The following is a 71,604-nucleotide window of genomic DNA, read 5'->3' as shown; positions in this document are numbered from 1 at the left end:
GGGGGCAAAGGGAGCATGGCCAGAGGAGCTACTAAGCATTTTGTGGGCCAACAGGACTATAGCACGAACACCCACAGGAGAAACACTCTTCAACTTAACCTACGGAACACAAGCAGTCATCCCAGTCGAAGTAGGAATTACTAGCCTTAGGAGGGAGTTCTTTGACGAACAAAGCAACGATGACCAATTAAAGCTGAGCCTGGACTATTTGGATGAAGTTAGGGATCGAGCCTCCCAAAGAATGACTAAGTACCAGTAGAAGATGGCTGAGTACTACAATCAGAGGGTAAAGCTGAAAAGATTCAACATTGGAGACCTCGTCCTTCGAAAAGTGACTCCGGCAACAAAGGACCCAGCACAAGGCAAGCTAGGACCATCCTGGGAAGGACCCTACAAGGTTATCCACTATTCTCGCCAAGGAAGTTACCATCTGGAGTATCTAGACGGAAAAAAACTACCTCGTCCATGGAATGTCGAGCACCTAAAGAGGTATTATGAATAAGAATCATAGCATAATTGTAAGCAGTCAGCAATGCCTTAGACTTTCTTCTGTTTTACAAAGCAAATAAACATATTATTCAGTAGTTATTGTGTTTTGATTATCTTATATACTGAATCATCGTCCAAACTAAAGGCGATAAGATTCCTTAAATAGATGTACATCTTCCAAATCAAAGACGATAAGATTCCTTAAATGGATGTATATCGTCCGAATGAAAGACGATAAGATTCCTTAAATGGATGTATATCGTCCAAATCAAAGACGATAAGATTTCTTAAATGGATGTACATCGTCCAAATTAAAGACGATAAGATTCCTTAAATGGATGTACATCGTCCAAACCAAAGATGATAAGATTCCTTGAGTGGATGTATATCGTCCAAACCGAAAACAATAAAATTCCTTGAATGGATGCATAAAGACCAAAATAAAGACGAGGAAGTTCCCTAAATAGATGCATATCGTCTAATAGGGAGCAATGAAAACCTCGCAAACAAAATCTGTTATTTAGCCCAGATTTCAGCAAGTCCTCGACGGACGCCAAAATGGGTAGTAGACGAACATCTACTCTTCATAAATATTTTCCAAGTCCCCAATGGATGACAAAAAGATTAAACTAACCTAATAGGGTTAGTAGACAGATATAAGGAACCCTCTAACAAATATTCCACTAGGTTCGCAACAGATCCAAGAAGTAAGAGCACTCACAAGCAAACGGGAAAACAAGGTAAATATGCATATGTATACATAAGAAATTCTAAGTCATTTAAGAAATACAAGGCACCAAAAGATTGTTCGTCCAAAAGGTCCAAAATTGTCAGGGCATTCAAAAAAAAAAAAAAAAAAAAAAAAACTAAGAGGCAGGAGCACCATCAACAAGGTCTTGAGGATCAACACCAGCAGCAGGGGTAGCCTGGGATGCTTGGGCAGCCTCATCCGCTTCAATTTCCTTATCAACAGCCTTGAAGTCCAAATCTTCCAAGTCTACCCCTGGACCATGCTTCACTAGGTACCTCCTGAGTAGCTCGAACCCCTTGAAATACCAGCCAAATAATATGGCATTATATTCGTCGGTCGTCTGAAAAGTACAAACGGCCTTGGCCACGGAATTCTTCATTTTTTGCCCAGCCGCGGCCAAAAGCTCGTCCTTCTGCTTCACCTACAGCTTCACAGCATCCAGTTCTTCAGTCAAAACCTTTATTTTTTCCTTGGATGAGTTAATTTCGTCCATTGCCACGATCAAGTCTTTCCTCAAACCTAAGGCCTCAGCCTCCAATGCCTCTACTTTCGAGGTAGCCATAATGGCCTTCTCCTTACTTGCCAAGTACTGAGAAGATATATGCATTGCCTCCCCCAACACCTAGCATTTAAGAACATAGTGTTAATGATTGATATTCCTAAACACTAATAAGGGAGAATAGAAGATGAAGGAAATTTACCTGGACGAGTTTGTAAACATGGTGGGTCACCATCTCGTGAGAAGGAACTCCAGAGATCTCCTTCAATTCATCTAGAGTAAAAATCTAGTTCGCCCGAGCCTGGGCCGTCTCAGAGTTAGCCCAAACACTAGCACCTATCTTCTCCTTGCCCTTCGTCTTGTGCTTTTTGTGACGAGGGCTGACTTCCTCAATAGACAAGGTCGGGGAGGCTACCTGACTCTCGTCCATGGTCGGAGTGGACGAGCCTTTCTCTACAGTCTCTTTTTCTTTCTCTTTCTCTTTATCAGTCAGCCTTAACCTACGTTGGCCAATACTAGAGAGGGGTTCATTCTTCTTTGCCTTAACACGGGCATAAAACTCTTGATTAAACTTGGTCGTCATTTCTGCAAAGAAGAAGAGTGGAGTTAACGAAGAAAAGGGGAGTAAAAAGAGAAGTATGAAATAGACGATCTAACTATTGACATAAAGAAATTTACTTTTTTCTTCGCGGTGGATGGCACGAAAGATGTATTGAGAAGGTTCTGGCCCCAAATAGTGATGAGCTAAGGTCCTTGGATCTACTAAATCATCAAAATTGTCAATCGTGCTCGCGTACTCAATGGCCGCACGAACATGGTCAGCAAACTTGCTTTCTAACTCTAGACGATCTTTGGCTAATAAAAAAAAAGGGGGTCAATAATGGAAGGACGAAGGCAGATCGGCGATAAGCCTAGACCTTCTATCCTAAGGCACAAGCTCGTAATAACCGAACCCCTTGGACTCTTTAAGATAGTAAAGGTGGACGAGCTCATTCAGTGTGATCATGTCCCCGTCAGCAATGACCGTCCAGATCACCATACAACTTATGACGATCCTTCATGAATTTGGCATAAGTTGCCCTAGGGTTATGTTCAGGTGATGAAGGAGTTCCATTATGAATGGATGGACAGGAAACCTATGGCCACACAGGAAAGCAACCTTATAAAAGCAAACTTCCTCGTGGGCAAAAAACACAGGACTTTTCACCTTTCTTAGGGAGACGGGCTTTGGTTCCCTCAGGGAACTGAAATCTATCCCTAAATCTGAAGAAAGTATCCTCGTTTAGAGAACACTCCTCCTGGAGAGCATGGAAAGGCCGTGGAGAGGTCGGGACGGACGGACGGGAAGATGATGACCTAGAGATGGCGGTATCTGTCTCAATCTCACCCAAACCAGCGCTGGACGAAAGTATCATCCCTAAATTACCAGATCTACCCTCGGAATTCATTCTTTCCCCCCTCAACACCTCTCGAACCGACTCAAACCAACTGAGGGATTCACTCAACAATGGGTACAACTAGCCCAGCGCTAGACTCAAACCACTATCACCTAAGGCAAAATCCCTAACTGATGGGCAAAGACCACTAGAACCACCTATAAATACACCTAAGCGAGCAAAGAAGAAGGTAACAGAAGGAGAAGTACACCTAATACCAAAATGATCCATCAAACAGAAACGAAGAAAGCAAAATTTCAGAAAAGGAAAGCTAAAAAAGGAAAGAAAATAAAGTAAAGTGGGGTACCTGAAAAAGAGAGCAAAACTAAAAGGGAAAGGAGATAAGTGCAGAAGTCGGAGCAGTAAAACCCAATGAAGCTAAAAATTCAGAGAGACACAAGGTGACTGGAATTTTGCAAAAATAAAGGCAGAAAGAAAACATTAGAGGTTTAAAAAGGAAGCGCCTCAAAAAGCGTGGGAAACTGAAAAGTTTTCATCGGAACCAAGGACCCCCCAGCCAATCTTGAGAAGACACATGGCCACAACACACACCATGCTGCCATAAGGTAATAACTGCAGAGTGGGAAACCCAAAAAAAAAAAAAAAAAAAAAATATATATATATATATATATATAATGATAATAAGAAGGGGAGGAGAAAGAAGCTCACCTCATTCCACGGCCGTCTCTGAATTGAACGACCCCGAAATAAGGGGAGCAGCTGATGGACGACCATAATCCCCTCATGCAACATCCTTGTCCAAACAAGGGACCAATGGGCCGGGATGACCTCCACCCCATCATCACCTCAACCCGGTGGACGAGAACGAAGGCTTACCCGTCCACACATGAGAGGCATACGTTACTAGATTGCCATAAATCTCTTTACCATTGGAACACCAACGGTAATCTCATTAACGTCTCAGGAAAGCGTTACAACCAGCCACATTCAAGCTTCCATCAAACACGCCCCCCCCCGCCCCCTCCCCCTCCCCCTCCCCCAAATGGCTTGGAAAAGGAAGCAAGTATATATACAGGCTTCTCACACCTAAGAAGGTACAGAAAAACTCTAGTCTACAAGTGACATTATATTCTAATATAGTTCTAGACATTCTAATTTGAGCGTCGGAGGCTCTGTGGCAGGCACCACACCGGTGATCCACATTTCTTCCTTTCACCATTACTTTTTCAGGATCAGGTTGGTACAGGGCGATGCCATTCTTGATGGGCATTCTGACTGACGATCTCAAGCATCATCAATTCTTATTCTTATTCTTTTTTTTTTTTTTTCTATAACATGTCAGTCATCAAATTTTTTTCAAAACTCTAACCAACTTTATCTATCTCTAATTCTCTCCCTCTCCCTTTCTATCTTCAGCCTCCATGGACGGAATCTCCCTCTGATCTCAAAATTCTCTCCACTGTAGCTCCATGGCCGAAGCTCACAAGGTCGGCCTTCTTCTCCACTGCGCATCGCCGATCTGACCTAAGCTTTCTCTAGTCTAAAAATATCATCTATGCCCAAGACCTTTCACTCGATCTCAACCAATGGCGAGCAAATTAGGGGCTGATCTTCAAGGTTTTGATTATGGAGACCATGGGGTCTTGATGCGGAGAAAATAATGGGAACAATTTGGAGTCTTGCTGGTGGGTGTTGTGAAAATTGGATCGATGGTTGGTGGCTATGGTGTTGTGAACTCCAAGCGGTGGTGGTTGTGGATTGGTTTGGTTTCATTGGTTGTGGTGGGTTTGTTGTTGCTGTGGGTCGATTGGTTTGTTTGTTTGTTTTTGGTCTTCCTTTGGTCGGTTGGGTCAGTTGTTGATTTTGGCTTGGGTTCATGATAGTGGGTTTTCTCTAAGATTGGTGGCTGTGGCATTCTGAACCCCAGGCAGTGGTGGTTGTTGATTGGTTTGGATTCGTTGGTTGTGGTGGGTTTGATGATTTTTCTGGGTTGGTTTTTTAATGTGGGTTTGATGATTTTTTCATGTTGGAGGTTTCAATGGAGGATAGGGATTTTGTATGAATTTTTGCATGTTTATTTGATAAGAAAATACAAGAAAAGAAAAGAAAATCTTAGATTATTTTAATTTTATGGGCAACCCAAAGAACATGAAGAACATGTTACCCATTGTTCTTCCGAAAATAATGAAAAGAAAAAAAATTCAACATTTTTTTTAATATTATTAAATTGTTTATTTTAATTTTCTGACTTGGCTTTTTTTTATTAATTTAAATGCTGATGTGGCATTTAAAAAATGACAAATAAAATTTTTTAATATTATTTTATTAGTCACGTCAACATTTACTGTACACACAGTGTATTCCGTTTGCCATCTCAGATTTTTCTGATACTGGCTTAATGGTAGGGACCAAAATAAAAATGATTTTCTGGAATTAGAGACTAACCTAGGAGTGAAATCAATTTAGGGACCAAATCGAGAATCGGCCCAAAATATAGGGATCAAAAGTGCATTTTCGCCATTTTTTTTTTTTAAAAATCATAACAAGAATCACTTAATTAATGCTTGTAACATGGATCAAGGAAGCAAGTATCAAGGACATTTTCATGAGTCCAAATCTTCTGTATCACTTTTTCTGTTCTACTCTATATTTCACAAATAAAAAACTTGACATATGTCCATTTAATTAAATTCTAAGGCCTTGTTTGGATTTTGCAAAACTGAGTTTTGTTAACTCATAACCCAAAATCTGTGGGGCCCACATATATAAACATTGTTTGGATGATTTTGGGTCAGTTAACTTAGTTAATAAAACTGAGTTTTTTGAGATATGGGTTACCAATTTCAGAAACAGCCCAAGCATGTTTTCAAGTTTAGGGTCTGTTAACTCAGTGGAAAATTCCGTAATTTTTCAGCACATGTTGCGTCCCACAGTAGTGTGTAGTTCCATCACTGCAGGTTGAGAAGCTCCAACGGATATTTTCTCATAACTTTCCCAACTACCCATGTTAGCTTGCACTTCATCTCACTTTCCCTTTTTCTTCTCCCAAACCCATAGCACACTTCAACCACTAAAATAAGCTCCAGAAAACGCCAATCAGCACAAGGCTGAGCTCCAACAGGTCAGCTCCGTTCACCGAAGCAGCTTTCTGGTAAGACCTAAATTCAGCCCCTCCATTTGTTCACATGCCCGAAGTTGCTGGGTTTTATTTTGATATTTTTTGTTTTTTTCCATGTTTCTCCATTTCCATTTTCCTCTATTTTTTGTGTTGTGTTTACTGAGACCTTGGCTCACTTGGCTGTAAATGCATGTTTATTTATGCCTCTTTTTTTACTCTCTACTTGCCTCTTTTTTTTTGTTTTTTTATTTTTATTTTTGTTTTTATTTTAGAAATTTCTCTGTCTTGTTCCTTTGTTGCAGCCATGGTATTATCAACAATGTTTGCTTTGCTCTGCTGTTGGCTTGGGAAAAAAAAAAATTATCTTTACAGAAAGTCTACCAAAACATGTCACAGATTCCTTAAGGTTTAGATTTAGCTTTTTTAATCATCATTTTTTTATGAAAACTAATCACCATCTCATGTTGTGGGTTCCCCTGCTTTGCTCATTTTTGAACAATGTAAACAAGGTCTGCTTTGCTCTAAAGAAATATTAGTATTATGAACAATGTCTGCTTTGCTCATTTTTTAAGAAAACTAATCATCATTTTTTTTTCTTTGCTTAATCCGTGCTGTGGGTTCCCCTGCTTATTTGCTTACTGATTATACTATTTTTCGACATGGTTCATGTGATATTCTTATAATGGAAGATGGATGTACCTTTTTCAAAAAAAAATATTACAATCAAAGATGGATGTGCCTTAGTTGCTCTATCTTGTTTTTTGTTATGATTGTTACTTTATTTACTACTTAGTTTAACTGATAAGATGTAGCTACTGACAGAATATACATCAATAGACCAATAGAGTATGTAACATAGCTAATTGTATCCATATCCATAAACAATATGGTGGGTTTTTAAGGGAGGATAATGTGAAAACTATTGCACCTTAAGATAAGACCCCTAAACACTATTGTCTGACTTTGATTGAATACATAGAAATGTTTATTGTTTATCAGTCATTTTCACTTGATTAGAGGTTGTTGTTAGATGGCTGAGGATTTAAGGAGGTGGGGCAATGATTGTGTCGATGAACTTTGTGACATTGTCTTCGGCCAATTCCTGCTGGGTAATTTTGCGGCAAGGCTTCCTCGTGAGCCATTGTGGGATGTGATCACAAACACTCTCAATGCTCGGGTTCAAGGATGAGAAGAAGGATGATGCGTTGGGGAGAGAATGGCGGTGGCGCAGGTGGGCAAGGATGGAGGAGTTGAATAATCGAGGGTCTTTTGGCTTTGGGGTTTGAGAGGTGCAGACAACAAAGGAGTTGGGGAGAATGGAGAGAGAAGCTGATGAGATTTTTTGTGGGAAGGGTGTGAAAAGGAGAGAGGTATTACACTCGGGTATTTACTTGGCCGTTGTAGAGCATAGCAGTGCAATCAATGCTATGTGGGACCTAGACAGTGACAAAAAGTTGGGATTTAAATTTGAGTTAACTGTGAGAATAAGTTGCCAAACGAGCATATGAGTGAGTTTTGGGCTTTATTGAGTTAGAGTTATGAGATATTGGGATATGAGTTTGAGTGAGGAGATTTGAGTAATGAGTGTTGGGATATGAGTTATTGACAAGCCAAATAGGGCCTAATTTTCTCACTTTTCTTATTTAACTTCCTAACAGAAACAAAAATAAATAAAACCAACTAGCCACCACCAACAACCTTTACTAGTGCCAACGACCATCCATCACCGGCATTGGCAAAGTTGAGCTTTTGAACTCAATGAGTCAATAGAGCACTCGTTATTAATCACTCGACTAACAACCCTTGCAAGGTGACCAAAAAAGGCAATTTGCAATGAGTCATCCAAAAGGATTTGCGTCAAGGCAACAATGCTAGTTTGATGAAAGTAGTCACACAATCAAGGAGTTTTCTTGGTTGTGGAGATGATGAGGATTCAAGCCATAAAAAGCGGCCAAAGTTTGTGGATTTCAAACCTATAAATGGCACGGATGCAGATTTGCGGCACATCAACTTTTGATGGTGGTGGCCGACTTGGATGTTGCAGATCTAGAGTTTGAAAGGAGTTAGAGGACCATGTGAGTTGGCTTGGCTGGGTCACTAACTATTGATCCGTTGACCTTTGACAGCACTTCAGAATAAAATAGTGGTTAGACCAGAGAGAAGATTTGGACTATGGGTGGTGGGGGTAGGGTTCAAAAGCTCAAGTTTGCCGACGCTAGTGATGGATGGTCATTGGCGTTGGTGGTGGTGGAGGAGGACTGGTGGTGATGTGTTGGGGTGTTATTTATTTTTATTTCTTTTAGGAAATTAAATAAAAAAAGTCAGAAAATTAGAATTTAATTAAGTGGACATGTGTTAAGTTTTTATTTATGGAGTATAGGGTGGAGCACAAAAAATGAGACAAAAGATTTAGAGCCTTTTCTTGACAACACAAATCATGCAAATCCTAATCAACCATTATTACCCAAGGAAGATATTAAGGGCTTGTTTGGTACGTGTGTTTAAATAATAGTTTTCAGTTTTTTTGAAAATATGTGTGGGTGAAAAAGTGTATAAAAATACGTGTAATGTTGTTTAAAAACTGAAAACATGTGTTTGAACTCGCATAATAAATAGGGCCTAAGGAGTTGGCTACATGGTCACACTTAATTATATACTAGCCTCTGAGCACGCGCTCACGCGCGTGCTTAGACGCCCTTCTATTTTTTGGGTTAAAAAAAATGAATACGTGGGGTAAGTTTTGTAGATTGGAGAAGTTTTAAAACTAACAATAGAGTAATCTTATTATGTAAGGAGTTAGTGAGTAGAAGTAGGAATTTAAATCAACGTATAAGTAGGTGTTTATTAGAAGCAGAAAAACATTTCAACATAGAAGTAGAAATTTATTATTTTTGTCAATTTACTATTTTAACCCCATTTTTAAGTTTTAGATAGGGGTATTTTTGACATTAAAAAAAGCAATAACTAACTTTATTTTGCCAACTTACTATTTAAACCTCATTTTTAAGTTGTTGATTAATTAATTTAAGAGTATTTTTGTTCGAAAAAAAAGTAATAACAAATTTTCTGAATCCTCTTAATAATACAGATAAAAAAAATGGTACACTTTGAAGTTCAATTTATATACTTGTTGATGCACACACTGTGGCCGACAGTTGCAGCAAGAATCATCGGCTGTTGTCTCTCTCTCTCTCTCCATTTTTTTTTTTCTTTTATAACATCATTTCTCGTTAGTTCCTTTTTGCTTTTTAATTTTGTTAATAAAAAAATTTGTAAAATTTCATGTAATTATTTTTTTATGAAAATATATTCAAAAAAAAAAAAAAAAAAATTCAATTTCCTCTTTTATAATTTAAGTTTCTTAATAACTGAGCTATAAACAATTCCTAAAACCGCGAAATGAAGCCAGGAATTCATATTTTGCCCGAGCGCGCTACAATTAATTAGAAAACTGATGAGATCTGTTATTTTTGTTCTCATCTCTTCGATCTCTTCGACCTTCTTCTTCTTCGGACTTCAGACTTCAGGTAAGCTCTCTCACTCTCATACTTATTTTACTTTGCTCTCATTTTCTATACCATTTTGTGCTAATGATAAATAACAAAACCATCTAATATGTCTCCAACTTCGGCTGAGTTGCTGAGGCACGCCAGTTGTTCGACTAAATGCCTCACCGAGGCCTGGGCTCATGAAACTCAATTGTGGCGTGACTAAATGCCACACCAGTTGTAGTTTTGAGTATTTTGACCCTGCTTTGTTCGGAATTATCAATTTTTCTGTATAATCTTGGTGGGTTCATGCTGATATATTGTTCTGAATTTTCAATTATAAAATTCCGTGCGTGTCTCAAATTAGAGGTGGAACTGTTGGATTTTGTTTTACCACTGTTTAAGGATAATTGAATATTTAATTTTGCAGCAGTAAGCCAAAGGGCACAACCAATTTCACAATGGTTGAGTTGGCTATATGTAATTGGTGTGCAGTAAAAGTGATGTTAGTAGTGATCCCATGTGAAAGTGATGCATCACAAATTACAATCTGTCATATCAACAAGTTGTGAAATTTTAATGTCTATTGCATTGTTGATTCTACAAAGCTTGAGGATTAAAAAATGGAGATGATTTTGATTAAAGTATTTATTTTTGTTTAAAAAGTGGTTCAATAGTTAATATTGCACCTGTAGCTAAACCCTGGCTACATTTGGGTTCACATTCAGGGAATGAAAGTATTTTATTGTCATGGAAATGATATATGCTATGTTTTCATTATGATATTTGGTTAGCTCGCTGTATTGATATTGCTCACTACCCAGGGTTGTGGTGTACTGGTGTCTGTGTTACAGGAAAATTCATGGTATGTTTTCCAAGTAAATAAATAAGAAAGTTCCCCAAATATCATAATGTTATTGGATACAAACTCTATAGTTTTCATTCAAGTTAATCTTAAGGATAAAATGATTACGAGCATGGGAAAAGAATTGGGGAAATCATGTTGATTCCAGTGATTAGGTGCAAAGTTGGGTAGATCATTCTAATGATAATATTATTTAATTCCAAATTAGTTTAGTTTCGTTGTAGCTACTCAATATTTTTTGTTTTATGTATTTCATGCTTCACTCCTTTAAGATTGTCTGGCTTGAAAAAATTCATGAACTATAGATGACTCAGGAAATCTTTAGGTCCTGTTTCTTCTTTGGTTCAACCTCTATGTCTTTTTCTTGGTCCTGCAGCACTAATAGCTACACAATATGTTATTAACATATCGTGTATCCTCCTCCTTTTGTTATGGACCTGTCCCAATCACTGATACCCCAAGGTATTCTATATCTTGGTTGTTTTACAAACTTGGAGAAGTGTTTTGACTCTTTTCTCTCCCCAAGCATTTCTGAGAATTTCCTGTTTTAAATATCCACCAGACTCTGCTCCATCTTAGACTGTTGGAGTCCCCAGCGCCTTATAGTGTGCCTTTCACCTTCAAATAGTTATAGCTATTTTTTATGACGTAAGGCATTCAATAAGAAAAAAAAAGGCCAATATTCAACAATTACATGTCTGCTTAGGGTGGTTGAGCTATAGTATACATTATTTCATGTGTCTCATATTTTACGCTTGAGTTAAAGTCAGGTGCTAATTAAATTGTCTTTACCATTAATTTAGCTGTAGATTGGTGTGCTAAGTATGATTGTTAGTCATTTCATTTTTTTATGATTGCTATATGATTGTTTCAATAGATAGAGAATGGAAGGGACAGAAGTAAGCAAAGGTAACAAAAAAAAAAAAAAAAAAAAGAAGAAGAAGAAGAAGAAAAGAAAACCAACTAATTGAAAATGAAGGAGAAAACAAAAGTTTTGGGTATACTGTGGACTTGTGTGGTAAGGATAGGGCAATTGGTGAGGGTGCTAATACAGGTGTAAAAGCTGATGAGATCATGGCCTCGGTGAATAGTTAAAGGAAAAGAGTTCAAGTATCAGCTACTTCCATTATTGCTCCCGCAAAGAAAAGAGAGGCTAGTAAGGACATTCTTGCTGCTTCTTTGGCTAAAATAGCTTCATCATACAAGGAACTCATCCATTTTAGCATACAAAACTAGCAGGGGCGGACTTACAGCTAGGCTCATGTATAATTATTAAAAACTTTATATATTTAGCTACAAAAATAGACACTGCCCCCAAAATATTTGAGTTAGTCCAATGATACCCTTAAAAAAAAAAAAGAATTTGTCAATTAATCTAGTAGTTATAGAGAAGGTAGTTTTTGTTTTATCAAATTCGTTTTTTTTTTTTTTTTTTTTTTTTTTTTTTTTTTTTTTTTTTTTTTTTTGGTGTACATTTACAATATCAAACAAGACAACTTTTGTATGCTTATTGGAGTTTAAAAGATGATAAGTTTTTCTAAAAAATAATCACACGAATATTCATGTGTCAAACTTATATTGATAGTTTTGTATACTATATATTTATAAATAATGACCTATTCATGTATCAAAACATTAATATAGATATATATATATATATATATATCTTAAGAATAATGACCTATTCTTGTATGTGAATTTAGGATGTGTATGATTATTTGTCTTGACTTTTGACTAATGTATTAGTACCACAATTTGAACCCTCAAAACAAAAGTTCCTAACTTCACCCCTATACAAAAGTTCGATTTAGAAGAGTTATATTATGAGGTTACTGCGATACCAGGTCTTAGTAAAGACGAAAAACTTAAAGCTTGTGCTTGGTTTATAGAGAATGAAAAATAATTACCAATTTTGAAAATACTTCTAGCTTTTTTTGGAGGGAAAAAAAAAAAACTTCTAGCTGAGCGTGAGAAAAGCAAGGTGTTAGACGTTTATTTCAAAAGGGACGTAGAATGGGTTTAATTTGATGTTTCTCTTAGCATACTCGAATTCTAGTTTTTATTTTATGTACTTTATGTTTTTATTTTTAACTTTTCAGGAAGTCATGAAATAAATTTGTTACTTATCTTTTAATCAAGATGTCGTCTTCTTACTACAATCCTTTATTTATTTAGCTTTTTTGCTCCAGCCTTAAGCAATGATGAGCTTCGATAAAATGAACTCGTATTTTTTTCTAAAAAAAAAGAAAGAAAAAAAGAATGTACTTAGTTACTATAGGGATGTTAGGCCCAGCAGAATATATTGGGCTCGAGGCCCAATCCAAGGACATGAAATAGTTTGAGGAGGGGTGAACACTATCAGAGGAATCCGCGAGAGAATGTTAATTTTGATTATAAGGGTCCATGAGAGCGGTCCGAGGATGAATACCTTCTCAGCTAATTAGAGCCGAGGTCCAAAGTGGTGGTCTACCATCCAGGACAGCGTTCCAGGAAATTCTATTGATATGGATAAGCATCACAGAAGTACAGAATAGAGGGAAGTCCTAAAATATTTAAAGAGAAAGCTACTACCATCGCATTGAATGCTTTGCACCTAACTAACTGGCCTCATTAATGTGGAGGTGATACCTGAATAGTAATTTTCAGCCTTACAGTTACTTTCAGAGACTTTAGAAAGGTGTTAATGGGACAATGATCGATACCAGCAATCTTCCTTACATGTGGAGGGTAAAGAGGAAAGAAGGAAGATAGTATAAAACAGAAATAAGACCTTGAAGAAAGGGGATCGAGAAATGAAGAGAAAAATACTATAGTAATTAAGAATTGAACTTGTAATCAAACTTGAGAAGAAATATATAAGAACTGATCTCCTTGGATTATGCCGAAGACGATTTTCTTTAGATTAAACTAGTCTATCTTTATTTTCTTATCATCTGGATTCATTTTACTTGTTGTCTGACTCATTAAAGCCTAGTTTTTTAACCCATTCTTTACAAATTTATTGTATTGGGCTCTTTGGGCCTAAGTTCATCCATCCTTTGGGCTTAGGAGCCAAATTGTGTCCTTACAATTGATGTCGTCTATGGGAAATTCTGGTGTTGTAGTGAGTCTAACGTTCAACTATGGTAGGTTCAGGTCTGAATCAAGTAGAATCCATGGGGTCTCAGCATCAAGATTACTTCTGTAATCTTGAACAAAGAAGGGACCGGGAAGGGAATGTGCATACCATACTAGTAGAAGCCAGTCTTGGGGTGGGACCACATCTCTCATGAAGAAAATGGTAGAAACATGCAGCAAGAGATTGATCACTTGCGAAGGAAGTTGCGCTGCGAACGACAGAGGAGAACTCCTTCAAGTTCTGTTTCTTCTTCTGGTGGAGAAGAAGATGGCGGCTACAAGCCCAGATCGAGGACTCCCCTTAGTGAGTCTTTCTCGTGCGATGAGGATCACCACCATAGGTATAGGGGTAAAAGCCCATCCCATAAAGGCCTGGGAAACGACGCTATGAGTAGGGCGTTGAACCAAATTTCAAGATCACCTTTCACACGCCGGATTGAAGTAGGAAAACTTCCTCGGCGCTTCACTTAGCCAACGTTTATCATGTACAATGGTCATACAAACCCTGTGGAACATGTAAGCCACTTCAACGAGAGGATGGTAGTGCACTCCAAAAATGAGGCCTTGATATGTAAGGTATTCCCATCCAGCTTGGGGACTGTGGCCATGAGGTGGTTTGATGGCCTGGGTGCAGGTTCTATTGTTTCCTTTAAAGAGTTCACCCAGGTGTTTGAATCTCGTTTTATTACTTGCAATAGGGTTCTTCGACCCTTGGATTCCCTGTTGTCCATGTCCATGCGAGAATGAGAGACCCTGAAAATGTACTCAGACAAATATTGAGAGATGTTTAATGAGATCGATGGAGATTTTAATGACGTGGTTATAAGGACCTTCAAGGTCGGCCTGCCTGCCAAGCATGATTAGAGAAAGTCCTTGACCAAGAAGCCAGTAAGGAGTGTGCGTCGGCTTATGGATCGTATTGATGAATACAAACAGGTTGAGGAAGATTAGCAGCAAGGGAAATGAAAGGCTAAGGTTATCCTTTAGGACAGGAGGGCTTTCAGGTTGGACAGATACAATAATAACAGACCCCAAAGGGATTTTGTTGGGTAATTTGGGTCTATGGCTCCATAGGTGGTTAGCACGGTGTTTCGAGAGTTAGTACATCAAGTCTTGGAGAAGATAAAAAATGAGTCATACTTTAAATGACCAAACAAGATAGGAGGAGACCCCATGAGACACAACCAAAGTCTTCATTGCTAGTACCATCAGGAACGAGGACATACCATTGAGGAATGTAGAATTTTGTGGAATCACCGGAGCAACTGGTTAGAAATGGAAAGTTAAAACAGTTTTTGTATCGGCCCAATGGGCACAAAGACCAAGCAAGGTCGAGGGTTCAGGGGAATGCTTCTTCAAGGCCCCCTTTGGGCGCAATTAATGTCATCTTTGCTGCTTCGGGGAGAACTGGCTCTCATCCTTCCAGGGTGATATCTGTAGCTCGGCTACCTGCCGAGGACTTTAATTCTGATCCGAAGAGGGTTAGAGTGGAGGTTTAACCGACGTTGAGCTTTTCGGATGAGGACAAGATTGAAACCATATAACCACACAATGATGCTTTAGTGGTCACACTCAAGATAGGAGGGTATGATGTGAAAAGAGTGTTGGTAGTTCAGGGCAGTAGTGTAGAGATTATGTACCCTGACTTATACAAAGGGCTGAACTTGAAGTTTGAAGATTTGACAGTCTATGATTCACTTTTGGTAAGTTTTGATGGGAAAGTTGTCATTCCAAAAGGTTAGATTAGACTACCTGTGCAAGTAGGTTCAAAGATAATGGAGATGGACTTCATTGTGGTGGATGCTTATTCTCCCTACACGGCCATTGTGGCAAGATCTTGGCTTTATGCCCTATGGGTTGTTTCTTTAATTCTGCATTTAAATGTGAAATATCCGTCAGGAGACCAGATTGAAGAGCTTGTTGGGAGTCAATCCATGGCTAGGCAGTGTCTGGTAGTTGCAATCACGCATTAGCCTGAAGCTGAGTTCTTGGCCTCTACTGAAGGGGGTTTATAGCAATCAAAGATTCCGGTCCTATCCACGGATGTGGTGTTGGAAGAAGCAAAGTGTGAGAGGTTGGAGGAGATTGCTATAGATGGTGATCTGGAGAATTTTTTCCAGGTCGGAGCTCAATTGCCTCCTCGAGAGAAGGAAGAACTGTTAGTGTTTCTAAGGAGGAATATTGATGTGTTCGCATGAAATGTTTATGAAGCTCCTGGGGTGGATCTAAACTTCATTTTCCATCATCTGAATGTCAACTCTACTGTCCTCCCTAGGAAGAAACCACTTCGGCGCTCATCTAAAGAGCATTCTGATGTTGTCAAGGAGGAGATGAACAAGTTTAAGTAGGCTGGGACTATTAAGGAAGTTTTCTACCTTGAGTGGTTAGCCAATACAGTGGTGGATGCCACTGTGGGCCATTCTCGGATGAGCTTCCTAGACGCCTTTCAAGGGTACCATCAAATACCTTTAGCTTTGGATGATCAGGAGAAGATAACTTTTGTCACCCCTACTGGGAATTACCACTATAGGGTGATGCCTTTTGGTCTAAAGAATGCAGGGTCTACTTATCAGAAGATAATGACCAGGATGTTTGAATTACAGCTAGGAAAAAACATTGAGATTTATATAAATGATATGGTGGTTAAGAGTAAGTTGGATTCTGAGCATGTTAACGATCTCGGGAATATCTTTGAGATCTTGAAGAGACACAAGTTGCGATTTAATGCTTCTAAGTGCTTTTTTGGTGTCGGATCAGGGAAGTTCTTGGGGTACATTATTACATTGTGGAATTGAAGTCAACCCTGACCAAATTAAAGTAATTAACAATTTACAGCCACTTCGGAATCCCAAAGAGGTCCAGAAGTTGACAAGGATGACTACTACTTTAAATTGATTCATTTCTCAGTCAGCAGACAGATGTAGACCTTTCTTCCAGTTGTTGAACAAGTGGAAGGGATTTGAATGGACTGAGGAGTGTGTCTTGGCCTTTCAGCAGTTGAAGGAATACCTGTCTTGGCCACCCATTATGTCCAGACCCGAGGTGGATGAGGTTTTGTTTGCTTACATTGCTATGGCTTCCCATACAGTGAGCCTGGTGCTTGTACGGGTTGATAATGGTGTACAGAGGCTAGTTTATTATATGAGCAAATCACTACATGAGGCTGAGATCCATTACCTATCACTAAAGAAGGCCATTTTGGCAGTGGTGCATGCTACGCGTAAGCTCTCCCACTACTTCCAATTACACATAGTTGTTATCTTAACCTAGCTTTTGCTTAGATCTCTACTTCGGAGTGTTGATTACATGAGGAGGATTGCCAAATGTGGTACGATCTTAGGGACTTTTAATATCAAGTACATGCCTTGCACCTCTGTCAAGGGTTAGGTCCTCGCTGATCTGGTGGCTGAGTTTGCTGAAACCCCATTTGAAGAAAAAGTTGAGAAACAGAACATGGATGGAAAATCAGTTGGCATGGTTTCCCTGCAAGAGCCTTTACCCTAGAGAGTACATGTTGATGGTGCAGCGAATCAAAGAGGATCTGGAGTAGGGCTAGTTATAATTTCTCCTAAGAAGATCATTATTGAAAAATCCTTAAGGTTGGGCTTCTCGGCCACCAATAATAAGGCCGAGTATGAGGCTTTATTGGTAGGGATGACTATAGTTTAGAGAATGGGTGGAAAGGCAATGGAGATGTTTTCAGATTCGAGATTGATTATAGGCCAGGTAGGGGGAGAGTTGGAAGCTAGAGATCTCAGAATGCAGGAATATTTGAACTAGGTTAGACAATTACAGTTAGGATTTGAGTCTTTTAATTTATCGCAAATCCTTAGAAGTATAAGTACACATGCTGACTCTCTGGCCACGCTGACAACCTCCTCGGCATAAAGTTTACCTCTACTGATCCTTATGGAAGACTTGTGCAAACCTACTGAAATAGGGAGAAACGTGGTTTATATTCATCAGATTAGGGTGGATCTTAATTGGATGGACTCTATTGTGTTATTCCTTAAGGAAGACATCTTGTTTGATGGTAAATTCAAGGCTGACAAGGTACGGAGAAAGGCTCCTTGATTTTGGCTGTCCGAGGACCAAAAATTGTACAAGCGCTCTTTTTCTGGACCATATCTGCTATGCATACACCCTGAAGTAGTCGAACTACTCTTAGAAGAGTTACATGAATGGATTTATGAAAGCCACACAAGAGGCAGATCTTTGTCTCACAGAGCCCTCACTTAGGGATATTGGTGGCCAAATATGCAGAGGGAAGTATAAGAGTATGTGAAGAAATGCGACCAATGCCAAAGATTTGCTCCAAACATTCACCAATCAGGAGGGGTCCTTAATCCTCTGTCCAATCCTTAGCCTTTTACTCAATGGGGCTTGGATATTGTAGGGCCATTTCTTAAGGCAGCAGGGAATAAGAGATGGTTGTTGGTCGGCATGGATTACTTCACCAAATGGGTTGAAACTGAACCACTGGCAAATATCAGGGATATGAATGCCAAGAGATTTATCTGAAAAAATATTGTTATTCGGTTTGGAATCCTTCGTACACTCATCTCGGATAATGATCTTCAGTTTGATAGCAAAGCCTTCAGGAGGTATTGCTGTGACCTAAGCATAATAAGTAGATATTCTACCCTGGCATATCCACAGGGAAATGGATAAGCCAAGGCTGTCAATAAGGCCATAATGAGTGGGCTCAAAAGAGGCTGAATAACGTAAAAAGAAAATGGGTGAAAGAGTTGCCACACGTCCTTTGGACATATCGGACTACACCTCGTAGGTCCACTGGGAAAATGCCATTTTCAATGACTTATAAGGTTGAGGTTGTGATTCCTCTGGAGACGGGATTTCCAATGCTAAGAATAAGCTCTTTTACTCCGAGCGGCAATGATGGGCTATTGGAGAAGAGTTTAGATTTAATTGAAGAGCGAAGTGAAAATGTTATGGTTCAGCTGGCGTACTATCAACACAAGCTCAAGCAGGGGTACGACTCAAATGTAAGGTCAAGGCCACTAACACTTGGAGACTTGGTACTAAGAAAGGTTTTGGGTACTGCCAAGAACCCAGCTTGGGGAAAGTTAGGGCCTAACTGGGAAGGGTCAATCGCATTACATCAGTGGTTGGAATAGGTGCATATTATCTTGAAGATCTGGATAAAAATGTTATATCACGCCCTTGGAATGTAAACAACTTGAAAATGTATTATTTATTAATGAAAGCTTTTCTTTACCATATTTTGGGTTATTACATTATGCGTCATGCGTTCTATTATTTTCTTAAGTATCAAATAGAACCTTGGTCATGCCTAACTCCTCGAACCATATGTCTTGGGTAAATTGATATTTTAAGCTATTTTTCTAGGTATTAAACAGAACCTTAGGTATGCTTGGCTCCTCGAACCACATGTTTTGGGTAAATTAATAGTGTTAAACAGAATTTTAGCTATGTCTGGCTCCTCAAACCACATGTTTTGGGTAAATTAATACTTCATAACATCTATCTAAGTGTTAAATAGAATTTTAGCTACGCCTGACTCCTCGGACCACATTCTTTGGGTAAATTAATACTTCTTGACATCTATCTAAGTGTTAAACAAAATCATAACTATGCCTGACTCCTCAGACCACATGCTTTGGGTAAATTAATATTTCCTAACATCTATCTAAGTGTTAAATAGAACCTTAGCTATGTCTAGCTCCTCGGGCCACATATTTTGGGTAAATTAATACTTCCTGACATCTATCTAAGTGTTAAACAGAATCTTAGCTATGCTTGACTTCTCGGACCACATGCTTTGGGTAAATTAATACTTCTTGACATCTATCTAAGTGTTAAATAGAAACTTAGCTATGCCTGACTCTTCGGATCACATGCTTTGGGTAAATTAATATTTCCTAACATTTATCTAAGTGTTAAACAGAACCCTAGCTATGCTTGGCTCCCTGAATCACATGCTTTGGGTAAATTAATTCTTCCTGTTATTTTCCTAAGTATCAAATAGAACATTGGTTATGCCTGGCTCCTTGGATCACATACCTTAGGTAAATTGATATTTTAAGTTATTTTCCTAAGTATTAAACAGAACATTGGTCATGCCTAACTCCTCGGACCACATACCTTGGGTAAATTGATATTTTAAACTATTTTTCTAAGTGTTAAACAAAACCTTAGTCATGCTTGGTTCATCGGACCACATACATTGGGCAAATTCATACTTTTTGTTATTTATCTAAGTATCAAGTAGAACCGGCCCTGCTAAGTGGCAAAAATCTTTGTTGTAATAACATGATCAAATGAACACTTATGAGCATTACTTAAAGCATTTGAAAGTATGTCCATGATTTTGTTTGAAAATTGATTATCATCCCCGGTTCCTTAGACTTGCTGATAAATGGAAAACTAAGTGAAGCCTGATATGAATAGATGCTTTGCAATTATGTACGTTTTTGAGATTAGGGTTACACTTTGCTGGGATTATGGACTTAGCAGGTTTAACTTGTTCTGTTGCTAAGCATGTGGGATGCAATAATTGTGCTATCACTTATGCAGATGACTAAATGGAGCTGTATCTCATTTTAATGTTAGTTAAGAATTAAATAAAATGAAAGCTATGCTATGAGATCCATATAAATAACACAAGTATGAAACAGAAATTTATAACTGTCTTCAAACTGATTACAAAAGGGAAACTAATTACAAGTCTTGAAAATAAGAGCAACAGTAAAAAAAAAAAAAAAAAAAAAATTATTCTGAGCTACTTCTTTTTTATTACAATTTTCTCTTTCAGTGGGGTCTTGGTAGATTGGGAGAGTGCTGCCTCTGAAGATCCTGCATCTTTGCTTTTGAGATCACCCTTGGCTAGCAATGAGAGAGTTGCTAGAACTATCTCCATCTTGGAGGGCACCTCTTTCTTTTTATGTGGATCTTGAGGAACAGCAGAGGGCTTGGTGGCATCAGGGGCCATTCCCTTGTTAACATCAACTTCTTTCTCAGCAACCCCCTGCTATTGAGCCTCCTCGGAAGGGCTGTCAGAGGAAGGGGGGACTTTAGCTGGGCTGCCCTTCCCAAGTTCTGCCACCTTGGAGGAAGTGTTAACCTTGGAAATGGCTAACCTTGGAAATGGCCGAGCCTAGTGCGCGGATAGCAGGAGGGTAGTATACAATCTCTGCTCTCCTAAATACAAAAAAGGCCTCAACCCTAGCCTAGTTAAGGGCCTTATTCCATACTTGGAGGCAGTAGTTTCTACATACCCCCGAGACCTCAACTCTGAGAGCCTCCTCGGTCTTTGCCACCCCCACATCATAGCTGTCTTGCTCGGCTTGGTCCTTTGCATTCTCGGCTTCCTCCAATTTCTTCTTCAGGGCAATAATTTGCTCTTTGAAGGAGGCTAGTTGGTCCTCGCCCTGACGAAGAAGCATTCTTTGACCTTTGGCCTCCCTTTCAGCGCTGTCCAAGGCAGCTTCAGCACTTCTTTTATCCCTCTTCGCCTTAGTCAGCTTATTCTTAAGCTTTTGATTGCTTTTTTAGGCCATATGGAAGGCCTCCACGACCGCTATTCGTCTTCCTTCTTCTTCCTTTATTTGTCGATGGCAGAAATTTGTTATCTCCTCTGCTCGGAACGTGGCTCAAATGGCCTGTCGAGGAAAGAAACATGGTAAAAGTGAAAGGAGGGAAATAGTAAAGGGAAGAAAGAGGAGGAAACTCGAAAAAAGAAGAAGAAAAAAAAAAAAAAAGGGCTAATTGAAAGACTTACCATCGCAAGGTCCCTCTTTAGACTAAAGAAGACCTCGTGCCTCCTAAGGGACTTTAGGTCGGCCATATCTTTAGGGAGTAGTAGTGCCTGCTCCACTGCCTCAGTCACATAACCAGCCTTCCCTTGTTGGAAGTCCTTGATGGAGGCATTGGCAAGCTCCATCCAGCATCGGGGTGGGGGTCTAGGACGTAGGTTTGACCTGGGAATCACTCCTTTTGTCAACCTCTGTTTGCCTCACCCTAGCTTGTTTGGCCCCTCTTTGGGCCTTACCCTCTTGGGAGGGGTGAGTTTTTTCTCCTTCCACCACCTCCGTACCTTTCTGCTCCCTTTTCCTTTTGAGGTCGATGGGTTCAAGTCGGAGGGGTTGGGTGGGTGAAGGGGTGGGAAGCCTAGTCTGGGTTGCCTTCTCAGGCGCGTTTTCCCCTGGTTGGGACTCCAATAGTTCTTGCAGGGTGGACCTCGGCTTGCGTTGGATCCCCATATTGTCTGGTATGGAAGTAACTCCTCGGTGGTGACTGGATTAGGCTGGGAAAGGATGGCCGAGGTCACTAGTTGATACTTTTAGGGACAAAGGTTGATTAAAGACTTCGAAATCGTCTTCCGAGTCAGAAACTTCAACAACCTCTTCCCCTTCCTTGATCGTGGACTGAGACGGGGTTGCCTCCTCCTTGGCAGCGCGTTGGAAGGGTAGTGCTACTTTTGGTATGCCTTTGGGGATAGGATCAGTGGTGAGAGCGCCTTCTAGGATAGGACCGGTGGTGAGAAAGCCCGGAGTGGCAACATTGATTTGATGTAGGCGAGGATCCTTTGCTTTGATGACGCACTTCGGCGCTTGGTAGCTTTTGGAGACGGGGGTGTAGCTGAGGATTAGATGTGCTGCTCTGAGCTGACCATCACTATGGACGAACACCTCGGCCTTTAGTATTTTGTCTAGGCTCGGCTGGTTGATAAGGCTGAAGTTGTGTACAACAACGTTCTTGTCTGCAAAACCATTGGGAAAAACAGAAAAACATCGTTAGCAAAAAATAGAGCAAGTCAAAGGAAAACTCATATACAAATACAAACAAAAGAAAACGGGAAGGAGATAACTTTGAAATAATCAACCTAGACCTAAAGCCCCACCTGGTGTCCCCTCTCTCGTTGGGCATTGTGCCACTCCCCTGAAACGATCAAGAAGTCCTTATTTAGGCATTTGTTGGAATTAGGGAGACATTGGATGAGCCTAACCTCAAGGTACCTAAACTTTAGGTGATACCTCTACCCTTTTAGGTGGTGGAGGTTGTAAACCCAGTTAACGTCATGGTGGGTAAGCCCTAAGCCCATTTTCTCATTAAATGCGTCTATACTCCCCAAAATCTTAAACATGTTCAGGGCACATTGGGTGGGAGCTAACCTGTGAGCCCTAAGGTAATCCCTGGTGACGGTGCCCATAGGGATTCTCATCCTTCTCCCTATAAAGGCAATAATCGGGATTACCACCTCTCCATCTTGCCTTTTCTTGTGCCATTCTCCCTTCCTTACAATACCTAATTGACACTCTTGGCGGAATCCTATACTGAGCTCTAAAGTTCTCTATACCCTCCTCATCGGTGTAGTGCTTACCACAACGTCTTTGATGCCAAAGTTAGTGTATAGAAGCTTTGTAAGAGAAATAAGAAAGTTCTGAATATCAGAGATATCTGTGTAAGAGTATTTTTGGGTGAAAAATTATGTACCTTGTGTTGGTTCTGTGAAGGGTTTATATGTGGTTCCACAGCTCTTAGCCGTTATGGCTTTTATTATGGCTTTAATGCCTCTCTTGGTAACGCTTCCATACTCAGTAATGTAGGCTTTGATGGGCCTCCAACGGTGTATACAGCTGGTCTTGTAACTGTTTGAGACATTATTGATTGCATCGAATGGCTTCTCTACCTTCATCAGTGACGTGGAGATGTGGATGGAGATGTTGGATTGGATCGTCTAAGCGAAATGGTTTGTCGGTCCCATCACCAGCAATTTGCCCTATACGTGGAGGGTAAAAAGGAAAGAAGGAAGATAGTATAAAACAGAAAGAAGACCCTGAAGAGAGGGGATCGAGAAATTAAGAGAAAAATACTGTAGCAATCAGGAATTGAACTTGTAATCAAACTTGAGAAGAAATATATAAGAACAGATCTCCTAAGATTGTGCCGAGGATGATTTTCTTTAGATTAAACTAGTCTATCTTCATTTTCTTGTCATCTAAATCCATTTTACTTGTTGTCTGACTCATTAAAGCTTATTTTTCAACCCACTCTCTACAAATTCATTGTATTGGGCTCCTTGGGCCTAAGTTCATCCATCCTTTGGGCTTAGAAGCCAAATTGTGTCCTTACAATTACATACTAGTAGAATATTTTAATTGGTTTTTACAACATGGAAATTGATTCAACCAACATATTGTATTGGTTTAAAATGTCTGATTATGTCTAAACTTCAAAATTTACAATTCCTATTTTATTAAATTTTCTAAGAAAATTTTTAAATGATGGGATTTTGATGATCTAGATGCAAATCCTATTATTTGTAAAATCTTGAATATTTAACGATGTTTCTATCCAAACAGAGAGTAAGAGTTTTAGGGTCATAATGGATATGCATTTCAAATGATTAAACCCTGTCTCTAATTTCGAAAAGGTTATGGAAAATTCTCATGAGAAAAATCAACGGAAAAAAGAAAAAGAAAAAAAAAGACCGAAAATTTCACTCTTTGGTAGAGTGTGCATGTACGTTTTTTCAAAAAATAAAAAACATTAATTAGACTAGAAAGGAAACAAAAGGATTAGCGTAGCAGGACAGATCCACGTTGATAATGGAAACTGGAGAGGATGTGATTGCACGCAAGTGAAAAAATTTAATGTGTTGGACATTTAAAATAACTGTCAATTTTTGATGCTATCCTTCCTATTCCTATTCGTTGAAGCCATAATCCAAATCCAAATCCAAACCATAAGCCTTGACAGTTGACACTCACTCAAACTCCCATGAGCTCGAGTTCACCTGATTCCTTCTGTTGTAATAAATTTAGGTTGGATAGACGTCCAAAAATAGTCCTCTTCTTCATGCTTTAGGATGAATCAGCAAAATCAAATATAATGTTCAAACTTATCTAAAAGATTGGAACTAAGACTTTTCTATTGGATAGATAGGCCAATCCTGAACTGTTTCTGTTTAGAAACTCTGCCCCTGCCATTCTCTTGGAGAAGAGTTGCGCTTGCGTTGCGTTGCGTTGCTAAGCATTGAGGAACATTAATTTGGTCAGGTTGGGGAGCTTCATCCGCAAAGTTTGTTCTTACTTCTTACACATTGATTTTACAGGTAAGTTCTGAATGTATTTTCGTCTCTTTTATTTAACTCTGAGCTATATAATATAAAACCGTAGTCTAGAACAATAAACTAAGAAGTGGGTGCATTATTCAAAATAAAATTAGTACAATAATACCATGCATAAGTGATCATGCTTTCCTATTATCGTGTGAATCCTTATATTGTGATCTAGAGTTCACTTTGTGCTAAGATAAGATTGGAATGCGCTAGCTTCAGCGGTAAGGGAGAGTGCCTGGACTAACTATAAACCTAGAACTCTCTGCTTTGACTCCTAACTAAGGCATTTCGCTCGCAATTAATTATGTGATGCTTGCTTATTGAGTTGCAAAATATAACTATTTTTAGTGCATTGGTTCAAAATTTTGGTTATATTGTAAACTTTCTTGCATGTGGCCAGTGGCCTTGAGTTATAGGTTTGTCTTGTCATTTTTTTTAGTGTGTTGCTAACATTGGTTAATTTCGTTTATTTGAGAAGGCCTTATTCTCAAACTGCAATCATGCAGTGTTACGCCGTAGCCTAGCTGCTGCTTCCTCACACCACAATCTCTCTATGCCATCTCTCCAAACCATCTTAGCTTCCCAAACATATATCATCCCACCTCCTCTGTTACTAACTCACAAAACCACCCACACCCTATGCCTTATATACAATAACCCCGCTTCCCCTGCCAATTCATCTCATTAAATTACCCACACTCTTGTCTTACACACCACACCACTCCCCTCACCCACCAAGCCATGCATTACATATTCATGGAGAAATTACCCACACTCTTGTCTTACGCACCACACCACACCACACCACTCCCCTCACCTACCAAGCCATACATTACATATATTAAGTTCTTTGGGTGGAGTCCTTCCTCCCCTCGCAAGGGATGTGGGCCCTATTCATGGATCTCACACAAAGGCCCACCCCCCGTGAGTGGGGGAAGGATTTTTCCTTGAGTATGTAATAATTTATCTACCAAATACTTAACCCATATATATGAAGTATTAGATCAAAGTTAAAACCAAAATAAACTAGGCTTTAGTGTACAATCGCGCTTTGCTAAGGAGGAGTTTATTGAATCTTATTGCATTGAGAAGTAATAAAAGCAAATAAACAAATACTTTTTTAACTAACCCATGTGCGACTACACCTAAAAAACTAATCAATTTTAATAATAATAATAATAATAACTCAACCTTAACCGCTGTCTTGAGCCACTTATTATTGAAATCCAATAAAGTATATGTGACACATTGAACAAACCTATCCTCATAGTGTCTGACAACATAGAAGCAGAGCACTTTTACAAACCCATAGACTAGCAGGAAAATTAATTGCTGATAGAATAATATAAAAACAAAAAACAAAGGAAAACCGCAAAAAACCCTGTATGATTTCTCCATAAAAAATGGAACCCCCTAAAGTTTTGATTATAACAAATTAACTCCTTTTTGCGAGGACCTTGATTAGTTTATGGCAACCATTTGGCTCTCAAAGAATGCAGAAGAACGTGCTAAACTAACTTGATTGGAAATGCTTGTGGAAATCAAGGCTAAATGAGAGACTAAAAACTCTCATTTGGAAGGTTGAATGGAAATGCTCTTGTTAGTGGTTAGTCCTTGGTCTCACTCTCCTCCTCCAGAATGAATTTTAACGTTGCCATTAGATCAAATCACATTCAATCGCAACTTTGACTCGAGATTATTATGGGGTTATAATTTGTGTTTGGTTTGAAACACGTAATAAACTAATAATCCATCTAGTGAAGGTATGTAGGACCATGGAAAAGAGTCAAAAGACACATATCTTACTCTAAGGAATGTCTGCTTCAAAGCTTTACGAGACCCTTAGGTTAGAAAATTTGAGTTTTTCTTCTTGATGGAACCCGACACAACCAGAACTTAAAAATTTGTGAAAAAATTTCCAAAATGAAAGTGACACCCTGTTGATAGAGTATTGAAAAGAAATATTTTTATTTTATTTTATTTTTTTTGATAGAAAGAAAGAGAGGGAGGGATGCTTTGCCCCATAGTCTTGGGCCCGAAAATCATGGGTTTCCACTTCCCCCTGGTTTGGCAGGTTCCATAACGAAAGAAAAGGGTTGTGGCTTTTTTTGAAGCACTAGAAAGGGTGGCCATTCCTCATTGTCTTATGTAGATTATTATTTGGAGGGAAGAGTGTTTAATTGTACTTCTTTCTAATGGGATTGAGGTTCGTCTGTAGAGCTAAAATTGTTTCTTTTATAGTCCATGTTTGATTAGTTGGCTGGCTTAACTAGTCGTTCATTTCTTACCTTAACGGATTTTCTAGATTTTATGTAAATTTTAGTTAACGTTTTGTTGCATCCCTGGAACGCTACTTGTGCATGTGGGGATAGATCACTTTTTTTTTTTTTTTTTTTTTTTTTTTAAAAAAAAAAATGTGAAAATGCAATATAATATTAATAGAAATCATAAACAATCCGGTACATCAAAGGCAATAGCAGTTTCTAAGAAACTGGGGGTTTCCTCAACCCATGCCACAAAATCACCAACAAATTGAGCATGTTGAGCTAAAATATGGGCAGACTGTTGCCTTCCCTCCTAATATGTGAAAAATCAAAATAACAAAAAGATTGAAGGTGGAACAGAATGCCATTAAGTACATTAGCAATAGCAGGAGGGGCTTTGGAGGTTCCATGTAGGCAGTTGCAGACTTGCAGAGAATTCCCCTCGAAATTAATATCCTGAATATCAACATCTCTTCCAAAAATCATAGCTGCTTCCATAGCCTTGGCTTCAACCTCAAGAGGACCCAAAGGAGCACAAATATGCTGGCTTAAAGTTGCCACAACTTGACCCTTATCGTCCCAAATAAGAACACCCATTCTAGCACTAGAAAGATTTTTAAAAACAGCGCCATCCACATTAGCTTTATAGACACCTGGCTTGGGAGGTAACCAACTAGTTTGGGAGCGACAAGCAGAAGGTATTGGAGGGTCTTGAATAGCTTGAAACTCAGAGATAAACTTGGACACTTCGAGGATCAAATTTTCCTTCTTCTTCGGCTCCTCACCATGTCTAATTTCGTTTCTATTCCTCCATATATTCCATGCAATTGCCATGAAATGAGCAAGAGAAATAGTCGATGATCCCACATCACAACTTAGCTTCCAAACCACATTAGCAAAAGTGTAATGACAATCCACCAGTAGATTACAAGACTCCCACACAGACCTGGAAAAGTCACAATATAGCAACACATGACTTGTCGTCTCACTACTTTGGCCACACTGGTCATAAGCATCAGAATTGAGCACATGCCGATGAAAAAGGTTGGATTTTGTAGGAAGGATATTTTGACAAGCCCGCCAAATAGAGTTTTTGATTTTATTAGGCACCTCAGCTAACCAGATAGTTTTCCAAAGCTGGCTTCGGCCAGCATTACCAGAAGTTCCTTCTTGCTCTGCTTCTTTCATTTCCATAGCAATCCAATAGGCACTTTTAACTGTGAATGTACCATTAGGCATCATAGCCCAAACCAATTTATCTGGAGGCATACGAGTACTCAAATGGATACTTAAGATATTTTCAACTTCAAAATATAAGAACAATTCCCTTACAAGATCAACCTTCCATAACCCGTGCTTAGAGTCAATCAGAATATCAACTGTTGCATCTTCAGGTAATAGAATTCTAGGTGACACAACCCTATATGTAGATGGGGATGGAATCCACTTATCCTTCCAAATACAAACCTTCTTACCATTTCCAATTTGACAACACATCCCCTGCCAAATAATAGGCTGGGCTACAAGAATGCTGCGCCAGACATAGGATGGGTTTCTACCCTTCTAAGCATCCATAAAAGAAGTATCAAGAAAGTACTTACTTTTAAAAACACGATAGAAGAGAGAGTTTGATTCATGTTGCAACCTCCACCCTTGCTTTGCCAGGAGAGCAAGATTAAAAGATTTTAGGTCCCTAAAACCCATGCCACCCTTAGCATTTGGACTACACAACTTGTCGCATTTCATCCATGTCATTTTCCGCTCCTCATTTTTTTGTCCCCATCAAAATTTGCTCACCGTACTATTCAAATCATCATAAAGGGATTTCAGAAGGAGGAAACAACTCATTGTATGCATTGGGATTGCTTGCACGACTACCTTAATTTGTACCTCTTTCCCGGCCATAGATAAAACTTCTCTTTCCATCTAGAGAGTTTTTTAGCAACTCTTTCCTTAAGTTGTTGGAAGGTATTGCTTTTATTCTGGTCTACCAATGAAGGCAAACCCAAGTACTTCTCATGCTGATGAATAACATCCGCACCAAATCTCTACTTAACCTCTTCTTGGATCTCTGCTGGAGTATTGGGGCTGAAAAATAATGAGGTTTTTTGTCTATTCACTTGTTGACCTGTTGCCATTTCATAAACCATAAGCAGTCTTTGTACTTCATCATAATCAGCAGTGGTAGCATTACAGAACAATAAACTGTCATCAGTAAAGAAGAGATGGGTGATATGAGGGCTTCGTTTGCAAACCTGAAGACCTCGAAGAGTTCCCATCTTAGCTGCTTTATTGATTAAAGCTAAAAGACTTTCTGCACATAACAAAAACAAATATGGAGAGAGATGATCCCCTTGACGCAAACCCCTAGTTGGGGTAATATGCCCTCGAGGGACACTATTAATGCGAATAGAGTATGCGACAAAAGTTACATAGCTCATAACCATAGAAATCCACCTAGAATGAAAACCCATTTTTGTCATGATTTTTTCTAAACAACTCCATTCAACCCTATCAAAAGCTTTATTCACGTCTAGTTTTAAGGCCATGGTCCCAGTTTTTCTTTGGCTGATGTTGTTCATAACCTCAAAAGCGACAAACACATTATCTGTAATAAGTCACTTAGATAGAAAAACACTTTGATTTTCAGTCATGAGTGAGGGGATAAAAGTCTTAAGCCTATTAGCAAGAATCTTCGAAGCTAGTTTATAAACCACATTGGATAAACTAATTGGCCTATATTCTGAAACCTTAGTTGGGCTTTTAACTTTAGGAATAAGGACAATATGTGTTTCATGGAAATTATAAGGTGCTGTACTATTAATTCAAAAATTCAGAACACATGTAACAACACTATCCCCAACTACTTGCCAAAAATGTTGATAAAAGAGAGGAGGCATACTATTGGGTCCTGGAGATTTTAGAGGATACATTTGGTCAATAGCTTTTTTAACCTCTACAGAACTGAAATCTCTAATGAGCATACTATTCATTTGTGGAGTCACTCTCAGTTTAATGGCCTCAAGAAATTCATGGGAAATATTTGGTTGGGACGTAGTAAAGAGGTTTTGATCTGGGATGCACGGGCGCGGCTCCAGAGCCATCGCACCTGCGTCCGACGCGGCAGGACGCGGCGACGCGGGAGGGACGCCGTTGACTGTACGTCAGTGCCGCGTCGAGCCGCGTCCTGCCACGTGGATTCCCCGACTCGCGCCGACTCGGCTTCAATTCGTGCCAAACTGGGCCGATTCGGCCAGAATCGAGTCATTTCTGCCATATCGGATCATATCGACCAGAGGTCGAAACTGACCGAAACGGCCGAAATCGTTTGGTTGTGAATAAAAGATAAAAGCAGCGCACATCGTTTGGTTGAGAATAAGAAGAAGAAATTACTAAGGTGAAGATAAGTGAGAAGGAGATGAAGAAAAGTTTAAAGGGTTGAAATTTTCAGAATCGTCGCTGTCGGACTCTACAAAAATTAGATTCACGAGAAGGCAAAGGGAAACAACAGTGTGATTGTTCATGGGCTTTGTTGGCTTTGTTGATTGTTCATGGGTTTTGGCTTTGTTGATTGTTTATGGGCTTTGGCTGTACATTTTGCTTTTAACGTGCCACAGTAAAAAATATTTTAATAGTAAAAATACTACTAACAGGCCATAGTAATTTTTAAGAATAATTTAATAGTAAAAATATATAGAAAATATAAATAAAAATATTTTTAATAATTTTTTAATTGCCACACCCATACCCTACTTTTTCAAAAATTGCAGAGTCCCGCACCCGCACCCGCACTTGAATCCGGAAACGCACCCATGCTTCATAGGTTTTGATAGTAAACAATGATTACTTCAAAGATTTTGTCATCACTCTCCTGCCAAGTATCAGATTCATCAATTGTCTCCTGAGATTGTATTACGTTGCTTTCTATTTGAGGCCTTCTTATGAAAAAATCTGGTATTTCTGCCACCCTCCTTCAACCAAGGATTACCAGACCTTTGTTTCCACATTCTTTCCTCCAAATCAAGCAATCGATTCACCTCTGATATCTGTTGACATAGTCCGTGTTTGACATCCCAGCTGATCTCGCCTCCAAAAGTTGTAGGAAATCTTGTGCTTTCACCAGTTTTTACCAATATGCCTGAATTCCTGCATGTTCCATCGGGATAGAGCCTCACGACATTGTTCCATACATGTTGAAAAGCAATTTGTTGTCTCCCCACCCTTCTTTTTTTTATAAAAGAAGTCTTTAACTCATTCTATGGCTGCTTCGTTTGCTTTTTTTGATTCGATTCAGGCTCTAACTCTGCTTCAACTTTAATATAATGTTACATAGGATTGATAAAGATGTACTCAAAGCACTTTCAAGGACTAATTACTCCACTACAACCAACAATGCACAATAACGTCTTTGTATATATATATATGCCAGTTGTAAACCCAAACAAGAGTAAGATTGTACATTAGGCCTACAAATGGACCAAATATATGTGCTTTTAGAGTGGGCCTACATGTGGTGTCTCTGAATTTAATTTTTTTTTTTTTTTTATGGGAGTCTCTGAATTTAATTGTAGGAACTAAGTTTTAGTCAGAATGATACTGATGGGCTTTAATGTGTTGTTACATGGCACATCTGCACGTGGAATTAATGCCATTTATTACATGTAGGTTGGGAGGTAAGTTTATTAAATGATATCATGTTAATAGTATCAAAATTTAATAAGTATTTAAATTTTTTTTTTTTTTTTTTTTTTTTTTTTTTATTTATTTTATGGGAGTCTCTGAATTTAATTGTAGGAACTAAGTTTTAGTCAGAATGATACTGATGGGCTTTAATGTGTTGTTACATGGCACATCTGCACGTGGAATTGATGCCATTTATTACATGTAGGTTGGGAGGTAAGCGTATTAAATGATATCATGTTAATAGTATCAAAATTTAATAAGTATGAGACATATCAATAAAAAATAATCATCTTATTAATAAATAAAAAATATGTATTAGTGAGTAATTATTTTTACACACATGTCTTTTATTTATTGGATTTTAATACAAATAACATGATATCATTTGGGGTATGTTTGGATAGAACTTATTTTGCTGAAATTGAAAACTGAAAACTGAAAACACTGTAGCAAAATAATTTTTAAATGTGTGAATAGTACCGTGGGACCAATTTTTAATGAAAAAGTTACTGAAAAGTGTAATTTGTGGGTCCATAAACAGTGCACAAATGCACTGTTCACTGTGGAAAAGTCAATAAGTGCGGCTTCCAAAAAAAAAAAAAAAAAATCAGTCTGAAACACGTTGAAGGAAAACGTGGACGCAAGATAAGCCGAATCCAAACTCCTCCTTGATACAATATACTTTTTGGAGAGATAAGGGACAATAATGGTTTATTGTACGGTACGGAGCCACGTACAAATTATTAGTTTTCTCTCAATTATTTTTCATGGCCCCAGAAAAGGAATTTTATTTTTTTATATATTAAAAAAAAAATTGCAATAGGTAATAGGAAATGACAAAAATGTGATATTAATTATTAAGTTAAAATCAAATACCAATCAGAGTTCCGTGTTAAACTTGGAGTGTAACATGTAGACAAGTGGTGCTTTTACTTCCTTGTTTGCAAGAGCACTTGTCAAGCTTTCAGTTTCAGATGAAAAGACAAAAACCAAATACTGATAAATAGTGGCGGCTCTAGGAATTTTTATCAAGGTGTTTCTTAAGAAACATAAATTATACAATTTAATAAAAAGAGAAATTCATATATTGACAACAATAACAATAAAAAAAAACATGTCAATACATAAAGTTTATAATTGCTTTCTACGAGTTTTCATATTTTGAAATCGTTGCGTGATAGTCTCATTATCAATGCTACAAGCTACATCTCTTTTAATGTATACAACCAAACAATCATCCATCCACTTAATGTAGAACAAATTATGGAGTAAAATTTAATTTTATTGGCAAAAAAAAAAAAGAGGGTGTTCCCAGATTTTTTTTGAAGGGTAGACAAATAATTTTTTTAAAAAAAAATTGTTATATAAATATATATATATATATAAATATATATATATATATATATAAATTCAGGTCAGGGTGGTCTTGCGACCACTCTGGCCTTAAGGTAGCGCCGCCCTTGTTGATTGGTAGAATTTCAGTCATTACAGAATTTCCTTGTGATTGGTACATCAAATTCGTGCTTATGTGTTTAGGCTTGGCCGCTTGGGTCCAACTTGCCAAAAAAAAAAAGGGATGTTATATACATACATATATATATATATATATATTTGTGTTTTGGAAGATCATGTGTATTGTTTATGTTCAGTCTCCGAAAAGTTTAAGCAAAGGCTTATTAATCTTTCATTTGTTGTGTTATTTCTGAAACGAGTGATGCATTATGAATTTTTCTTATCTCGTAATATAATCACTTATGCTATTGGGTGTATAATAGAAAATTGTGTCAAATTTACACATTTTTGTTCAGAAACTCTCCATTTCAGTCCATTATAATATTGTAGATTTACATTTTTGTTATAGTAACTGCGTAAAAATATACATAGCTATTGTAGCATATCCAAAGAGGATATCTAGGCGATAGAGAACGGGAGGGAGGGGAAGTTCATAAAAAATATTCAATAACTAGATTCATAATTTTGAAAGATGGTTCGATTAACTATGTGGGATTTTGGATTAAAGATTAGGGATTTTGTGTCGGCCCATAAAATTCAAAATGTGTAAACAGCGGTTAGTTTCTAGGGTGGACGACAAAGGGACTTAGCCTTGAGATACATAGATGTTGTTTGGTTTAAGAGAAAAATGTGGTGTATTTTGTTGTCATTTCTAGTTTTTAGTGGTACCCACCACTAAAAAATTGGTTTGGCTTTGTTATTTGTACTCAGCTTTCATTTTTAGTATCTAAAAAAGTGAGTTTGAATATAAAAAATTAATACACATTTTTGCTGTTTTTATTTTCACTCTGAAAATGAATAAAGTGGAATTTTTGCAAAAATACTCAAAACTTGTGTTGAATTTTTAATTGAAAAGTAAATAAAGTGGTAAGTTATTATTAGTTCTAATTTGAATACACCACTTAAGTTACTTTTTTACTTTCCAATAATAGGCGTTGACAACCTTGTCACGTAACATTTCTTTTTCTAAAATTTGGTTTTATCGGTTCACAATTTCACTCTCCACTTTAGTATACTCCACTCTAGTATGCATGCTAAGTTATAGCATGTATTTTATGAATGATAATTGTTTGTGAGCAAAATGCATTTTCTCCTCCAGTAGACAACAACTGATGATTTATAAGACTTTAATGTGTATTATTTAATCCAGCCACACTTAATTTATTAAAAAGTTTTGTGACTAAAATGACACATAATTAATAATCCCACATAATGGGTTGGAGAAAGATAACTCTAAATTAGTTTAGAGTTAAACCTTTTCAATTAAAAATTGTTGAGAAAATATTTATGAAAACTAGCCAATTCACTACAAAAAACTCATCCTACACCAGCGTTTTTTTCCCCGCTGGATAGAAGGTAAAAAAACAGTATAGGGAGATAGAGTTTGTGTGGAAAATTAGGTATCTATGACAGCTCTCATAAATATTTTTTTATTTATACAAAAAAAAGATTATTAATAACTACCGTATTTATTAAATTTTATGTTTAGACAAAAAACAAAAGAGTATTAATAACTCCCATAATTATTGTATTTTAGATTTAGACAAAAGTAAAAAAGAGAAAGAAAAAAAATCTTATTTTGTTAAATTTTCTCTGTGCATCAGCATTACACTGGTTTAAAAAAAAAAAAAAAAAAAATCATCTTGTTTCACTATTTAACCTTTTTTGTGTGGCTTTTTCTCCAAATATGTGTGACATCCTTGCGTTACGATCTGCTTGATTATATATATATATATATATATATTTTTTTTTTTTAACTTTTGACCGTTTGTTTTCGATAGACATTAAAGGCATTCTTATAATATTAGCATTAGTTTTTTTATTTTTTATTTTTTATGGTAAAGAATATTTGTGGTCGATATATAGGCATATCTAATTAGTTCGTGTAGAGTTGTTCTGCCCGTATTTGATAAGAAAAATTATAATTGATAAGAAAAATTACAATATTATAAAATGTATCACAATCTTTAACGTCCTTGTTAAGGCTTGTATTGTGCTGTAGTTCTTTGAATCAAACAGAATAGGGCTGTAAATTGTAATCAAGCCTAGTTGAGTGGAGTATCAAACGTGCAAGATTCAAAGAGAAAATAAAAACCATTACTACTACTACTATTGTGAATAAAAAGCCTTGATGGTGACAAAAATCTTATCACGAAATGACACACCGGTGGGGCCCTAAATCTAATAAACATTCATGTTTGTTTGGGTTAATACAAGTCGGCAGTTCGAGTTCGAGTAGAGATAGTTCCCGAAAAAGATTGCACGGAGTAGTTTGGGTATGGTTTAATACTTTAATTAATGTTCTCTCATCTGTCCACCACGTAACTGCCTTATTTTGTTTGCATGCGAAGCCGTGGAAGGAACACTTCAACAACGAGTGGTCTCTGTCCATCGCTAATTATAAATATAAATTGGAGCCTCTTTCTACCAAATAGCAGTCACAGAGTCCAAGAATAAACATGGAGAATGGAAGTCTCAACCATGGTGTGGACACGGGTTCAACCATCACCATCAAAGGCATTCTTAGCCTGTTAATGCAAAATATTACTAGTAACAAGAGGGTGATTTCTCTAGGCATGGGTGACCCTTCTGCTTATTCCTGCTTTCACACTACCCATGTTGCTCAAGACTCTGTTGTTGATGCTCTCCAATCTGACAAGTTCAATGGTTATGCACCAACTGTTGGTCTTCCTCAAACTAGAAGGTAATTCTTATTCTTTTACACTATCACTATTTCCTTTTTCAATTTTTGTTGTAATGTTTCATGAGTTTTTTCGTGCCCTCAATTTTCTGGAATTTATCAAATATTGTTCCTAGTTATCTTGAAAGTATAAACTTGGGGTTGTGGCTCTCCACTAGATTCGGGATTTTTGTGTGGCAGTTTCAATTTGGAGCTACTTTATCCATTAAAAAAATAACAGTTGCCGTTGATAGTTCATAATTGCAATATTGTTGTCAATCGGTTCTTTTGGCTTTAATTTTTTTTTATTTTTTTTCCACAAGTAGAGTTCAAATGTAATCTGGGTGTCTGACAACTTCTCTTTGATTTTGGGGATTTTTTTATTTATTTTTTATTTCAAATGTGTTCACATTTCTTAGTTATTGTTTTACTTGTGCTCTCAAATTATGACTTCTGCTACCAATTTTCAGTAAAACATTGTACTAATATGTTTTGAAATTCATCTAATTACATTGAATTTGCGTAATATTTCTTACTGTTTTGAGGAAGTTCAATAGAAAAACTTCGCTTTTCATTACCTTCTTCTCAACTAATCGTTTATTTCTTTAAAACTGCAGTTAATTTAGAAGTAACAATCTGGGCTTGATTCTTATATATTACTGTCACAGTTGAAATTTAAAACTGATTGAGCCTATTTCTTTTTGCCAAGTAATTTGAGCCTGTTTCAATCAGCTCTAATTACTTATCTGTTTGGAGTTGCAATCAAAAGTAGATTAAAATTCTATTTTGGATAGGTTTGTTTATTCTATTTTTTTCCACAAGTAGAGTTCAAATGGATTAAAATTCTTGAGGTGGATGTACGTCTTCTTCTCTATTTTTCTAATTTAATAAATTTTTAGATTTTTGTTTTGTCCGTGGAATTAAAGCACTACATGATGAAAGTATCCTTGTTCTTCCTTTAAACCTTCAACTTCGATGCAGGCATGATTCATCCCAGAGAAAGATGTCTTCTGAATAAATAAATGTATGAGTTTGTACTCATTAGAGAAATATGTCTATGAATAATAGCAAGTTATGTAATACTCTTGTCAGTAAACGTTATCTCTATCCCAATCTGATCCTGCCAACCACTATTAGAGCTAGAGTAATTGATATATTATCGACATTTTAAATGCGAGGTAAAGTTGAGACAAAAATCGAACTTAGGATCTCCTGCTTTGATAACATGAAAAATTATCAATTGTTCCAAAAGTTTAAGCTGTTATAAAATGGTGAATTTAACAATATATCAGTTGTGAATTTTCTTCAGTAATTTTCTTCTATTTTAAAATGAACAGAGCAATTGCTGAATATTTGTCTCGCGATCTTCCATACAAGTTATCATCTGATGATGTTTTTATCACCTCTGGTTGCACACAAGCCATTGATGTTTCGCTGGCAATGCTTGCCCACCCTGGTGCAAATATCTTGCTTCCAAGGCCAGGCTTCCCAATTTATGAACTTTGTGCTGGATTTAGGCATCTTGAAGTTCGGTACGTTGATCTTCTCCCTGATAAAGGCTGGGAGGTTGATCTTGATGCCGTTGATGCTCTTGTAGATCACAACACTGTTGCATTGGTAGTTATAAACCCTGGGAATCCTTGTGGAAATGTATACAGTTACGAACATCTAAAGAAGGTCAGTAGTCCAGGATATGGCTTCAAGTGCCACAAAATTTTGTACATATGGTGACTATAAATAGTTGGCATTATATAAAGATTTAATGTTATTCATTGTTTGTGTACTTCACCTAGATCGCAGAAACTGCAAAAAAGCATAAAATTCTTATAATTGCTGACGAAGTATATGGGCACCTTGCTTTTGGGAAAAATCCATTTGTGCCAATGGGAGTTTTTGGATCTGAAGTTCCTGTTCTCACACTTGGGTCTCTATCAAAGAGATGGATAGTTCCCGGATGGCGACTTGGTTGGTTTGTGACAAGTGATCCAAGTGGCATGTATCGGGAACCCAAGGTTCTCTCTCTCTCTCTCTCTCTCTCATGTGTGAAATTCTCATTATATACCTTCAATAATGCTTCGTAAATCTTTTCACTGATGGATTCCGTTGTCTAAAAGTGATTTAGAGATGCAAACTGCTCTAGAAAATATGTTTTTGTTTGGCTAGCATGGTTTTCCTCCCACAACATTTCACGGCAATGCATTATAGCTGTATATGGAATGTTCTAAAGATTAATTAGTCTTGAACACAATTTTTTGTTTCTGTTTCATTTGTTATTTCAAATTCTCATTTACATTCAATCAAAATTCTTTATTTATGGTGCAACCAAGGGCTTTAATTATTAAAAAGATATGGAATAACCAGCTTTGGGCTTTTGGCTTCTGTTCATCTGGATAACTGTGGACCAATATGTACTGCTGATTATAAACTGTTCATGATTTTCATATCATACAATTTACATTAAATCTTTTTGTTGCTAAACCATCTTACTTTTTTTTTTTTCCCTCAGACTGTTGAGCGTATTAAGAAGTATTTTGATATTCTGGGGGGCCCTGCAACCTTCATTCAGGTGTTTTATTTATATTTTATATGCTTGTTTTGAATTTCTAGAATGAAAACACACATTTTTTTTCTTTTTCATTGATAGAATTGCTTTCATTGAGATGATGTAGCTCATAGCTTCTCCAACTGAAATTAATTATTTATACATAGTTGCAAACTGAATTTTTGCCATAGTATCAACAAATATGCTGAACTTGAGTTAGAAAAAGTTCTATGGTGCTGCCACTTCTTGATTAATGCTTGAACTCAAAAGTATTTGGCCTGTGATGATAAGTTGGGAATTGATTCTTCTGCCTTGAAATGTCTAAACTTTTATCTTTAACTAAAAACATGTAGCTGCTGATTTTCTTTGTGCCTATAATCCATCTACTTATTCATACATATTTTGGTGTGTTAGGCAGCGGTTCCCCACATCCTTGAGCAAACTGATGAGGCTTTCTTCAAGAAAACTATTAATTTGCTAAAGAATGCATCAGATATTCTCTGTGATACCATAAAGGAGATCCCTTGCATTACTTGTCCCCTAAAACCTGAGGGATCTATGGCAGTAATGGTGAGATTGCAACTTTGCAGTTATCTTTGTGCTTAAAATAATGGATTCATAGAGATATGTAGTTGCTTTTTTATTTATTACATATGTTGCAGGTGAAATTGAATATTTCGCTACTGGAAGACATCAGTGATGATATTGATTTCTGTTTCAAGCTGGCCAAAGAGGAATCAGTTGTCATTCTTCCAGGTATGACTTGATACATTCATTGTATTTATTAGTTCAAAAAATTTTCTTATTTCCTTAGGAAATTCATTTTCAGTTGCTGAAACAAAATCTCCTTGTGCTGCATCTGCTGCATTTTCTAATGTGGGAGAATTGGTCCTGTTCCAGGAAACGTCATTCTTTCCTTCAACTAAACTCAAATTCTATCCCGTATATTCTAAAGGATGATGGACTTAAACACCTGAGATTTTATGAACTTCTAAACTCTTCCACATTCCCAACTACGTAATTTCAATTCTGATTTCTTCCATTCTCAATAAGGTGTATACATGAGGCTAGTATGAGATTCCCACATTCTCATTACATTTCATTTTTCACGTCTTATTATAAAAAGGTGCACTATCTCATGCTTGCTTCTGGACCAAAAAAGGAGTCCATCAATATCTATATTTATGTTAAGTTAAAGTTTATATCTACTTTCAATTAACTTCATTAATGTTCTTTTCAAATATTATATGAAGTTCTGAATGTCAAGGATCTTTCCGAAATCACATACTTAACAAGGTTGTCCAAAGTTCCCATTTGTTGAAGATGTTACGGCAATTCTAAGTCTAATTACAACTTATTTTTCTGAAGAAATTTGACTTGATATCACTCATTTTAGCATCCAGGAACCCAATAAAAAGCTGATTACACCATCATTAAAGCTTAACATACATTCATGCAAATGAGCATGTGGGACATTCTCGCAGAGATGGAATGCACATCATATAGTTGAGCAACTTATCAAAAGTTAGGTTCAAGAATTCCTGTGAGAAATAGGGCATATCAAGCATTCGCAGAATGCATTCAATTGGCATTTCTATTTTAAAATATTGTTTATACTAGAGAGAAAACATCACTGAGATTTCATAGTACATTTTAGTACAACAAAAGTAATTGTCTTATGTTCAGTTTCCTTGGAATTCATTACACTTTTCAGTGTAGTCCGCTAACTAGAAGCTCTAAGTAACTACTAACAAATGGATCTAACCCCCCTTTTTTTTTTTTTCAGGAATTGCTGTGGGGCTAAAAAATTGGCTTCGTATTACTTTTGCTGTTGATTCTTCTTTTCTTGAAGAAGGTTTAAGAAGGACGAAATCCTTTTGTCAAAGACATGCAAAACAGTTACAAAGATACTAAACTATTGAAGTCAATAAAGTGTGATGCTCAAGTCATTGGTCTTGTCATTAAAATTTCTCCCAAAATTTCCTGACATATAAATTTTGTTATACACTTATACAGGGCAAAGTTAATCAGTAAAAATATATCAGATATTGTTGACATTTATGTGAAGTGTAAACTGTCTCCTTTGAAGTTGTACATCACATCGCTTCAGTTATAATAATCAATATGCTATATTACTGATTCTAATACATGATGTGGTAAATCTTGCTCACTTGTTACGTGATTAATATTTACTTCAAGCTAAAAGCAAAAGCTACATTTACATGCACGATCGTGTACAAACAATTCTTTGCCAGTACAGTGATCTCCATGGATTTTTTTTTTTTCCATTCCTCTTCCTTTTTGGGTGATTAGGTAGAATTTGAGCTGCATTGTCCGCTCCATAGTAGCCATCTCTATTAACTAGGAGGTTCTGTTTTTGTCAAAGCTTCTTCAATGTTGGTAACTAGCTAGAGCCCCTTTGATGTCAAATATAGGTATGCTAATTACTTTGGAACTTTTGCAAGGATAGCTAGTTTTCTTTGAAAATAGAAAATATGTTATGTAAGAGTCCCTTCAAAGAAAATGTCACAAATGATGTTCCTTGTGTTTTGAGAGAGATTGCTGATTGAAAATGTCCATTTCTAGTTATTTGAAATAGGATTTATCAGAAGTGTGTGCGTGTGTGTGTTAAATTTAAATATGGGGAAAACAGAGTGTTTGGAACTACTTTTTAATAGTCCTATTTCACATCAACTAGAAATGGTTATTTTCACATCAACTGAAAATGGACTTTTTAAAACAGGTAATTTCAGGTTTGTTTATAGGAAAATAAATATTTATGGTCACTTATGCCAAGTGGAAATATTTGGCAAAAAAGACGGTACTTATAAATGGTTATTTGCTATAAGTAATCGTCCCCTCCTTGATTTGTAGGGTATCTATTGCCTAAAAATGGAAGAAATGATTATACCAAAAAAAACTCTCCAACATCATCCATAAATGTAGACCTCTATCAAAAGAGATCAATCCATGCTTGTAGGGATGTTGTTGCCCCTCGCATCGCATGACTATCAATGTAGGCAAGCAGTCATTAGGCTTTGTTAATTTAGGCCTGTAATTCCCTTTGTACTTGTGTTCTTATTTAATCAAGTGAGTTGTAATATTTACATTTCTTGTTTGATCATATGTGCACTTGTTTTTTTCATTCTCATCTTAAACTTGTGCATTTTTCAAAAAGTTCTATTAAGTTGGGCGTTACCAAACTCATATCCTCTTTATCTAAGTTGAATAAGTGTTTTTGAGTGATTTCCAATCCAAAGCAACATAAAATCTAGTTTGTACTCAAACACAATATTTTTAGTTTTTTTTTTTCCTCCTTTCTTTTAGATTGAAGAGCAATATTAGTTCCATATGAATATATCTCATTTTAAATCGAACAATAAGAGAGTATTGTGCAATCAGAAGAGGTTTTATCATATCAACGTCAAGCCTAATTAAATATGTTTTTTTTTTTTTAAGCTTAAAATAGTCTAATAACAGTGTGAACTTTGGTGACTATAATTTCACTTGTAGGCACGTATACAGCATATATTAATGGCGTGTGTGACTGTGTTCCAAGACCTGCATCAAGGAAGAAAAACTTTTACTCGGACTTCAAAAACTGTTTTTCTTATACTAGTTTCCACAATTCTGATAATTTTCTAAAATGGCAAAATTTGAAGAATTCTAGAATCAAGTTTTACTCGAAAAATTAGAAAAGCATTCAATGAAGATAATGCAAATTATATTAGTACTAAATTTATATACTCAAAACTGTAACTGGAATTGTACGTACCCAAAGTCATAGTAGACAAATTGTAGCAAAGAAAATGGACCTTTGAGCTGATAGTCGATAGATATGAGTAGCAAAGGCTTAAAAGCCACGTACCTTAAAAAAAAAAAAAAAGACCGAGAGCTTTTATTCAAGAAACAAAAAGTATGTCAAGTGAATCAACACAAGCAACAAGCTACATTGTGACATTCAGGCTAAAGGGGCATCTCATAGTACAGAAAATGCAGTTTGAAGAGAGTTTCTAATGCCTTTTCAATTAGACATTTTTTTATAATCTCTCTCCAGGACTCTTTTTTTGGGCCCTGAAAGGGCTTATTGGTCCAAATTCAATTCCACAAGCCCAATTCGCAAGAGTTTATACTAACCCTACTGAACTTTTGACCCAATAAATCAATAAACGAGATGAGGCGACAAGCTCAGGCGGGCCAACTAGCCCAATATTTCTAACAAACAACTTGAGCCTTAAGAGCCCCAAAGGCTTGACTTTTTTATTTTTATTTTTTAATTTTAAAGGAAGTTTGTAACTTTTATTCAATAGAAGATAAATTCAATATATTAAGAGACACTGTAGTCTCATTTATACACGGAATTTCTTCTAACCAAGTTAAAAAAGTGACGAACGAAAATATGTTCTGGTTTGTTAGCTTGTCTACATGCAGAATTTTGCTAGACTTGACTGCCAGAGATGAAGAATACCGTGAATTACATTGGAAATGGTGGGTTTATATGCTCCCCCTTTAAATGAAAAGGTATGTAAGATATGCTCTTTATGAGTTTATATAAATGGCATCCCCTTTGAGTTTAATCATAATTTGAAAAAGTGTGGACTTAATTGATGCATTTATATAAAGCTTAAGGGGAATGTCATTTATATAAACCTTTAATCCATCGTGTTTATTTACAAATAATAAAATCCTCACTTATCTTTCGGGAATGTCCTTAATATAAACCTTTATTCCATTGTGATTATTTGCAAAAATATCCTTTTTTATTTATGGAACGTTTATATTCATTTTTTTTTTTTTTGGATGCAAATTACGTCACTTTATTAAGAGGATGATAAAAACAGTACATCTTGAGACACTAAGTTCTCAATAAAACTAGGATATTCCTCTAACCAAATACTAGAATCAGATAAATGCCTAGCATATTGCGCTAACGCATGGGCAACTTTGTTGCCAGTCCTCCGAGTAAAGGAGAAGACACACTCATCAAATTGTGATGCCTGAATCAGCACACCAGAAATAATGTTGGAGATGCTAGCAGGTGGGATGGCAGAGCCAGTCAACGCTTGATGCACCAATAAAGAGTCCCCTTCAAACGTAGCTATTCTGAAGCCCCTGTCCCACGCGAACCTCAAGCCTTCCTCCATCGCCTTAGCTTCAGTTTCCAATGTTCCCAACATTGCACGGAGCTTCTTGCTCATAGCTGCTCGGACAGACCCCAGGTGATCCCGTATCACTACTCCAATTCCTACTGAACGCAGATTCTCAAAAATAGTAGCATCCACGTTTACTTTAAAACCCGGCACATAGGGAAGTGACCAACCAAATTCAGATTCTGCAGACGTGATCTAAACCTTATGATTAGCAACTTGAAACTCTTCCAGATAGTCCAACGTCCACTTCACAATCAATGACGCTGACTTCCGTGATCCTCCCATTCGAATTTCATTCCTGTTAGACCAAATGCCCCAAGCGACCATGAAGAGTTGAGCCAGCGCTTGAGTATCCATCTGTTTTACATTCCGAGCATACCACACCACATCTATAAATTCATGAATCTCCCCTAAAATAGCCTCTAACCCAAGGTTTGAAGCTTTCCACACCTCTTGTGCTCTGCTGCAATGCCAAAACAGATGGCCCGAAGATTCCACACCCACTCCACATTCTTCACATACATCATCTGGTGTAACTTTCCGAGTAAAAAGTTTTGCTTTTGTTGGCAAAATATTCCTACAAGCTCGCCAAGCGAAAACCTTTACTTTATTCGGCATATGCATCCTCCAAAGACATCTCCAAAAAGATGTTAGATGCTGAGACGAAGAGCATTCAGCCCGATAGTGCTCATAAAAGAAGTTGCGAGTGATCTTATAGGTGCTGCTCACAGTAAACTGACCTGATGACGTAGGGGCCCAAATCAACTTATCAACAGGCAATGAAGCACTCAGAGGAATAGACAAAATAGCTTCTGCATCAAAGGTAAGGAATAACTCATGAATAAGATCTGATTTCCATGCTGCCTCCACTGGATTAATGAGAACAGAGACAGGTGCATTCTCAGGGAAAAGACAAGGGGGAGTAACCAATCTGTATGATGAAGAAGTAGGTAGCCACTTATCTCTCCATAATTTCGCAGACTCACCATTACCAATCTGCCATCGACAACCAAGTTGAATCGTCTTTTGAGCAGCCATAATACTCCGCCAAGAATAAGATGGATGTTTTCCCAAAGAAGCATTTAAAAAATCTCCATGAGGGAAATATTTGGCCTTATACACTCGGTGGAACAAGGAGTCTGTGCAAGTCTGGAGCCGCTACCCCTGTTTCGCTAACAAAGCAATATTAAAAGCTTTTAGATCACGGAATCCCATTCCTCCTTCCTCTTTTGGAGCACACATCCTATCCCAACTTAGCCATGCCACTAAATTATGATTTTCATGCTGCCCCCACCAGAAGCACCTCACCATACCTGCAAGCTCATCACATAAAGCATCAGGGAGTTTAAAACAACTCATAGTATATGAGGGAACAGCTTGAGCCACAGATTTTATTAGAATTTCCTTGCCAGCATTAGATAGAAGCTTCTCCTTCCACCCCGCTAATTTACTCCCTAATTTTTCTTTTAAATCATTAAAAGTATTGCGCTTAGATCTCCCAACCAGAGATGGCAGACCCAGATATTTTTCATGCTGACGGATCACAGGTGCCCCAAAACGCCTTTGAATCTCCTCCTGAGTGGCTCTTGGAGTGTTTTTGCTAAAGAATAAGGCAGTTTTATTCCAATTCAACTGTTGCCCCGACACTGACTCATACACTGAAAAAACCTATTGTAGCACCTCACATTCTTGTAAAGTGGCTCGACAGAAAATCAAGCTGTCATCTGCAAAAAATAAATGAGAGATACGGGGGGCACCACGACAAACCGCCACTCCCTTAAGACTTCCTCTCTCTACCTGCTGTCTAAGTAAACCAGATAAGCCCTCTGCACAAAGTAAAAATAGGTAAGGAGAAAGAGGGTCCCCTTGGCGTAATCCCCTTGAAGGGATAATCCGCCCTTTAAGTTTCCCATTAATTCGAACAGAATAAGTAACAGTGCAGACACATCTCATAACTATCTCCACCATTCTCCTATGAATACCCCTCACCACGTTAAGCCGTATGTAAAAATGAGAAAACATTTTTATATATATATGCATGAGGAAGTAACGTATATATATATATATATATATATATTTCGATACAACATTTATATTCTTGATTGTAAAGAAAAAAAAAATTAAGACCATATAAATTGGTACAATTTGTGCCACAGCTGTTCATGACTGTAAATAGTGAAGAAAAAATAGTAAGTCTATATAAAAGTGACAGACAATAATCACAGTTTGACATATTAAATAGTTGTGGCAATTTTTTCAAAAAAAAAAAAAAATTGTGGCAATTTATGTGATACTAGTGCTACTCATTAAAAAAAAAAAAAAAAACGTTAATACTTTTTTTTTTCTGAGGGGAAAAAAAACGTTAATACTTTATAGGGAAGATGGTGGAATTTAGCCAAAGAAAAACAGGACAGGACAGGACAGGCCACCTCCTTGGCTTTGACCATAGGCTGAGACTTCGGTTCAATGCATTATACAGGCCACAACCATATCACCAAATCCATGATGCTATGAACAAATTATAACATTTTATTTTATTATTTAATGCGCTAAATTCTTTTTGGTTCTTATTTATTCACGCTACTTACTAATAATAACCCCTCACCACGTTAAGCCGTATGTAAAAATAGTAGGAGTATGTATCTTTAGCATTTTCATAACCAGAAAGCAAACCGAATCAATCGTCGTGTACGTTTTTCAACTTCTGTTCTGCCAATTGCACTGCAACCGGCTATGCAAAACAAAACAAGTGCGTGCATCCTCTTCACATTGCGACATTCTTTTCTAATTTATAAAATATTACTTCATTTCCCGAATAACCAATCAACACATTTCATCTTTTTGTCTCATTGATTATCTCACTCCCTGCTCTGCTCTTATACTTATAATGTCCCCACAAACTCATCCTCCTCACTCCTTACTCTGAGCTATTTTTGTTTAAGCTTGAAGTCATGGAAAACAGTAGCTCTTTTTCTGATCAGAAATCAGGTACTTTTTCATTCTCTTCTTGTTTTCTTCTTTTGTGGGTAATTTCTGATTTGTATGATTATGGTAACCCATATAGATTTGTGTTGCTTTTATGTCATTTTTGTTGTGAAGATTCATTGGAGGCTGGAAATGGCAGTGGATTTAAAGTTCATGTGTTCTCATCATCATCTGAGGTGAGAATTTTCATCACTTGATACTATACACTATTATCTTTTTTTTCTGGGGTTTTTAATGCTTCTGCTCTTTATTTATTATTATTTCGATGTCAGTCTTTGAAATTTATTCATTTCTAGCACAAAAATATTATCTTGCATAGTTTTAGGATAATGATAAAATACTCCCACATTTATACATATATTTTATATATATATATATATATATAGTGTGTTTCAGTAATTGGGAGTTTATAAAAGAAGGAAAGAAAAAGAAATAAACATATAGTTTTATTATTATAAAATGATAAATCTCATTTTCCCCCTCCCTAATGATCTGCTAGTATTAGTGGTTATAAATTGTTAATGGGTTCAATTGGCTGAAATATAAAAACTGCGGAATAAGAGAATGAATATATTGGCATTGGTGATTGATCGAATCAAAGAATCTCTATTTTAGACATAAAAACATTTCATGTACAATTGAGGCGAGTGAAAATGGATGTGACTATATACATCAAAGCTTTAATTTGGATGAATACTATATTTTTGGGTGGTAAATACTAATTTTGGGTCCTGAAAATGTATAAGATTCCGCACATGTGAAGGCAGAAATTGCACTAGTCTACATCTAGTATATGGGATAGTTGCTCTGTAAGGGAGGAGGTGTATTTGTAGCTAAATAATTTTGACTATAGTGTTTAAAAAAAAGGGATTTTTTTTTTTTTTTTTAAATTTAGAGAATTAAAAATGATATTCTCACTAGTAGTTGCTTAACAATGTAAATTTTGGTCATGTAGCAGAATTTTGAGGATGTTACCTTTGTCCCAACTGGTGTGGTTTTCTCTAGAAATTTTAAATATCTAATTTTAAGTTGGGAATGCAATTTTTCTGGTTCCAAAAGTATTCACCATGGTGAAACTAGCGCTAGATTCAACTTCATTCCCAACGATTAACAGTTTATTGGAAATGTTTCTCAACTTTTTATTTGTCACATACTGAATCAGTTGCTTGAAAAGCTGCATGAGAAGTGGAGTTCAGTGAAAAAGCAACCATATCCAGCAATGTATTCCAGCACATTTGGAGGAATTATTCTTGATCCAGCCATGATGGTAATTCCAATTGATGATCACATGGTTCATCGGGGGCATGGTGTGTTTGACACAGCTATTATATTAAATGGGTAAGCATGATGTAGTTCTATTTGACACATCTCTGTTAAGTTCTTAGTCTAATGCAATCCTAAGCTTCTCTGTAAACCGTGGTTTTCTCTTATCACATTCGAGTACCGTCAGAGCCGTAATTATTGATTATTTTGATTCCTGCAGATACCTCTATGAGCTGGATGCTCACTTGGACCGTTTCCTCAGATCGGCTTCAAATGCAAGGATTTCGTCTCCCTTTCCTCGGTCAGCTCTTCGAAGCATTATTGTGCAGCTGAGTGCAGCATCTCAGTGCAAGAAAGGAACTCTGAGGTACTGGTTAAGTGCTGGTCCTGGAGATTTCTTGCTTTCACCTGCAGGATGCCCAACATCTGCATTCTATGCTGTAGTCATAGATGACGACTTTTCTCAGTGCAAAGAAGGGGTGAAAGTGGTGACATCCACTGTCCCCATGAAGGCACCTCAATTTGCAACAATGAAGAATGTAAACTACCTCCCTAATGTCCTTTCAAAGATGGAAGCTGAGGAGAAGGGAGCATTTGCTTCTATTTGGGTTGATGAGGAAGGTTATATTGCTGAAGGCCCAAATGTAAATGTTGCTTTTATCAACCATGATAAGGAGCTTCTCTTGCCTTTGTTTGATAAGATCCTCAGTGGGTGCACTGCGAAAAGGCTTCTTGAACTTGCATCCAAGTTGGTCGAGCAGGGACGTCTAAAAGATGTGAGAAATACAAATTTAACTGTGGAGGAAGCAAAAGGTGCTGCTGAAATGATGTTTGTAGGAAGCACGCTACCTGTATTGCCAATCATCAGTTGGGATGAACAACCCATTGGAGATGGTAAGATTCCATTCATAGAATAGATGCATTTTGGATTCTTGCTACTAGAGATCATTCAAGGAACACCCCCCCTCCTCTACTGAATTTTCTTGTATAATATGATACATGGTATATAAAAAAACTGTATAGTTTCCGTTTATAGGAGTAGCCAATGGGCATTTGTTGTCTGAGGACTTTTATATTTGTTATATTCTTACAGGGAAAGTGGGAGAATTAACAATGGCACTCTCGGATCTGCTTTGGGATGATATGGTAGCTGGACCTGAAGTACAGAGGATACCTGTTCCCTACGTGTAGTCAAACCCAAGTAAATCAAATTATAGAGGCTGAACTGAGAGTGGTTTCATCTTGTGCTCATTAGTCTTCTTGTTGCATGTTTTAGCAAAGGCATTCTTCATATCTGCCTTTTAAAAAAGAAAAAAGTGTTTGTTTTCTGTATAAAATGTGAAGAAGTCTTGAATAAAACACTGGATTAGGCATCTTTGCCTTCTTGGAAATGACAATGGGAAGCAATTATCAAGGGGACGGAGGAGATTTCATATAAAGAGACCCCAGAATTAAGGGTCATTGTAGAAACAAATGTAAAACTAAGATGGATTTTTTTTTTAATAAAAAAAAGCTTTATAAAATACTCGGAATTCGACATGTAAAAGTCTTTTACAAGAAAGTTTTACTTGTTGCTTGCTTGCTAAGGAATTTAGTGATTTCCTTCTATAATTATGGCTTGCTCCCAGGTAATTGAGCTCTTGTAGATTACTTGTAATTTTCTTTTAAACTTATATCTTCTAAGTTGACACTTCAACGTTGTTGTGGTGCAAACTAGAGAGAAGTGATATATCCAGAAATTTGTTTTTAGCAAGCTTAATTTATTTTTATTAATTCTGCTATTATATAATCAGTTTTGTTGTAACAGGCTTCGTGATGAGAAGTAACACACATTGATATTCAGCTGGTAAGCATTACATTGCGTTTTCTAGTTTCTAGCCAGCTGAAAAGTTAGTATCAACATTTTAATCAACAGTTGACAAGTTCTTTCTGAACCCAAGGGGTAGGGGGGATGGCATAAATTAAAGAAATTTAGAATTCAAGAATAAAAAATATGCTAAAATTGAAGATTAAGTATACCATGAAAAATAAAACTAGTATCCTTTCAATGTTAACAAAATATTAATAAAATAAAATACACAAAATATTTGCTTCTTTATACATTCTAAATCAACATTTACCAAATTTGAATTTGATGTTCTTTTAAATTATGAAAACAATATATGTTGTTTCTGCACTAAATTTTGAAGTAATTTCTTTCAATGCACAAAGTCAAATAGTCCTTTAGAAAATCATGTTTAATTTTGATATTATTTAGGATTTAAAGTTCTAAATATTGTGGTTGCAGTAGATAAATAAGAAGAGTAATAAGATACAAGTGCTTTGGAAACGTGCATGCGCAAACACACATATAAGGCGTGAAACTAATTTAAAATATAAATAAAGAGTAATCTTGCTTAAATAATAGTTTCTTTTTTCTTTTTTCTTTTGGTTTGCCCTTAATTTTTTGTTGATTAAGAAAATATATTATTTTCCCTAAAGAATCATAGCTACTTAAAATACCAAGAAGTGTAGAAAATGATTTTTTTTAAACGTTTTATTTTTAAAAAGTCTTCATTTAGAGGAGGGTTACAAGTTATAGACTAACTTACTATACTTTTTTTCAAAGCCTTTTTGAACTAATTGAATTTTTGAGAAGATAAATTTAAAATATCTTAGTGTTTCCAATTGATATATTTAAAGTTCAAACCCTTTCTCCCTCAATTATCAAAAAAAAAAAAAAAAAAAAATATATATATATATATATATATATAAAATAAGTGTGGGTTTGGATTCACGTCCGTGTCCACATTTGGTTCTTCAGCGCCTTTTCAGCTTTTTTTTTTTCACTGTTCATGGGACTCACAAACTTCACTTTTCAGCAACTTTTTCATTAAAAATGGGTCCCACGGCACTATTCACACATTTAAAAATTATTTTGCTACAGTGTTTTCAGTTTCAGTAAAATAAATTCTATCCAAATGGACCCTAAAAGAAGAAGATAAAAGTGGGGCGGCCGTGGGGTGATCATGGTGGCCAACATGGACAATGACAATTAAAAAAGGAAAAAAAAATTGATTTTAAGAATTTAAGAGGGGGGAGGTGATTGTCAACAATCTGTCTTTTTCTGAGAAATCTCTTAGTGGAGTTGTGGAGGTAGAAAAATTAGTCTCATAATTGAGATAAAAAGTCCATTCATCTTCTCTTTTTTAAACATATTCAGTTAGTGCATTTGAATTAAATAGTTTGATTGTTGTGTAAGGGTAATATTTTATGTGGTTGTCATATCTTATAGTAAAACAACTTTATATGTGATTGAGTGTTAGTTTTTGATGTGTTTAAGAAGACTATGAGGTTATAATAAGTGGTATTATTGTATACACAACATTGCTAAAAAAACTATTCAAGAAAATATGAAATTGTAGGTCTCGATATTTTCTTGATACCTGTCGATCTATCGTGAGTTAATAAACCTTGACTCCTGCTCGACACCTTTCCATCTATCTAGCCTCAGGTAATTTGAATATAAAATTCAATTTTCAACCTATAATGACTTGGCTTCTTAGGGATTCATGTACTAGGGTTCCATAGCATATAAAAGAGATATTTTATAGCTGTTGATAGAGACAGAGAGACTCACGCATAACAAGAGTTGCTGCAATATTTGTGCACCTAGAGTTTTGTGCCAAGCTACTTCTAATTCATCCAAGCGTGAATTGAGGAACTCTATAAAGCTACAACAATTAAAAAAAAAAAAAAAAAAAAAGGGTTGTTGTAGAGTCAGTCATGGATAGGGAGATTTGTGCAAATTAAAAGTCTTCTACATTCCAAGCACGGATTGAAGAACTCTGCAAAGTTACCAAAAAAAAAAAACAAGTTGTTGTGGAGTTAGTCATGGATACGGAGATTCATGCAAATGAGAAATTTTCTATAAGATCAAGTTCAATTGAGAATTAGAGTTGAGACTAGTATAGCTTAATACGTTTTACTGTAGGTAGGTATTTCGGGATAGGCATGTAGGGTAAGATTCCTTGTACTTGTAAACATTTTTTCTTATTAGTGGATTTTTCATGAGTGGTGACTTGAAATTCACCCGGTGGTATTTTGCCTAAGAAGATAATTCCCCATAGTGATCAAACTTATTTTCTGTTGTACTCTATTTAGTTTGGTGATTTGATTGTGCCTTAATCTAATTTGCATGTAATTTGACTAATTAATCAACTTGGGTAATTGAATTAATTAAATGTGGTCGATATATAACTTGCACTTTGAGTTGTAATGTCTGCAATATAAGATATTTGCATCTATTACTATTCAAAATTGTTGCAATTCATGCATAGCATGAAACTTTTTCTCCAAAAAAAAGTTTAGATTCTATGCAGCGCATATATGTCATATACATCTAGACCATGTTGCACGGACACAACGATTTTGGCCAAGTATCCGTGTCCAACACGGGTACTGGTAAGACCCCAAAAATCTATACCCGACGAGTGTTCTCCTTTATTCTTTTTTTTTTGAAAAAAATCTGGGTACATCGTAGACACAGTCGTGACACACCAGAATCTCCCAAACACAGCAAAACTTAAAAATAAGAGAGAGAGAGAGAGAGAGAGAGAGAGAGAACAAGATTTGGACCAACACCTCTCTCTTTCCCTCAGTTCTTTGATTTGATTTATGCGGTGTGCCTTTTTGGAGTAGATCGGCGAAAACCGAACCCCCTTCGGCATCCGACGACCCCAAAGCTCCTTCTCTCTCACTCTGCCATTTCTCTTTTTGCAGGTTTTAGGTTCTCTGTCTTTTGGGCTTTCGACTCTTTCTTTCTTTGTTTCTTTTTTCTTTTCTTTTAGTTTTTTTTTTTTTTTTTTTTTTTTGTTTTTTTGTTTTTTGTTTTATCTATCTTATGGGTTTAGTAATGGAACAAATTTTATTTTGGATAACATTTTTATAGTGTTATTGTACTTATTTGCTGTTATTACTTAATTTAAATCCTAAAATAAACATAAATTGTCTGAAAATATTTAAAATATACGTAAATATATTAATTAATTAATTAATTGTCATACCCCCGACGTGTCATACCCTTATTTTTTAAGAATTGCCATACCTTGTACCTATATCTGTATTGTACTCGTACTTGTGTCGGTGTCCATGCAACCTAGCATCTAAATTTAGTATATAATATTAGTCTCAAATAAATCATAGAAATGCAACCTTATTTTCCGCACCTAAATAATCTAGTTCAGTGAGTTTTAAGCTTCTTCTTTTTCTTCTTTTTTTTTTTTTTAAAAAAATAAAAAAATAAATAAAAAATAAAAAATTTCGCTGTCAACCTTAATGTTTATGAAACTGAGATTTAGGATCTGAATTTCAAAACCCTTTTATTCCATGGTACATCTGCATAACAAATATATTAAAACATGCAATCAATTGATCTCCACAGGATTCATGTGGTATGGAATTGAGCTAGCAAAAGGATACAAAATCATTTGGGGTACCAGTTCCACATGGAGATATATAGCAGGAGTATGAAACAATATTTGCTGAAATTCACCAGCATGAGATATTTTTCTTGAATAATCTCATAATGAAACATAGAAACAAGCTTATTTTATGGATTGAAAAAACAATATATCAATAAATTGTACTTAAAGAAAAAGCTAATCAAGATCACACTATCGCTCTTCTCTAAAAAAAAGAAAAGAAAAAGATCACACTATCGCATAAGTTTTCAAATTTGTGAAGTATAATACTATCCTTATTGAATGCGACCATTTTTTTCAAACTTATAAACTAACTATTACATTAACTTGCTAAATGAGGTACTTTTTATTATAAAATTTAATATTTTTCTTGAATAATCTCATAATGAAACATAGAAACAAGCTTATTTTATGGATTGAAAAAACAATATATCAATAAATTGTACTTAAAGAAAAAGCTAATCAAGATCACACTATCGCTCCTCTTAAAAAAAAAAAAAAAAAGATCACGCTATCGCATAAGTTTTCAAATTTGTGAAGTATAATACCATCCTTATTGAATGCGACCATTTTTTTCAAACTTATAAACTAACTATTACATTTACTTGCTAAATGAAGTACTTTTTATTATAAAATTTAATATACATCTCTGTAACAAAATGTTCATAATAAATTCAACACTAAGGAAAAAAGTATCTGATTAAATATTATCTATTAAATCTCACTTTACTAAAGTAGAATACACAAAATAGGTTTTAATAAAAGAGAAATTTTATTATACTTAGAAAATTACACACTTTGCTATACTTATCACTTTTTGACTATTGTTTTCTTGCTTGCCCATACATTTGTTTCCAGTACTTTTTAGATGTTTGATACATAACATAGCTAGAAAGCCAATAGAGGAGGTTTTTTCCTTACTAAAATTCAGCCACTCATGTGTTTTTTCCTTCCATGGTTATTCAAAACACATACAAAATACCTTGGTGAGTCGGTGATAAATTTTACATAATTCAGTGAGGATACTAGAATATATAAAGCAAATTTTTAGCTCAATAACAAAAAAACAACCAGATTGTGTCGTTGCAGAACGACTCCCAGCTCTCTTCTGCATCCTTGAGGAAAGAGCATAATTTTCCCAAAATCACCCATTCTAAAGATTGAGCTACTGATGTCACCTGCCTTAAATTCAGTAAATTTCCACGCATCCATCATCACTTCCATTTCTTCAAACTGGTGGAATACTCTATTCACTAGGGCAAATCGGATCTGGAGTTTCATGCACGCCCCTACATAACCACAAACTCACATCAAAGAGTAAGAGAGAGAGAGAGAAGGAGAATATTTATATTTGCAAGATCTGGAAGTTCTCCAATGGAGATTTTATTTTCTTATAGGATGGTAATTTCATTTGTAGCAGGTGAGGGTTTTCTAGATGAGGTACGGTAGTGTTTCTTTAAAATGCTCAAAATATAGACCGTTCAAAAGGCATCTTTCAGTTTCATTTATTTTTTCTTTCTCCAAAAAAAAGTTTCATTTATTTTGTTGGGGCCACTCACGTTACACGTTTACTTTAGTCAAGCATCAAAGGTATGTCTTTTTGTGGTGGAGCACATGGTGTAATGACTTTTGCCGGCCATCTTTTGTGACTTTTTAAGGCACCAGCATGTATCTCTACCTCATGCCTTTTTTCTTTTCTTTTTTTTTTTTTTTTCTTTTTTTTGGGTGGCCCAAAGTGCGTTTGGCCACGAGCCAAACAAATGGTAATTTCGAAAATTAAAAACGTTATGTCCGTTTGAATATTGTTTATTTTGCTAAAAATTGAAAATGATTAAAAAATTATTATTCACGCGCATTTCATTGTTCACATGCCTAAATGCACTGTTCATGTGAACAGTGCAAGAGGCGTTGGGAAAAAAAAAAAAAAAACAACAACAACAACAACGTAAATGCAGGATGTGGGAAGTGCAAAACGCGCTTCCCAAATGCACACATTGTGTCCATTTGGTTTGTTCACATTTTGCATCTGCATTTTCTCTCTTCTGCGTTTTTGGCATTTTTTTTTTTTTTTTTTTTTTTAAGTCCAATGCCTCTTGCACTGTTCATGGGACATGAATAGTGCATTCAGACTTATCTACAGTAACCTTTGTGTAAACAGTAATTCAGAAATTATTTTTTGGCAAAAATGCAAAACTGACCCTCTTACTTTCACTTTTTTTCATTTCAGTCTTCTAACTTTCAGTTTTGTTAATTCAGTCCTTTAACTTTCAATTTTTTTCAATTCAAGGCTCTGCTACAGATCTATTACTGTTGTCGTTAAACACACCAAAACGACGCCGTTTTCATGTGGTTTTTTTTTTTTTTTTTTTTTTTTTTTTTTTTTTTTTTTTAAATTCGGAATTAAAAGAAAAAGAAAAAAAAAAACACAATAAGGTCGTTCCCTTTCCCCTGAATCAAAACAAAACATTAGAAGACTTCCAATCCCTAACTTTGAGAGAGAGAGAGAGAGAGAGAGAGAGAGAGACACACACACACACACACACACACACACACACACACTGAGTTCACTGGCGACTGAGTTCGCCCTTGTAGACCTCGCCGCCCCTGCTCGCCATGTAAACCACCTCGCTGCTCTGCCTTGATTGAATCGGTGATGGGTGTGCTCTACCTTGCTGGCTTGCCTTACAATAGCTCTTCCTCACCTGTCCTCCTCTTCTTTCCCAGCCACTTTGTAGGTATATTTTTGTAGCTTAATGACTAAACTAAACTAATCTGTATATAAATGGGTCATCTGCGTTGCACCCCAACCAACGCTTCTCTCATGAATACCTTCACCCAGCAAAGAATAAGCACAAGAATAGTTTTAGTGTGTTTTTTTTTTGGGTATATGTAGTAGCAGAACAATGAGTTGTGTGTTATATAAAGCTGGTGACTTTTTATGTTGAAGAGATTTTTTTTTTTTTTTTTTTTTTTTTTTTTTTGCATTTTGTTTGTTTATATTGGACTTTGTTGACTGATAGGTGAGATTAAATGCGTTGGGATAATCTACTTTATTTTATTTTTTTTGTCTGTTTGCTGAACATCTTCACATGCAATTTTATTGTTTCAAAGCAATTTGGTCCCCACTTGGAGGAATTGTTTGCTATGTGGGGGTATTTAGATGTCAGCACTTTATTTTTCTGTTGGGCTAATGGTGTGTGTGGGGTTACTTAACACTGACTTTGTCACTGTCTTTGTCGGCTAAAATACTTATGTTGTGTGCTGACTTTTTTTTATTTTAAACTTTCAGAGGGAAGATGATTGATCAGAATTTTACATTAGTTCTTCACTACAATGGAGTATTGCACCACTCGGTTAAAAAGAGAAAGTATATAGGTGGCAAGGTGAAAGTTTATGATAATGTGGATTCGGATTGCTTTTCTGTACCAGAGGTTAAGAATTATTGTGCAGAGTTAGGGGTATTGGATTATGTCCAGTTTTATTATCTTGTGCCTGGGTTGGATCTTGACAATGGCCTAAGACATTTGTCTACTTATGGTGATACTCATGAATTATTTAAGTGTCTTAACCCCATTGATCCTAAAATAGGCATTTATGTAGAACATGCAACCCCTGTTCAGAAAAAATTGTTAGTCAGGGATGTCAGCATTGTTGATGCTGCAAATTTGGTTGGTTGTGGTGTTGGTGTGGAGGGTGTGGGTGTTGATGGCATTGATGGTGATTGTGATGATAATGAAATTGATGTGGAGAATGGGGATGTTGATGAAGTTGATGTTGAGGATGGGCATATGGGAAGGGTGCTGTGGGAGATGTGGATTATGAGTGGTATAACTCTGACTATGATGACCCAGCCAATGAACAATTATATGAAATTACTGTGGATGACAACACAATTCAGCCCACCATAACCCATAACAATCAGCCCTCACAAGAACTCACAAATGCCATCCATCCATTGTCACACCCACCTAATTTTGCAAACCAATCACTATCCCACCTAGATCTAGTTCCAACTCTTTTTAATTGGCCGTTGGATGAAATTCCAAGTGGATCCGACTATGCATCCTCGGACCAGTTGCATTCTCCCAACAATTTTGATGGTGAGCAAAAGAAAAAATTACCTGAATTTAGAAGTGAATACTTAAAGGATCCTAAGTTTGTGTTGGGGATGTCATTTAGGGACAACAAGCAGTTCAAAGAGTTTGCATGAGCTTACAAATTGATGCATGGATATGGCATCAAGTTGTCAAAGAATGAGAAGGCTAGGGTGAGGTATAAATGTGTTGAAGTTGTCCTTGGAAAGTGTCTGCAGGTCTTGATAAGGAGGTAAGCTTTCGGATTAGTGTGTTGTATGATACTCATACATGCATTAGGTCTTTCCATAGTAAGCAAGTTTCTGCACATTGGGTGGTAGAAAAGTATGTTGATCAATTTTGGACTAATATTGAATTTAAAGCTAAAGATTTGGTAGCTACAGTGGGGTGGAATGTTACTATGTAGCTTGCCTTGTCGAAGGCATATAGAGCTAGAGACATTGCTAGAGGCATGGTAAGAGGGGACTTTTGTGAGCAATACACCAAGGTTAGATGCTATTGTGCGGAGTTGAGAAGATCTAACCCAGGTACCACAGCTAAAGTCATAGTTGTTGCCCCTGATCATAATTTCAAGAGGGTCTATGTGTGCTTAGTTGCATGTAAAGAAGGATTTGTTAGTCATTGTAGACCATTGATAAACTTAGATGCTTGTCATTTGAAGGGTGTAGTTGCTGACCAACTTCTAGTAGCTGTGGGTATAGATGGAAATGATGGTATGTACCCAATTGCTTATGCTGTTGCTGAGGCAGAAAATAAGGAGACTTGGACATGGTTTTTGGAGAATTTAATAGGTGATATAGGGCTTGTGAGAGACCATGGATGGTGCTTTATTTCAGACCAACAAAAAGGTTTACTTCCTGCTTTAGCTACTGTGGTCCCAGACGCATACAATAGATTTTGTGTGAGGCATTTGTTTGCTAACTTCAAGAAGAATTATCAAGGAAAGCAGTTAAAGGACTTGATGTGGGGGGCAGCTAAGGCATCAACAAGAGCATCATTTGAAAGTTATATGAAGCAAATGGAAATAGTGAGCAAGGAAGCTTGTGATGATTTAAGAGGAAAGTCTCCGATGCAGTGGGCTAGGCACGCTTTTCCCTATTATCCAAAGTGTGATATGCTATTAAATAACCTTTGTGAGACTTTTAATTCGAAGATTGTGGAAGCAAGAGAAAAGCCCTTGGTCAATATGCTTGAAACCATTAGAAGATATCTCATGGTTAGGATTCGTAAGAATAGGGATTCAATGGCTAAGTATGAAGGCCCTATTTGTCACAAGATCCAGCAAAAATTAGAAAAATGTAAAGAGGCTAGCATTGATTGCACATTTATTTGGTCAGGTGGGGTGAGGTGGGAGGTGAATAGTGGTGGCAAGCAATTTGTGGTTGATGTGGAGAAACGTTCATGTGCTTGCAATTGTTGGGATTTGACTGGGATCCCTTGTAAGCATGCAGTGCACGTAATAGGTTTCAGGAAAGAACGGGCTGAGGATTATGTGCATGACTTCTATAAGAAGGATACATATATTGCTATATATTCGCATCTCATTCAGCCATGCAATGGTCCTGATTTATGGCTGGAAGTAGATGGAGATGCAATACTTCCTCCAATCCATAAGATCCAACAAGGGAGACCTAAGATTGATAGAAGAAGAAAGGATAAAGATGAAGTTCATAACCCTTACAAGATGAAGAGGAATCAAACAAGTTTAAGATGTGCACATTGTCATCAATTGGGTCATAACAGAAGGACCTGCAGGAGCAAACAAAGACCACTAGGAGTAGCAACTGCCAAGGGCAAAAGCAAGGCAGCAACAGACAAGGGCAAGGCAACAAGTAGCGGCAGAAAGAGGGTATTTGAATTCATTTAAATTATTTCCTCAATGCAGCAAATTATGCACATTTCTAATGTTTTTCACATGCAAGTCGCCAGCACTGAGGAGCACTTCATGGGATTTAGAGTGCAAGTAGACAGTGCATTTAATAGCCAACAAAGCAATGTATGTGTGACATGTATATATATATATAGAGCTAGGCAGCCAACAAAGTAACTTCCTTTGTTTATTTCAGTGACTTTGTTTATTTCAATGACTTTGATAGTAACTTCCTTTGTTTATCACTGTATGTTGGATGTATATCAATAAAAATGTAACACCTAACCGAAGCTTGATGTTTATGAATTTTAATAAAATACCAATATGGCAGCTAAATATATATATGTTTATTACTTTTATATCTTTTTGCTGTCAACTTCTAATGTCTGTATACTTTTCACATCCAGGCTGTCAACATTAAAGGGAACTCGAAGAGATCTAGAGCAGGAGTTGATGGTAGTCAACAAAGCTGCAGAAATTTTAATAGTCAACAAATTAGCAAAACTTAGTTATTTCTAGGAACTGTACTTCAGAACTTAAGCATGTAGTTTGTTATGTAATTGGCCAAACATTGTCACACGGCTATTATTTTGTGATATTATTGCCAAACTATTAAGGCAATTTAGTTTTTGAAGCAAGTAGGCAAGGCAGGGGTGGATTTGTTTCAATTTTTCTTATACATAGTTAAGGCTTGGTTTCCTTCAGCTCGTGGTGGAATTGACCAGTTTGATTGATTTCTTGTGTTGTATGGAAGGTTTGTTCCATTTATGCATTTATAGGACAATTTGTTCCAAAGCCTATCTCCATTCTCTTTTGGAGGTTTGATATAGAAACCTACAGTATCTCTCTGCTCAAATTTACAAATGTGATCATCCCAAGTGGGATTTGAAGCTTGATTCAATGAATTGAAAGTTGTTTAAATATTTTGTCCTATTTTCCTAAGAAAAAAGTAATGATTTCTTGACCACCCGGGTGTTGACACTTTATAAATGTCCCTGTCCTGAGTCAAAAGCAACACACATGCGAAATACTACCAAATAAACAATTGCTATGCCCATTTATTGTATGCTAGATACCTTGACTTTAAAATTACATCTACAAGGGGTCCGGCTTTCCCTTTTGCACTTGCAATTACCAAAATCTTTGACTAAACAGACAATAGAAGAAGTTATGAGATCCCAGCAATATATGATTTGAAAGGAAAAGAGATCTTTTCGATTATCACATAGCATTTTACATTCATTCTTTTTTTTTTTTTTTTTGATGGAAAGCATTTTACATTCATTCTTGATTGTTAATCTTACAGAAACAAGGATACAAATCTATTGTGCATTACAAAACCAACCCACCAGTTTTCTGAAATGGAAAACATTACAACAGAGGAAAAACAAAAAACAAAAAACAATTGCCAAAAAAAAAAAAAAAATACATCTTCATGATACATATGGAGATAATTTATATAAAAATTCTATAAGGAGAGCAAAATTCCTAAACCCAAAATTTTATAACACGTCCTGATTTCAACTATAAACAATTGCCTTTGAATGCCAATCAACTCTTCTGACTTAGCTGGCTTCCTCTCCCCACTTTTACCAATCAAGTCCTTATAGTCTTCATGGCACACCCATCACCAATTTAGAACACCCATCATTGATTCAGTTAAGGCAGAGCAGTGAGGTGGTTTACACGGGGAGAAGGAGCTACGGTAAGGCAAGGCAGAGCACACCCATCACCGATTCAGTCGAGTCAGAGCAGCGAGGTGGTTTACACGGCGAGTAGGGGCGGCGAGGTCTAGAGTAGGGGCGAACTCAGTCGTCGGTGAACTTAGTCTCTCTCTCTCTCTCAAAGTTAGGGATTGGAAGTCTTCTATTGTTTTCTTTCTTTCTTTTTTTCTTATTTTCTTTTAATTCCGAATTTAAAAAAAAAAAAAAAAAAAAAAAAAAAAAAAAAAAAAAAAAAAAACACATGAAAACGGTGTTGTTTTGGTGTGTTTAACGGTAGCAGTAACAGATATATAACGGAGCCTTGAATTGAAAAAAATTGAAAGTTAGAGGACTAAATTGACAAAACTGAAAGTTAGAAGACTAAAATGAAAAAAATGTGAAAGTTAGAGGGTCAGTTTTGCATTTTTATCTTTTTTTATTTATTTATTTATTGTTTTCAGTTTTCTATTTTCAGTTTTCAGCAAAATAAGCGGTATCCAAATGCACACATTAATTTAGAAAATATTTTTTAAAATTTTTTATAAGAAAATAAAAGTTAACAGTTTTTTGTATTTTTTTAATGGTATATATATACACTAAAAGAAAATTCAATTAGATTTCAATTTGGAATTCAATTATAGTCTAATTTTTCCCCACGTGTTTCATCTAATCTAAGTTTTTAAATTTTTGTGTTAAGTAAGTTAATTCAGTGTAAAAATTTAATTTCAATTAGGGTTTAATTTTACATCACGTGTCCCATTTAATCTAAGTTTTTAAAATTTTGTACTAAATGATTTAATTTAGTGTAAAAACGATAAGTCCAATATAAATAAACCAAATGATTATGTTTTCTAACTCTATAAACCAAATGAGTTATTTTGTGTTATATTTAATAGAATTTCACATACAATATATATTGTGTATATAGTATCCAATAATAATTTTCAAAATTATATACATAATAGTAATGTAATGAGAAACTTGATATAACCAATATCTCTTGTAAAGAAGCTTGGCGTAACCAAGATAGAGAAAAATAGAAGAAGATGGTGAGTATAATGTATCTCTTGTAACAATTATACCAAGTCATCCATATAACAACTCAATGAGTGAATATTGTGTGAGACGTTGGTGGAATACACTTTGTCAAAAAAGTATAAAAATTAAATTACATAAAATTTACTCATTGGTTGTCAAATGGGTGACTTAGTATATATAATACTTTCTTGATAAAGAAAGAGAGAACAAAAATATTTCAAAAGATATTTTACATGAGTTTTTTAAGCTTTATGAGCTAATAAATGCTTATTGCACACTTTGATGTGTTTATTAGCTTTTTTTTTTTTTTTTACTCAAAGAACATATTGGCATATGTATTACAAAAGATAATAAATTATCTATAAACTATATTGGTTGCTCCTCTATTAGATTTGATTAAAGCTGTTGGAAAGACTCTGAAGTTGACAGGAAGTTCCTACCAGGGGAGGCTGCTGCTATTAAAGCTATTCCACTGAGCTTTTCTCACAGAAGGGATAAGATAATTTGGCCAAGAAACCATAATGGGGTATACTCTGTGAAGTCCGGTTACAAGCTTCTAATGGAAACGGAACACTCAGGTGACCATGTCCTTAACTCATCCGATCCAGAAGATTCGAAGTCCACTTGGAAGAAAATTTGGCAAGTGGAGGTGCCAAATAGGATACGACTTCTATTATGGCGTGCTGGGAATGATTCGCTCCCTTCAAGAGTGAATCTTTTTCGCCGTAAGCTTCTATCGGAGAACCAGTGCCTTCAGTGCAATGCCGGACCTGAAGATACTTTTCATGCCCTGTGGACTTGCCCTCAGTTAGATTCGGTTTGGCGGGCCAACTTCGAGGTATTAAGAGAAGCCTCTATCTCAGCTTCAAATTTTCTGGAGGTTATTAAAGCCGCTCAACAGGACTGGTCGCGCTTTCCTCTGTTTGCTTGGACGTCCTCCTTAATTTGGATGCGCAGGAACAAGATACGCATGCAGGAAGCAACGGCGCCATTAGACCAAATTAGCTCCTTGGCACAGAAAGCTCTCCAGGAGTATAATCAACTACGGCCCACGCATGAAGCGATCCCCAGAACAGCCAGATCGGTAAGGTGGCGCCCTCCTCCAACGGGACTGTTAAAGATCAACTTTGACGGTGCACTTTCTGTTGAAGAAAATACTGCTGGTTTAGGTGTAATAATCCGTAATGAATATGGATTAGCTATGGCTGCTTTGTCACAACAGATTCCGCTGCCTATGTCGGTAGAGATGGTGGAAGTGCTAGCAGCACGTCGAGCCCTATGGTTTGCAAGAGAGTTGGATTTTCACAGAGTGGTGGTTGAAGGTGACTCAGAAACCATTATTAACTCCATCAATGGCAATAGTATGGATCACTCCGAGTTTGGGCATATTCTTCATGACATAAAATTCCTTAGTTCTTTTTTTAGTTCTATTTCTTTTCAGCATGTTAAAAGACAAAGTAATGGTCTAGCCCACAAGTTGGCTAGAAGAGCATTGTCTAACAATTTTGAGGTTTGGATGGAGTCTGTTCCTCCAGACACGGCTGATGTCTACAATGTTGATCTTCAGTTCATTCCTTAATAATATTCCCCGCTTAGGGGTTTCTCAAAAAAAAAAAAAAAAAAGTTTTAGATGGGATTTTTTAAAGTTTTAATTGAAACTATCAACTACTCCATCTAGATACAATGTAAGAGTATTCATTTGCCAATATTCTCCTCACGGCCATTCTCATTTGAGTCAAAGTTTGCAAGTGCATCTCTTGCCCGACCCTCTTCAACCTTCTCTTCTTTAGACAAGTCCCATCTATGAACCTCTTTGAAAGACATATAGTGTGGAAAACCTTGCGCTATGTCTCCCTAAAGCTCACAGTTTCACACACACCTCTCTTGGCTACCATTATTTCACACAAAGCCACATTTTGACCATTGGACTTTAAAAGTGCGATCTCGACCACCAGTTGTCAATACCAAATGCCTCTTTCTGTCCTTTAGACCCACTGCTTCCTCTAGCCCAACAGTGAGATCTTTCTTTGCTAACTCAAAAGAGCCTGGGGTGTTACTCCCTTCTAGTAGTCCTAGTTTGGTCCTTTAATGGCCTTTTGGAACGGCCTTTTAGGTCCAGTTGTCAAAAATCCAAATATCAATAAATAAATAAAGAGTAATAGTAGTAGTGTATAGGTAGTAGCGCAAAACTTAAATACAGTGACTTAAGTTTTTGTTACTTGGATTTATTTTTTAAATTTTAGATACCAATCTAGTTAAATAATACAGCTAACACAATTTTCTTTTTATCTCTTCTAGATTCATAAGAAATTAAAACTCATTTAGAAAAGGCATAAATGCTCTTTTCGTTCCTACATTTTGGGATCATTTCTATTTTGGTCCCTACATTTCTATTTTACCACTTTTAGTCCATAAACCAATTAACGCGTGTTATTTTAGTTCTTTCCGTTAGCCAACAAACAGAAATAGTTGACGTGGCTAATGGCACATTAAAGTAATAATTAAAAAAAATCTATTTTGACATTAAAAAATGCCACGTCAGCATCTAAATTAATTTTAATTAAATAAAAAAAATTTAAAAAAATTACAGATCTAAGAATATAAGAACTTGTTCTTCAATGTTCTTCTTAAATCAAGAAATAAACCCAGCAACGACATCAAACCCAGAATCAAAGAACATGAACATCAAACCAAAAAAAAAAAAAAAAACATGAACATCACCAAATCAAAGAGCATCAACTAGAGCAAACACAGGAAAACCCACACAAAACCACACCCAAACCAAACCATCCAAAGAATAGAAACCCAGCAAAGCACCCAACTCATCCACTCCCAAACCAAACCATAATCAAAGAAATTTCGAATACCACAACAAGTTAATAACTTAAAAAACAAAAAGAAATTTCAAAATACGAAATTCCCAGCAAACGCTAAAACCAAATCTCTAGCAAACCCCAAACCCCAAATGTCTAGAAACGATCACCGATCAGACCAACAACAGCAACAAACCCTGCAATTCCAACCAACGAACCCAATCAAACCCAGCACCCACCAACAAGCTCCCTTCCACCCAGACGGAATCGAACCGAGATTCCTATTGAAAAAGCTACGCCGCTCTGGCCAGATTTCGGTATCGAGAAGATCGATAATGACATCGGAGCCAATAATGACAACGGTCCTCGAACACGGCGAGGACTAAGGGGTTTTTGCTGATCGTATTGGCTTCGCTTTGCGTAAGAGAGGCAGAGAAGCCATCTCTTTCTCTAAACCCAGATCTGATCAAACCCAGTCAAACCCACCAACAATCACCGATCAAAGCCAAAGAGAAAGGCCAGATCCTAGCAAATCCAGTCGAACCCAGCACCCATCATCTCTTTCTCTGAACCCAGCACCCATCATCTCTTTCTCTAAACCCAGATCCAAAGAGAAAGCTGAAAGAGAGATAGAGATAGAGATTTTGATTTGAGAGAGAGAGAGAGCTTTAGATGAAAGAGAGCTTCATTTTAGATGAGAGAGAGCATTAGTAAGTTGAATCTAGTGGATGAGCAATGACCAAAATGTTTTTATTTGGATTTCAAATAAAGGAAAATGTCGTTGCTGGGTTTGCTCTTTGATTCTGGGTTTGATGTCATTGATATTCAATTTGGGTTTGCTCTTTGATTCTGGGTTTGATGTCGTTACTGGGTTTTTATGTTCTTAGATTTATAATTTTTTGTTTTTAATTTTTTTATTTAATTAAAATTAATTTAGATGCTGACGTGGCATTTTTTAATGTCAAAATAGATTTTTTAATTATTATTTTAATGTGCCATCAGCCACGTCAGGTATTTCCGTTTGTTGTCTGACGGAAAGGACTAAAATAACACGCGTTAATTGGTTTATGGACTAAAAGTGGTAAAATAGAAATGTAGGGACCAAAATAGAAATGACCCCAAAATGTAAGGACGAAAAGAGCATTTACGCCTTTAGAAAACCACAAAAACCTCCTATACTTCTCAATTCTCACCCTCAATCCTAAATTTCATATTTCTAAACTTTTGGTGTCACAACCTAGAGTTGTGACGAAGTTGACATGCCCTAAGCCATGAAGGGAAAATAGAAGAGGTAGCTTTTGATTTTGAGGTAGCTTTTGATTTCAAGGTCACTGGTGTGAGACAGTGTCGATTCGCTGACTTTAGCTAAAGCTACTAACTCCTTCATAGTCTCTTGCATCCATAAATTGATCAAACATGACAGTTTGTTTCCGTTATTCATGTTTGCTTTGCTCTGATTTGCCCAAATACAATGTATTTTGAATATACAGTCAACGTTAAGCCTTGCATTTCAAAACATCGTCTATGAAATATATCTAGATTCATATCACGAATTAGAAGTCTAAGCATAATCGACTTGAGGTTTGAGAAAAAAAATTTGCCCATTTCTTGATTTGGATTTAGAAGCATGAGATTGAATGATTAAGGGTGAGAAGTGAGTATTGAGAAGTTGAAGAAGCTGAGGAATTAATGCATCTAGGAGGAAAAAGAAAATTATCAGATGGTGCTAACTTTAGTTAGTTGTAGTATTTAGCTAGACAATTGTCTTAAATTTAAAAAGGGAACCCAAGTAATAGTATCTAAGGTATTATACCTAAGTTTTACCCTAGGTAGTAATATATGAGATGTGATATATATTGATGATGCACAAAAAATCAGTAAGTTGAATGCTCCGAGCTTCAATGGGCTTGTGGTTGCTTGAAAGGCCTGAAAATAAAGACGCACAAGATCAAAGGTGACCGGGGTGAATGGGCCAAGAACCCTCCGATGCTTAAGTTAGTTTTCTCTCTTGAACTCAGGAATTCCAACTCTATGAGTGGTGAGAACTTAACTTAATTTGATATGGCTGAGTCCTTTATAGTGAGCTTTGGAGCGTTTACTTGTTAGTAACTTCCTCAACGTGGATAGAAGTTAGAAAGTTCAGACTTAACTTCTACAATTGCTATCAAAAGTTAAGAACTTAGTGGGAAGTTAGAGTGATGAATAAGGATTTTGCTCCTACTTCAGAATAGTATAACGTGGTCTGAATTATGAGCTTTTGAATATAGATTTACTTGGAAAATTTTCTAAGTGTTGGGAAGTCGTCCAGGTGACTTCATGCTGGACGACCTTCTTGCACTTGGTCGACCTTCCTAGTTTTGGACGACACTATGGACGAACTGGAGATGGTCCAATTTTTTTGGTTCACCATCATATATGATGTGAAATATGAATGCATATCATTTGGCTCAAGGTTTTAAGACATTCTAAAATTTTAGCATAAAAAATGAAAATGAAAAATAAAAATTGACATATATACACATATTATGAATGTAAATGAATTTTTATAGATTGAAATAACTTATATATATTAAGTTATTTATTTTATTATGTTCCAATTTAGTAGCATTTTTATTTATCTTAGTATAATTTCATAAAACATTATTAAAAAAAAATTTTAATTTAGTATTTAATATATAGTTTTTTTTTTTTCAATTTTACCCATGTTTTCTAGCAAAAATAACAAATAAGTAAATGAAGGAGAATATTTTATTATTATATTCCTTGAGTACTTAGCTTAAAAAGGAGCAAATATATATATATATATATATATATTTATTATTTATTTCTCTCATATAATTTAAATAATTTTTGTTTGTTTCGGATCTAATAAACATACTTACATATTATATGACATAAGCTAATCATCCAAATTATAGATATATCTTAATAGATCCAAGAAAAAAAAAATAAGGATTATAAAAAAAAAATAAAAAAAAAAAAGAAGAAGAAGAAGAGAAAATGTTGGTGTTTAATAACAAGCAGCAAAACATGGAACTAAAAATATTAATTATAATAATTTCACTGTAGTATATTATAACACATATTAAAGTTTAATTAAGTTGAAGTATTTTCGTAAAATATAATATGAAAAAAAACATGTGTTTTATATATAAATGGATACAAGACGGGTATGGGATCACTTGTCTTTGTCCTTACTTTTGGGAGGGTTCCTCCCCCGACCTTGACTCGCTTGCCTCATGGGTTACCTACCATAGGCTAGAAAAACAAATACGAATTTACCAATGATCCCTAAAACTAGACGTGGCAAAACGAGTGAGTCGGGTTGAGTTCGGGTTGGGTTAATCGGGTTTGCGGGTTAAATGGGTCACGGGTCAAAACTGGTCATTTTTAAACGGGTCAATCGAGTTGCAGGTCGAGTCGGGTTTACCAGTATTTTTCAAACAATTTTTTTTTTTTCAATTACAAAAACAAATCAATGACAACCTGTTTAAAGAGAATGAATAAAATCAATTAAGCAAATGAATTGCACTTAATGCCACTTGTTAATATCCTTCCAATTCTGACAATTTTGAGCATGACAAAAATTATTTATAGTCATAAATTCATGATAGAAAAAGTCTTCAATGTTAATAGTTCACTGTCAAAATGCATATATAGAGTATATATAGAGTATAAACATATCTTTCATTCACAGTATTTTTCATACTTTATTGAAATGATAAGTTGTGAGTGGTGGATAATCATTTTTCCATGCATTTATTACTGACATCACTTATTTTCTATCACTCACAAGCTATCACCTCAACAAGTTGTGGAAAAAATTGTATTCCTAAACTTATTCAAATATTTTTACTAAAATTTTTAGTTATCCCTTAGAGATATACTAAGGGATAAGGATAAATAACATTTTGAAATTTCTTGAATGTGGATTAAAAAAATGTCTAAATATATATTAGGGATTTGAGCCATGAACATTCTTATTGAAAATATCAAAAGTTGTCAATTAAGCTAAAAGACTTTTAATCTTTGGAAACTATAGTTATTGACATTAAAAGGGATCAAGTAAGCTTGAAGAGGGCTATGAAAAATAGCTAAAATTTCATTTAAATTGTTTCTATTTTTTAAATAGATATAATAAATTTTCAATCTATAATATTTGGTCCATGTCTCCTAAATTGTTTGAGTTCTACATTGGTTTGAATGTAAACAAAATTTGTAATAAATTGATAAAATTGCATTGCCGTTTAATCCTTTGAATGAATTTGTGAGTGTATCATATAGTTGACTCAAGCTAACAATAAATAAATATAAAAGCTCCTTTTAGGTACCACAAAAGAAATAGTAACTCTTTGAAAACTATATGCATATCAATAAATGGGCCAAGAGGTTCAACCATTCAAGCGAAACTGTTGTTTGGATTAAGGGGTATAGAGAGGACTAAGGAGTAGAGTAGTACTGTTAGTGAAAATTACTAATTTTCAGCTAACACTACTTTACTCCTCTACTCCTCAACCTAAATTAGCGCTTTAATGAACATAAGACTTATTTTTATGCACCATTGAACAGAAACTCTTTAGAAACTAAAATTGGTCACATCAATGACAAGACCAACAAGACTTAAAGGAGGCCATTGGCCGACTACAGCTAGACCTAGTATTGAATGATATATATATATATATATATATATATTTTTTTTTTTTTTTTAATGGTTGTCTTGAGTCTTGACAGCCTTGTGTAACGTGTTGTCTTGTCTCATGTCTCATGTCATGTTTGTGAAGCACTGAAGCTTAATTGTTTATAACTTTATATCTATAATATATTGATTATTAGTTTTGGTACTTTGTGCTTTATGCACCTAGTATCAAGACGTAGTTTAAATATTTTTTTAGCGAACCTTTTTAGTGGGTTGGGTCGCGGGTTATCTGGGTCGGGTCACGTGTTAACTTGTTTTTGCTTCGGGTCAAAAAAATCGAGTTCGAGTCAGGTATTTTTTGGGTCGAGTCAGAAAATTTTTACCCGTATTACCATGTCTACCTAAAACCGAGTCACAACACTACCACATTCCAACAATAGAGTTAAGCCCCAGCAAAGCAATTGGATGGAGTAAAGGTCAATAGCTGGAGAGCAAATGCAACCACTGTTTTTACCCTTTATCGCCTAGCTAGTTATAGTGGCTGATCTCCTTGGCTTGGGAAGTGTTCACATCAATAAGGCGAAGGTTGAGGTCAACAATGAGAGAGGAATTGATTGATGAAGTCAGTAGTCTTCTCTTAACTTAGTCTTTTTTTTTTTAATAAATGGTTTGGGTTTTGGGATAGGAGATAGATACCATCATTTGACCTGCCCTTGTTTTGGGTTTTGAGGAAAAAAAACCCACATCTGCAATAATCTCTCGGTGGGGTGACCATTATGTCAAGTTCGAGTTTAGTACTTGTAGGTTGGTTGCTTATGGCAATCTCATGTTTTATACTTAATATAAACCGCTTTTAGTTTTCTTAAAAAAAAAAAAAATGTTATAACACATGATTATTTTTTAAAAGAAATAGGTACTGATTGTATAACACATGATTACATAATGTTATAATATGCTTATTATTAACTATGCATGTAACAATAAGAAATATAAATTCATGTCTTTTAACTTGCTTCACCTTCCCTTAACTCTTATTCTTCCTATAACTAACTATTGGTTTCTCTGCTGCTTTGAGAGTGTCAGGGGCGAAGAAGTTTCCTTTCCGACAAATGAGATTTATGTTGGGTTAGGGGGTCTAAATCGAAACTCGACTATGGGATTGATGCACGGCCCAAAAGCTATCGGTGAAGATCCAAAGAGTTCACTGTATTTTATGCCTTGGGCCTAGATTGAGACTAGCAAGAGTGGCCCATAAACAATCCCTACAGCAGACACGTCAGCATCGTTAAAAAACATACTGTAAGAAATAGTCCAGCAGTAAAATGTTTTTGCAAAAAATGACCTAGCGGTAAGGTATTTCTGCAGAAAACAGCCCAGTGTTAAAGTAAGATAAAATAGGATAAACCTCCAACTGTTAGCTATTTCACAGATTAAGGAAATATCTACACTTTCAAATGCATCATCTGTTAGCTCTGGAGAAGAGTCTTCTAATACAACAATATGAGGGAAAATTTTTATAGTAATAGTTACATCATAACCATCAATAGTAAATGAATACGTAAATATCATGGGTTCCATCATAACAAATAATGAGGAAAACTTAGTGTGAGATGAAGGGAGAGAGAGAGATCCCAGCTAGCACAGCAAGATCATTATGGTGCCAAGACATGCTCGTGAATATAGTGAGTAATGAGGAACATTTCAAATAGTATGAGTAGTAAGAGAGAGTGTGTATAGTAAAACTGCTGGGGCTCTCTGCTAGGGGTAGATAAGTGTTTATGAGTAGAGCAAGGAAGAGTGTTTGTGAGTTAGGAGCTGGGGAACTTAGTTTCTAAGCTTAAAACTAAGAACTCAGTCTTTTTCAGAGCTTAGAGAAGGATTAAACAGAGAGGTTAAGGAAGAACTCCTTTTTCTTGGTGTATATCTTAGTGTCCTCTTTGAAGTATTAATGGAGAGTTCCATTTATATTTTGGGTTTTAGGGGGTAATTAGCAAATAATCTCTGCTAAATCTTTCTCAATCTTCAGAAAATCCTTAAAGAATCGTTCCTAGGATTTTAGCTAACAGTGGTAAGCTCAACTT

General features: G+C 36.2%; 5 protein-coding genes and 1 long non-coding RNA gene across 9 annotated transcripts; 4 read left to right on the top strand and 2 right to left on the bottom strand.

Annotated features, from left to right (window-relative positions):
• Positions 1 to 9,419: 9,419 nt before the first annotated feature.
• Positions 9,420 to 10,349, top strand: LOC126695086 (uncharacterized). The gene is made up of 2 exons (XR_007645965.1): positions 9,420 to 9,781; positions 10,173 to 10,349. It is a non-coding gene; the product is annotated as an uncharacterized LOC126695086 (long non-coding RNA).
• A 14,299-nt stretch (positions 10,350 to 24,648) lies between these two features.
• On the top strand, positions 24,649 to 40,654 carry LOC126695084 (probable aminotransferase TAT2). 4 transcript variants are annotated; one of them, XM_050391697.1, is made up of 8 exons: positions 24,649 to 24,822; positions 35,639 to 35,991; positions 37,305 to 37,644; positions 37,761 to 37,979; positions 38,474 to 38,533; positions 38,924 to 39,079; positions 39,200 to 39,265; positions 39,339 to 39,648. In XM_050391697.1, exons 2-8 carry the CDS (start codon positions 35,747 to 35,749, stop codon positions 39,528 to 39,530), a joined length of 1,278 nt encoding a protein of 425 aa, XP_050247654.1. In that variant the 5' UTR covers positions 24,649 to 24,822; positions 35,639 to 35,746; the 3' UTR covers positions 39,531 to 39,648. The 4 variants fall into 4 exon arrangements, with proteins under 4 accessions (XP_050247654.1, XP_050247655.1, XP_050247657.1 ...); XM_050391698.1 differs by having other exon boundaries at positions 24,655 to 24,822; positions 39,172 to 39,265; XM_050391700.1 differs by lacking the exon at positions 39,339 to 39,648 and adding an exon at positions 40,296 to 40,654 and having other exon boundaries at positions 24,656 to 24,822.
• LOC126696087 (uncharacterized) lies at positions 27,274 to 28,589 on the bottom strand. The gene is made up of 2 exons (XM_050392866.1): positions 27,468 to 28,589; positions 27,274 to 27,405 (listed from the first exon to the last, which is right to left on the bottom strand). Exons 1-2 carry the CDS (start codon positions 28,587 to 28,589, stop codon positions 27,274 to 27,276), a joined length of 1,254 nt encoding a protein of 417 aa, XP_050248823.1.
• A 2,675-nt stretch (positions 40,655 to 43,329) lies between the features above and the next one.
• Positions 43,330 to 43,707, bottom strand: LOC126696085 (uncharacterized). Its single transcript, XM_050392865.1, has one exon. It carries the CDS (start codon positions 43,705 to 43,707, stop codon positions 43,330 to 43,332), a length of 378 nt encoding a protein of 125 aa, XP_050248822.1.
• Positions 43,708 to 46,418: 2,711 nt separating this feature from the next.
• On the top strand, positions 46,419 to 49,321 carry LOC126695083 (D-amino-acid transaminase, chloroplastic-like). Its single transcript, XM_050391696.1, has 5 exons — positions 46,419 to 46,647; positions 46,759 to 46,820; positions 47,807 to 47,982; positions 48,128 to 48,801; positions 49,001 to 49,321. Exons 1-5 carry the CDS (start codon positions 46,611 to 46,613, stop codon positions 49,096 to 49,098), a joined length of 1,047 nt encoding a protein of 348 aa, XP_050247653.1. The 5' UTR covers positions 46,419 to 46,610; the 3' UTR covers positions 49,099 to 49,321.
• Positions 49,322 to 56,682: 7,361 nt separating this feature from the next.
• LOC126693951 (uncharacterized) lies at positions 56,683 to 59,432 on the top strand. The gene is made up of 2 exons (XM_050390000.1): positions 56,683 to 59,312; positions 59,393 to 59,432. Exons 1-2 carry the CDS (start codon positions 57,915 to 57,917, stop codon positions 59,396 to 59,398), a joined length of 1,404 nt encoding a protein of 467 aa, XP_050245957.1. The 5' UTR covers positions 56,683 to 57,914; the 3' UTR covers positions 59,399 to 59,432.
• Positions 59,433 to 71,604: the final 12,172 nt, after the last annotated feature.

The sequence above is a fragment of the Quercus robur genome, chromosome 8, assembly GCF_932294415.1.
Source record: "Quercus robur chromosome 8, dhQueRobu3.1, whole genome shotgun sequence".
Taxonomy (NCBI): domain Eukaryota; kingdom Viridiplantae; phylum Streptophyta; class Magnoliopsida; order Fagales; family Fagaceae; genus Quercus; species Quercus robur.
Note: the sequence above shows the minus strand (reverse complement) of the source record. Positions and strands in the feature narration are given on the sequence as shown.

Excerpts from the sequence above, each read along its gene's own strand:
- LOC126696087 (XM_050392866.1), bottom strand. The coding sequence starts at position 28,589 with ATGTGTTGTCAAATTGGAAATGGTAAGAAGGTTTGTATTTGGAAGGAT. Across the intron at positions 27,406-27,467 it reads CCCCTCCTGCTATTGCTAAT|GAGGGAAGGCAACAGTCTGC; the intron begins GTACTTAATGGC and ends TTCACATATTAG.
- LOC126695084 (XM_050391697.1), top strand. The coding sequence starts at position 35,747 with ATGGAGAATGGAAGTCTCAACCATGGTGTGGACACGGGTTCAACCATC. Across the intron at positions 38,534-38,923 it reads GCCCTGCAACCTTCATTCAG|GCAGCGGTTCCCCACATCCT; the intron begins GTGTTTTATTTA and ends TTGGTGTGTTAG. Across the intron at positions 39,080-39,199 it reads AGGGATCTATGGCAGTAATG|ACATCAGTGATGATATTGAT; the intron begins GTGAGATTGCAA and ends CGCTACTGGAAG.
- LOC126696085 (XM_050392865.1), bottom strand. The coding sequence starts at position 43,707 with ATGAGCAAGAAGCTCCGTGCAATGTTGGGAACATTGGAAACTGAAGCT.
- LOC126695083 (XM_050391696.1), top strand. The coding sequence starts at position 46,611 with ATGGAAAACAGTAGCTCTTTTTCTGATCAGAAATCAG. Across the intron at positions 46,648-46,758 it reads TTTTTCTGATCAGAAATCAG|ATTCATTGGAGGCTGGAAAT; the intron begins GTACTTTTTCAT and ends TTTGTTGTGAAG. Across the intron at positions 46,821-47,806 it reads TGTTCTCATCATCATCTGAG|TTGCTTGAAAAGCTGCATGA; the intron begins GTGAGAATTTTC and ends ATACTGAATCAG.
- LOC126693951 (XM_050390000.1), top strand. The coding sequence starts at position 57,915 with ATGGTAAGAGGGGACTTTTGTGAGCAATACACCAAGGTTAGATGCTAT.